The 71,395-nt window shown below is 30.6% G+C and overlaps 5 protein-coding genes across 7 annotated transcripts in view; 2 read left to right on the plus strand and 3 right to left on the minus strand.

Moving 5' to 3' along the window:
- Positions 1–16,099: 16,099 nt before the first annotated feature.
- LOC114396758 (probable N-acetyltransferase HLS1) lies at positions 16,100–17,671 on the minus strand. Of its 2 annotated transcripts, none has more exons than XM_028358914.1 (2): positions 17,436–17,671; positions 16,100–17,170 (listed from the first exon to the last, which is right to left on the minus strand). In XM_028358914.1, the coding sequence occupies exons 1-2, from the start codon at positions 17,517–17,519 to the stop codon at positions 16,184–16,186; spliced, it is 1,071 nt and encodes a 356-aa protein (XP_028214715.1). In that variant the 5' UTR covers positions 17,520–17,671; the 3' UTR covers positions 16,100–16,183. The 2 variants fall into 2 exon arrangements, with proteins under 2 accessions (XP_028214715.1, XP_028214706.1); XM_028358905.1 differs by having other exon boundaries at positions 17,355–17,671.
- An 11,886-nt stretch (positions 17,672–29,557) lies between these two features.
- LOC114396772 (BAG family molecular chaperone regulator 4-like) lies at positions 29,558–32,109 on the plus strand. The gene is made up of 4 exons (XM_028358926.1): positions 29,558–29,930; positions 30,498–30,754; positions 30,838–30,984; positions 31,742–32,109. The coding sequence occupies exons 1-4, from the start codon at positions 29,723–29,725 to the stop codon at positions 31,934–31,936; spliced, it is 807 nt and encodes a 268-aa protein (XP_028214727.1). The 5' UTR covers positions 29,558–29,722; the 3' UTR covers positions 31,937–32,109.
- A 13,077-nt stretch (positions 32,110–45,186) lies between these two features.
- LOC114396779 (ethylene-overproduction protein 1-like) lies at positions 45,187–50,242 on the plus strand. 2 transcript variants are annotated; one of them, XM_028358938.1, is made up of 4 exons: positions 45,193–47,669; positions 47,920–48,211; positions 48,298–48,607; positions 49,604–50,242. In XM_028358938.1, the coding sequence occupies exons 1-4, from the start codon at positions 45,679–45,681 to the stop codon at positions 49,822–49,824; spliced, it is 2,814 nt and encodes a 937-aa protein (XP_028214739.1). In that variant the 5' UTR covers positions 45,193–45,678; the 3' UTR covers positions 49,825–50,242. The 2 variants fall into 2 exon arrangements, with proteins under 2 accessions (XP_028214748.1, XP_028214739.1); XM_028358947.1 differs by lacking the exon at positions 49,604–50,242 and having other exon boundaries at positions 45,187–47,669; positions 48,329–48,507.
- A 218-nt stretch (positions 50,243–50,460) lies between these two features.
- LOC114396790 (inactive receptor-like serine/threonine-protein kinase At2g40270) lies at positions 50,461–57,093 on the minus strand. The gene is made up of 9 exons (XM_028358960.1): positions 56,921–57,093; positions 56,670–56,805; positions 53,587–53,658; positions 53,360–53,503; positions 53,139–53,279; positions 52,326–52,903; positions 51,953–52,143; positions 51,749–51,881; positions 50,461–51,317 (listed from the first exon to the last, which is right to left on the minus strand). The coding sequence occupies exons 1-9, from the start codon at positions 57,015–57,017 to the stop codon at positions 50,719–50,721; spliced, it is 2,091 nt and encodes a 696-aa protein (XP_028214761.1). The 5' UTR covers positions 57,018–57,093; the 3' UTR covers positions 50,461–50,718.
- A 12,751-nt stretch (positions 57,094–69,844) lies between these two features.
- Positions 69,845–71,395, minus strand: part of LOC114396799 (uncharacterized protein At5g39865-like) — a 1,618-nt gene continuing 67 nt past the window's right edge. The window contains exon 1 of the mRNA XM_028358972.1: positions 69,845–71,395. This exon is cut by the window's right edge and continues 67 nt beyond it. Coding sequence (XP_028214773.1) covers positions 70,071–70,916 — 846 coding nt within the window. The 5' untranslated portion in view covers positions 70,917–71,395 and the 3' untranslated portion in view covers positions 69,845–70,070.

The raw sequence follows: 71,395 nt of genomic DNA on the forward strand, positions 1-71,395 counted from the left end.
CAATTAAAATCATTTTTATATGTTTGTTTTATAAATAATAAGGCATTTATTAAGAGTACTATATATTAAGATTGAATTAATTTTTTAACTTATTTTTTGTTTTAAGTTTTGAAAACCAAGTTCCTACTTTCTATTTGATTTTTTCCCTATTACTACAAAGTATAAGAATAAAATAAAGAAGTACTACATAATATAAACACGTCTTGAATTAAGAAAACCAAAGTAGCAAAACAAGCCATGAACAAAACAATTAGCCCAGCGTTACAGAAACTAGTCAACCAAAAGTAAATATATGCCAAGGAAATAAAAAACTAAATAAGCCCTACCTCCATGAACAAACCGCGAGAACAGTTAAGACCCTAAACAAAAAGCAAAGAAATGACAAAAAAAGTAGTAGTGTTTTAGAATCATGTGATCTTGTGAAATGTACTTTATGATTTCCCGTTATATCCGCTGTACACTGTGACTTATAAATAAGAGTTGTATTTCTAAGCTTCACTTTTCTCTAAAACATAAAAATGTTAACAATAATCAATTATAAGAATTATGACTAATAATAATTTATAAACATTCTTTTTTCTTAATTAATTGAACGAGATATTTTTTACTAAAAGATAAAATTATATCAGTCTAAGGGACACCTAAACGGATTAGGTGGTTAGAATTGTAGAAATTTTAATTTTTTTTCTTAATCCAAATTAAATAAAACATAATTTATTCTCTCCTGTCTCTTTCCATTATATACTTCTTTGCTCCCTGCTTGTCACATCCAATTACAAAGCGGAAAAACTACGTGTAATGTTTTTATTATTTGTCCAACGTCAACCATTATTAATGCCCAAGCACGTTCAATGCAACACAAATGAGAGTCAAGAGACTAATCATTATACGCTGATATAAACCAAAACAAAAAAGGGTTTCAAGATTATCCCCAATTCAGAACCAGCAACAACCACACTTAAAAGTACAATACAATATTTTCAATCGGAACATGAAGTAAAGAAATGACAAAAAAAATGATAGAAGCGTTACCGTTCTGCCATCTATGACATGTTTGTCTTCCATAACCCTATCTAGAATGTTAGGATCCGCAAAAACGACGAAACCGAAGCCCCTTGGCTTCCCAGTGTTCTTCTCCCGCATGACGGAAGTGCTCAAAACGTCGTCGTAGTTACCGAAATGCTCCTTGAGCTTGTCCTCCGTTGTATCCCATGAAATCTCACCGATGAAAAGCTTGCCTTGATCCGAATCCATTCTTCTCCCTCTCTCTCTCACTCACTCTCTGTATGTATATATACGAATAAAATATAAATGAATGGGCTTGACAGTGGTGGTGGTCGATTTGGGGGAGAAAGTTGAAGGTGGGAATTTAGGTTTTGATTTGGGGTTGAAAGAAAGAAAAGAGGGAAGAGTGAGGGCTTCCAAGACACAAATAAATGAATGAGAGTGTGCGAGTGAGTGTGTTTGGTTTTTGTAGTGTTTTTCAAAAGGTAGTCTCATTTAACGGCTCAGATTTGTTTGATTCCATTTTTTATAACAGGTGTTGCCAGTGGGAATTCTATTTAGTTAATAATCAAAATCAAAATACACTTCCAATCCTTTCTTTGGACCAAGAAAGACAAAATTAAGTGTAAGAAAAATAATAATAAATCAGAAGGAAAAAAATAATGAAGAAATAAAATTTACTGTTTTTTTAATGTAAAAATTTGCTGTCATTTACATGAAAGATACATATATTTTTTATTTTGTTAAAAAAGAGTGAAAGAATTTTGTAATTAATTGCATTTTTGTTAAAAAAAATTATAAGTATTTCGAATCGGACAATAGAAACTGATTCATGTAAAAGAAACTGATCAAGGCCTTAATTGTCTTGCACTATCCAATAACCTTAATAAGCTTACATAAATGATCATTTATTATTTTTGTTAAAAAAATTATAATCCAAGGCTATTCCAAAATCGGACACCCCAATTGCTTGATGTTATGTAAACCCTACGTCATAATGTTACTTCTCCCGTAAACAGTGCACATCATGTGTATAGAAAAATGATTTAGTGTCAAGGATATATATGTATAATAAATATTGCTACTGTTCAGAATATAATGAATCTTTTTATTTTTACTTTTTAAAGAATACTATAATTTTATATTCTCTTTCTATATTATTAAATTTGCATGCAATCACATAAAAAATTATATAATTTAAACAGATAATTTAAACATCATTTATATGATTATTTTTCTTGATTGGATCTTACGAATTTTTTTTAACATGTTGACTAAAGAATCAATAAATTAAATATTTTCACTAAAAGTCAAGGTATAATTATACTAAATACATAAATTATTTTATCGGTCAAAGAGATCTGATTAAACAATTATTTTTTTTGTCTTTTCTTGGTTGAATAGTTATTATATATTTTTATGTTTAATTTTTATGAATAAAAAAAAATAATCAATCCGACCCTAAACTTACTTGGGTAGTAGTCACACACTACATTTGAACATTTGCGGTAGACCGATCTTTAACAAAAAAAAGTTATGCAAGATTTTAATTTCTATAAAGAAATCATATAATTTTTTTATATCATTGGTTAAAATTTATTATTATTATAATTTTTAGGATAACTAACATGAGAAAAAAAAATTGTACATAATAATTTATTATTAAATATTAGTGTAAAAAATTAAATTATTAACATACACTATTTACTCTTTTTTTTTAGTAGCATCCACTATTTACTCATAACACAATGCATTTGGTAATAACCAAAATATTAAATTTCACCTCCATTTGTATGTTGGTCATTTAAGCAGTGAAGAAAAAACTTCGCTTAGTCAAATGACAAAAAATATGACGAAGTCTGGTCAAATTTTGTTGATTAAATAATAATAAAATTAAAATTACGAAATTCATTTTAAAAATTTAGTTCAAATTTTTAAATGTTTACCTTTTGAATTTATAATTGTTTCTTAATAATTATATTTTTTAATTAAAATATAATTAATAACGTAATATATGATTTTTTTAAAATATATAAATAATTAAAAAAAAGTTTATATTGACATCAGTTTTTTGGAAAACCGATGTTAACATATCATGCGTTAACATCGGTTTTTCAAAAACCGATGTTAACATCATTAGTTAATATCAGTTTTTGAAAAACCGATGTTAACGTGTATGAATTAACATCGGTTTTTTGGAAAACCGATGTTAACATATCATACGTTAACATCGATTTTTCAAAAACCGATGTTAACTAATGATGTTAACATCGATTTTTTAAAAACTGATGTTAACGTGTATGCATTAACATCGGTTTTTTAGAAAACCGATGTTAACATATCATACGTTAACATCGGTTTTTGAAAAACCGATGTTAACATCATTAGTTAACATCGGTTTTTAAAAAACTGATGTTAACGTGTATGCATTAACATCGGTTTTTTGGAAAACCGATGTTAACATATTATACGTTAACATCGGTTTTTGAAAAAACGATGTTAACATCATTAGTTAACATCGGTTTTTGAAAAACCGATGTTAACGTGTATGCATTAACATCGATTTTTTGGAAAACCGATGTTAAGAAGGATACTTTATTTACAAATATGCCACCGCGTTTAACTTAACATCGGTTTTGTACAAAACCGATGTTAATAAGCCGATGTTAAAACTGCTTTTTGTAGTAGTGTCACTTTGCTATATATAGATAGATATCGCACGACCTCCCTTAATTATCACCCTATAGTATATACTACTTTAATACCATAGTAGCAAATAGGTAGGGATTAGCTTCTTGCCAATATGCCTCAACTTTCCAACCCAAAAATCTGGTGGCTCTGGCTCATTATCTTCATCATCATCGTTTTGTTGACTGTTGGGATCTGTTTCTTGGTGATCGTAATCAAAGATTTGAAACATCAAACGGTTGAGTCTCCCCATACCCTTACCAAATTCATTTACACTAAAAGTAAGGTCAAGTCTTATCATGGTGTCCTCACTCCTCACCCAATTCAATTACACTAACAACACCCTTTACTACAACCTCACCCTCAACATCATCATACTACGACTACATAAATGTAAGTGTGTCGTACCAAAATGTCACATTTGGTTCCCAAACTATGGAAATGTTAAACAAGAGCCCCAGTGGGCTAAACATGGATCTCAATGGCCACGATTGACATGGTTGAGAGGTTGAGAACAGATATGGGAGGGGTGGTGTTGGTTGAGGGAGCGGAGGATTCTTGGGTGTGACCACATAAACAATCTGGAAAATACAGTGTTAAGTCTTCACATAAGGCTTTGTGCGAAAGGATTGAGGATTCAAATATTAATGATACTTTAGTTGATATGTGGAAAGTGAAACTTCCTCCTAAGGTGAGTATTTTCTTATGGAGGATGATGAGAAACAAATTACCTAGTAGGGGTAACTTCATGAGAAGAACCATAATTGGAGAAGATGCTGCCTATTCTGTCAAAATTCCAATGAATCTGTAATGCATTCGTCGTTTGGGTGTTTGCGGGTAGATGAAATTTGGAAAACCTGTTATGCATGGCTGGTTATTAAAACTGCTTTCCCATACTCTGGATGAGTATTACTGGCAACATCGTATTCCTCCGGAGAACAAGTCATTACAAGCACGTTGGGGGTTCATATGGTAAAGCACTGCATGGGTGTTATGGAACAACATTGTTTTTAACGGAGGTCACTTTGATAAGCAGAAAATAGTACAGGAAATAATGTTCCAATCATGGACGCGGATTAAAGAATTTGATAAGTCTTTCTCCTACTCGTTTGTCCAGTGGAGCATGAATGAATCCGGGACTCTGCTTGTTGGGTGTTAGGGTAAGAACCCTAAAGCTGGCTTCGAGGGCAGCAACCTCCAGCAAAAAAAAAGAAGAAGACATAGAGGTAAGAAAAGGGAAATATCATTTCTCATGTCCTGCTTCATTATTTACATAGCTATATATAGAGGAATTCTTCTTAACAAAATTGTAAATTCTATCCAAAAGGAATCTAATAACGGTTTCTGTTTTCATATGATTGCCTATGAGGGAACAACCACTACAAGCAGGATTTGGGGCTGATTCTTGCAATTCCATCTTCCAATTTTGCCCCTTACACGTAGTCAGCCAGGTAAGCAGGCTTTACCACTCTTCTCTTGGTCCCTTCTCCTCTCTGCACCATTGATGCTGGTGCTTCCTGTGTTTCCGGCATTCTATCATGCTTCCCTATCACTCCCTACCCCATCAAAAACACCTTGTCCTCAAGGTGTTGGGTTTTCAGACTAAGGCCTCCAAAAACAATACCGGGGTCCCAAGGTTTATGCCGATGAAGTGTACTAGGTGTGTCAATGGGTAGTAAGTCAGGAGGAGCTTCAGGAAATCCAGCAATATGGAAGCGCGAAACACCCTTGTTGTTCCGACAGAGGTGGCGGAATTGGTGTTGGGGAAGAAGATGCGAAGTGGTGGCGTTCGCGCCCTGCAATTCCACGCAGCGTCCGTGATGGAGGAACATCACACGTAATGGGTTTTGGGCCGATTCCGGGTCGGGTGTGTGGTTTGGGTTCGGGTCGGTTGTGGGTTTTGGGTCTGGGTCAGGTGTGGGTTTTGGGTCAGGTCCTTCAGATACGGGTGTGGCTAGCTTTGGGTCAGGTTGTGCTGTATTAAGACCCAATGGGTCTGCGGGTTCTTCATCTTCTGCGATTAAGAGATGAACCCTAGAGGCACAGCGATGGCCTCTATGAGACTTCTCATCGCATGTGAAGCACAACCCGTGCTCATGGCGCGTGGCTAACTCCTCCGGGGTGAGACACCTGACGGTCGGAGCCTTTGGCGGTCGTGGCGGAGAAGGCAGCAAAGGGGGGGGGGGGGGGAAGGGCGTGATGCAAGAGGGAACCAAAGGGGCTGACGGTGGAGCTACCAGCGGTGGAGTTCGCAGCCGCGGTGGAGGCAGACGAAGGTCCGACAGCTTCTGCTCCTCGATCTTCGTAAGGTCGGCGGCCTGGTTCACAGTCATAGGCTGATGGGCCTGAACTGCGCGGCGGATCTCCGGCGTCAAACCCGAGATGAAGCAAGGCAACAGGAAGGTGACCGGCAAGCCGATAATTCTATTAGCCAAGTCTTCGAACTCCTTCAGGTATGTGAGCACTGAACCCGTCTGAGTGAGTTTGAGCAGAGCACCGGCGGGGTCCTCAAACGGTGATGGGGCGAACCGGGATTTTGCAGGAACAAAGGTGGCGTGGTGAGGAACTGGTGTGGGTTTGGGCGTGGTGGAGGAAGGCACAGGAGCATGGCAGTGAAAAAGCGTGTTCATGTTGAAGGTCATACTGCACATGGTATTGTCAAGACGAGCATGGGCCTCGTCGAGGTTGTAGGAGGCCATGAGGATCAACAATGAAAGCACCAATTGTTAGGGTAAGAACCCTAAAGCTGACTTCGAGGGCAGCAACCTCCAGCAGAAAGAAGAAGAAGACACAGAGGTAAGAAAAGGGAAATATCATTTCTCATGTCCTGCTTCATTATTTACATAGCTATATATAGAGGAATTCTTCTTAACAGAATTGTAAATTCTATCCAAAAGGAATCTAATAACGGTTTCTGTTTTCATATGATTGCCTACGAGGGAGCAACCACTACAAGCAGGATTTGGGGTTGATACTTGCAATTCCATCTTCCAATTCTGCCTCTTACACGTAGTCAGCCAGGTAAGCAGGCTTTACCACTCTTCTCTTGGTTCCTTCTCCTCTCTGCACCATTGATGCTGGTGCTTCCTGTGTTTCCGGCATTCTATCATGCTTCCCTATCATTGGGGCAATGAATCACGATAAAGGGAGAATGGGGGATCAGCAAGGAAAATGCAGGTATGCTAGGAAACAAAAATATGGTATTGCCGGATTTCAGCCACGTACAAAAGGAGTAACAGGGGATATCGGGTGGTGAAGTTAGAGAAAGGTGCAAGGGTAGTTGATTTTGTCAATATGCTGATATATAAAACAACAATGAATGTTTGATTGATTAACTTTCAAGAATGGCTGGAGAATATCATAATGGCTACAATGTGATTGATTGGCACAAAGGCACCATGTGCTGATAGTGGCTACGTGTAGGGGCTGGAGGTTTTGTTGTTTTGACTCTAACTAGTAATTGGATGATTTTTTGGGATAGTTTTATGGTTGGGCTGAAAGGGATATGCCATGCATGGTTCTTGATGCAGGATTCTGATGTTGGCGCGCGTTTGGTTAACCAATATTTGCATAGCTTATGTTAAGATTGAGTAACCAAGGGTTTTTTAAGAATTGATACAAAGATTAGTACATTATTCTGCAAATGGATTTTTCAACATCCATCTGTCCTTATATATATATATATCTTAGCTGATAGTTTAATTTTATGTTTTATGAGATATGAGATATTTATATTTATTAAGAGTTCTTATTCAGTCTTTTGGTTTTTTTTATAGGCAAGCAACTTTTTATTAAAATTATAAATGGTACCAGTGGTACCTCAACTCTTACAAACGAACCACTTAACATCTTTTTGTCATATCCTCTATACCTGAATACAAATACCTTGTCCTTTGACCAGCCCATTAATGCCCTTCATAAATACATGCATGATTCAATTGTCCATTACTTAGCCGGCTCTCATAGACCAACCCTCCTTGAATAAATGCTATCTTCCACGTTCTCAATTTAATAGCCTTATCCTCTTCCTCTTGTGACGTCGCATGCATGTTGTCATCACCTTAGTTCCCATCCGTTGTCTTCCTATGGTTTTTCCTTTTACAAACATTGTAGACATACCAGTGGATTAGTATGCCATTCAAACAGCGAAAAATTGAAGCCTTTGACCTTCGACTCTAGCCACAGCCAGGATTTAAACTTCATTGTTTCCAACACGGAGTCAAAATTCAAGCTTTGAACATCAATGATTATCTTGTTTCTATGGCACCACAAAGACCACAACGTTGCACACCATGCATACCACCTTCCAACAGTTGTTAGTCACCCTCCCCAGCCAGTCACAATCATGCATAAAGAAATGTTGTGTTGGTTCATTATGTTGAACAAGCACAACCCCTAGCCATGCGTTGCAAGCATTCTAAACTGATGAGGCAAACATGCATGTAAACATCACGTGGTTTAAAGACTATTTCCCTGGCCTTGTTGGCAACCTATCCAAAGACAACCTCCAAATAAACAATAACACATTCTTTGGAATATGAAGTTTCCAAATTAAGTATTTGGTATAATAGGCTTTCAACAGAGGTTGGATCAAAAGCCATAATTTCATAGGCCTCTATGACCGAAAAAATCCTTGTTGAATTACTTTTCCACAACACCTTATCCACCTCTTCCCCCCTCAGGCTTACCCCTCCTAACTCCCTCATGAAGATCTCTACCAAAGATTTCTCCCATTCAAACCACTCATGCCTCCACATCAACCTCCATACCCATCTCCCCTCCCCCCAACACCCACAATCCCCCACCCGAGCTTCTTTTTGCATAGAGTTTGTAAACAACCTCTGTTATTTCAAGGCCAATTAAAGCCTCATTTCCAACCCAAGTGTTGTTCCAAAAGCTCAGTTTTTTTCCGGTTCCCCACTTTCCACATGATGTTTTTATCAAATCATGACATCTCCACCTTCTCCCCCACACATGAACTATGTCCCTCCACCAAATAGAGTCTGCATTTGATACCCGTTTTATACCCACACCCTCCTCCCCACCATACTTTGATTTTAAGACAAGACTCCGTAAATCACCTTTATCTTCCAAAAGCCTTTATCTCCATTTACTGAGCACATTGAAAGACACTGAATTTTTAATACCCAACCCCCCTCTCTCTAGGCCGACACACATTTTTGTTTCCAACAACTTAACCGCTTCCTACATTTCAACAAAATAGGTTCCACACACTCTCACTCCTAGTGTTTGCTCCTATTCAGTCTTTTGGTATCTCTTAATTTAAATAAGTTACTCTATCTTGCACGATATTAAATTTACATTTTATAATTTATAAGAATAAAATTTTTATATTATTTAAATTTCTAATATATTATTAATTATTTAGTTTAAATTTTAATAAAAATATATTAATAGATATGTCAATAAATATTTAAATATATTTTTATACACATATGTTTTAAAAAATTGTTATTATTGAATGTTGTCTTATGTAAGATTTCTTTTTCACTTTATTAAGTTTTGCAGGTTTTCTTTTTGATTTTTTTTAAAAAAAAATTAATTTAGTTTTTTTCACCTTTGATTTAAGATAACAAATTGAGTAAAATTATTTAATTAGAATAAAATTTCGTGTTTTTCTAATCAAATATATTTATCATGATTTGCACACGTATTTTTATATTTTACACTTGTAACTTGTAGCTAATTGCATAATTTTAATGTTTGAAATATATCACAATTAATAAAGAAAATATTTTATTTATAATTTTGATCACATGATAATTAATTATTAATTATTGTAATCATAAAAACTATTCCAAAAAATAAATAAATTAAAATAATATATAAAATAAAAATTTATATAAGATTTGACGATTTAATTAAGAAAAAAAATGTTATACATTTAATTAATTAGAAATTAAAAAAAAAAAGATGAAACACTCTCTGATACTATCTTAAAATTTTAGAATGTGGATTTAAGTGCAAATCAACTCTAAAAACTAATTCAAGGGATGAGGATTGTCCCTCATTTATATATTTTAATTTGACTTTATTTTTAGTGGATATGAGACTTAGATTTTTTCCAACACAAGGAGGATGATGGGTGGCTTGCTGATATTTGTGTGAGAATTAGAAAACTTTGAGGTTTCAATCTTGCAAGAGGCTTGATCCCAATCTGGATATGGAGGAGTATTTGGGTTGCTGCCTGAACGGTTGTACTAGCAGATAGGTCAGTCGTGCTTGTTGAATATTTTTTTAAAAAAAAAATTAATTAATTAAAACACAATAAAAATGACATGACAAATTCAAAAATGGGTTGTATGTGTAAAGTTATTTTACTCTCATGAGCATTTTTATCTTAAATTAAACCAAATATATACTCGTGAGTCATGACAAAATTTTTGTAGATAACTTTTTGTTGAAGAGTAATTAAAACTAAAAAATAAAAAAAGAGAAAAAAATCACAAATAGAATGATAAAAAATCCTAACGAAATAAAAATAGAAAGAATGTTTACTATATTGATCATAATTATCTTAATGATTTAAATTGTTTTATTGAACAATTAATTAAAATTGTGTATGTGCATATTTTATAATGTTGTGATTTGATTTAAATTTTATTGTGTAAACTTTAGCTGTGCGAATCAATTAAAAATTGTTTTTAATCATTATTATTAATGAAATTGTTTAAAGTTTACAGGTATATATTTTATAACAAAATAGATTACTTTATGATGGTCTTAAGCATAGTTTAAATAGGTACGAATTCCTTTATCTTTATAAAAAAAATGTTTTACTTGATGATGGTTTTAAGCATAGTTTATTAACTATTTATTTTATTGTAATCAATTTTGTCTTATATGTTTAAAGAACATTATTAAATTGATTATTGTTTTTTCTTCTCCTGCATTCTGAGCCTATCTTTTAAAAGGGATTAAAAACTTGTTAGTGAGAAATTTTGTAAGACTTAATTCACCATCTCTTAAGTTATTGAGGTCAATTGTTTAACAGAAGATACATGGAACAACTATATTTTGATGGCATGACAATATGCAATTATGTTAGATTTTCAGATTTATTCTTGACTTTTACATGTAATCCACAATGGCAAAAAATACAAAGAGTTTTAAGACCACTTAATCTCTAAGCTCAAGATCAGACTGATATAGCAGCAAGACTATTTAAAAGATCAAGCTTGATCAGTTGCTAACTAACTTAAAGAAGAATAAATTTTTTTGGGAAAGTACTTGCACGTAAGTTAAACTTTATTCCCCATTTAATCTCATATTATAATTAAGCGTATACTAATTCAAAATTATCTTAATGCACTAATCATGCTTATTATTTACAAATTTTATCCTAATATATTTACACTATCTAATTCCAAAAAGGAGGTTTACCTCAAGTTCACATTATTTTGTTCTTACATCCTTCTAATAAGTATCCAACTCCTGAAGATATAAACAAAATTATCTCAATCGAGCTACCAGATCAAAAGGCAAATCCAATTTTACATGAGTGCGTCAAGAATCAAATGATACATGGTCCATGCGAATCAGCTAACAGACATTTACCATGCATGAAAGATGATAAATATTCTAAATTTTCCCCTAAAAAGTTTCAACTAACAACTATTGTTGACCAAGACGGTTATCCTATATATAAAAGAAGGAATAATGGGAATGTCATTGAAGAAAGTGGTGTCATGCTCGACAATCATTATGTTGTCCCTAATAATCCAAAGTTGTTGCTAAAGTACAAAGCACATATCAATGTTGAATGGTGTAATCAAAGTACTTCAATAAAGTACTTATTTAAGTACATCAACAAGGATATGATAGGATAATTGTTGCTATTGTATCATTACTAGATGATACAAAAACACAACGCATTGATGAGGTAAAACAATATCTTAACTACAGATACATCTCACCCTATGAGGTTTGCTAGAAAATCTTTTCTTTTCCAATTCATGGAAGGACACTAGTTGTTGAGAAATTATATTTTCATCTACAAGGTGAACATTCTATTATTTTTAATGATGATGAAGGTATGAATTCTTTACTTTCTAAGCCAAGTGTAAAAGAATCTATGTTTACTTCTTGGTTGAAAGCAAATAAAATCTACAATGAAGGGAAAAATCTCACATATGCACAATTTGTTACAAAGTTTGTCTACATTGCAAAAAAATGATGTTGGCAACCAAGGAAAAAGGTCTATAATATCGGTAGACTATATTGGGTTCCACCAAACATTGGCGAATTATTTTACTTAAGAATGATGTTAGCTGCAATTAAAGGACCATGTAGCTACAAAGAAATTAAAACTATTGTTGGCGTAGAATATCCTACTTTTAGAGAAGCTTGCTTTGCTATGGGATTCCTTCATGATGGTAGAAAATATATTGAGGCAATTAAAGAGGTCAACAACCAGGGATCATGTCTTACAAAACTCAACTTGCAATGTTGTTCAAAGTAGTGAATTAGCCAAGCTTTTGAAGGTCACCAAGCTTATAATATGGGATGAAGCTCCCATGGCCCATAAGTTTTGTTTTGAAACGTTAGAAAAAAGCCTTAGAGATATTATGAGTTCATCTAATTATAGAGACTCACCTTTTGGTGAAAAGGTAATTGTATTTGGAGGTGACTTTAGACAAATACTACCATTCATCCCAAGGGGTAGCCGATCTGAAATTATGAATGCTACTATAAATTCTTCATACCTTTAACAATTTGTCAAGTATTAAAATTGACAAAAAAAAAAACATGAAATTACAAAGTGATAACAACAACTCAAATCTTCAAGAGCTTCAACAATTTGCAGAATGGTGGTTGTGTGTAGGAGATGGCAAATTGGCTGAACCAAATGATGAATATGCATAAATAGAAATTCCTAATGAATTTCTCATCACAAGTTATGCTAAACCAATTCAGGCAATTGTAAATACAACATATCTAGATTTGGTTGAACATTACAATGATGAGAAGTTCTTTGATTCTAAAGCCATCCTGGCCTTAAATATTAACACTATTGATCAAATTAACGATTACATTCTTTATTTGGTTCGTGGTGATCATAAAGAATATCTTAGCTATGACATAGTTGACATGTTTGATGTAGTTGATGCCACTCCACTAGAGACAATTACTTCTGAATTTCTAAATACATTGAAGACATCTGGTATTCCTAATCATAGCATCAAATGAAAATTAGGTACTCCAATTATGTTGCTTAGGAATATGGACCAATCTGAAGGTTTATGCAATGGAACAAGATTAATAGTAACAAGACTTGCAAATCATGTCAATGAAGCAAGAATCATTTCTGGAAAGAACATAGGAAATCTAATTTACATTCCAAGAATGTCTTTGTCTCCATCTCAATCACCTTGGCCTTTCAAACTTATCAGAAGACAATTTCCTTTAATTGTCTCATATGCTATGACTATTAACAAGTCTCAAGGGCAATCACTTCAAAACATCAAATTATACTTGCCTAAACCTGTATTTAGTCATGACCAACTCTATGTGACCTTTTCAAGAGTCCAAAGTAATGCAAGATTAAAAATACTAATACATGACAAAGAAGAAAATTCATTAAAGACAACCATGAATGTGATTTTCAAGGAAGTTTTCCAAAATCTATGGTAAATATCTCAAAATTGATTCAGTGTATTTATAATATTTATCTCTCTATGAAATACTAATCATATTCTTGATAATTGTGCATATTTGCACACTACAACAATAATTAAGTGCATTTTGAATCGACACTAAATATATTTTGGTAAGTACTTTTAAAAATTGATGTTCTCATATTTGGTACTTTTGCTTCCAATTCACAAATTCAATAATTATTGACAACACGCTTTCTATATAAAAATCTAAACGATAATGTCAACTATTATAATAGAAATTCTACTGATAAATATTTTGAAAACTATACATTTGTGTTGACACTAATAAATCAATATTCTAATTTTTCATTACATAAATCACTAATTTGCTAAGTTTATGTTACTAGGTACCAGTTTACCACAATAGATTTAATCACGATTGTAGATGCAACAAAGTATACATTGACCAACTTTTGTCAATATGAGTTATAAGTTTCTTTTGAAAAGGATTTGTAACAATTGTATTAGAATATTCAAATACAATTATGTTGTTTTACTAATTTATTGTAATAAACATAATTATTTTTAAGATAGGAGATTTGATTAAACTCATTTCTTAATATTGTAACTCTATCTTTTTGGTTATATAATTTTTAATTAATTGTTCATTTCACATATATATTATTTGTCAATTGATATAAAAAACACATAGGCAGTGGTATTATCCGTCCATACGCATGGCTATCGAACTAGTTTAATTAAAAAAAAATGTTTGTTCTTTCACATCTCATGCGTTAGCAGAAAACTATTGTAATGACTTACGAGCTGTGACACAAGCCACCGATGCCAGCAACTTCCCGAAAAGGTGCCTGATGTGGGAACCTTCAATGCTATTATGAAAACAAAACAATAGTAGTTTATTTTGTAGCATGAAAAATTGTTAATTGCTGGAATCACTTATCAAGAAAATTCAAATTAAAGATGCTAATTGGTGAATCTCAATTTCTAACCTCATTGGAAATTTGGATAAAGAAATTAGCTTGACAGCTTGAAAGGGATTTTGCGCGAAAAGTAGGAAAATGGTAAATGAATTGCTACCACTGTCAAACGAAAAGTATGTCAATAGGGCGTTCACGTATGAGAATAAACTCAAACATTTGAAAATGAAGGAACCAAAGACATGTTTGAAGCTTGGAAAGCTTGGAAACCTCGTCAACAACATCGGAATCATACTAATCGAAAGTGACATCTAGTTTTTTTGTTGAATTCAATTTCTTTTAATTTTTAAAAATAATTCAATTTGATTTAATGGTTATCTTTAAAATTAAGTTAATGGTATTACAAAATTATACTTTATATGATATTTTAAAATTGTCATTAAATAATTTTAAACCATCACAAAATTTTATTTCTTAACACTGATTTTTAACTTGTCAAAAGATTCAAAATGAATTAGTTTTAAAAATTATAAAAAAAAATTAGAAAATCAAATCAAACCTAAATAATAAATTAGAGAATAAAAAAAATTAATTTAATCTTGCTTTTTTCAAGTTTTAATATGAATCGCTGGATGTATCTAAGTTTTGCTGGAGAGGAGTTGGAGGCTTGTGTTGGAGACCATCCGGATCCATGATTTTGGCTTTTCGGAACTTTGATACTCATGATTCATTAGCCAAAAGTAATCAAGTTATATTAAATATTTTAATGTTAAGTAAAGATTTTATTATATGTTTTATTTTTTATTTAGTCACTGTATAATTAAAATATTTTTTTAAACAAGCAATGAATAAACTGCAATGTGTCAAATATTGTGATCAAAAGGTTCTATATCTCCAAACCTAAAATGTCAAATTGCTTGCAAACTACCTGTTGTCTTTTTATGGCATCTAAGAAAGAGTTATGAGACTACAAGAGCAATACTAGTAGTTTATGGGTCTCGTGTCTCACATTTTTAGAGTAAAACTAGTTGATAACTCCTGCATAGGTCGCGTTCGTTAGCTATTTATATTTAGGTTAAATTAGTGTTTTATTCCTTTAATTTATTTTTTAAATTCAATTTTATCATTTAGTTTTTTTCAATGTGGTCTTTTAATTTTTAACTTATACACATTTTCCAAAAAAAAATGAATAATTTTTAAAAATTAGAGAACTAAATTGAATAAAAAATCAAAGAACCAAATTAAATCAGTTTTAAAAATTAAAAAACCAAATTAAAAAAAATAAAGTATTAAATTAAACCTAAATAATAAATTATATGATCAAAATACTAATTTAACCTTATATTTATTCATCTTAAAAATAAATAAGATAGCATATGAAACAACATGAATAATTTAAACCATAACTAACCAAATTTACCATCCCAAACATATCATGTTCACACTTCAAACTAGCCAAATCCTCATGTTTCCTTTTTTTGGCTCAATAGTTTCTGTGACCATTTTCTTCGTTTTTCTACCTTGGAACTTTTCATCAACCAATGCATAGTTCTTTGTCATGGCCTTTTAAGTCAGCTTCAAGTTTTTAATTAGCAAAATTGTGACAATTTGTTAACTTCTACGACTTTTTCTATAGCGATATGGTTGATATTTATCAATACTTTAAGGCAGTTAGCATGATCATTGAAGTCATAACACAATTTTAATTAAGACATCAAGGTTTTATAATCATGAATGACTTTTATAAACACTAGTTAGTAGTATATATTCACAGGGATATTATTATTATTATTATTATTATTATCATTATTATTATTATTATTATTATTATTATTATTACATGGGGACTTGAATGACTTAACAAATTGGTTTATTCATGATCACATGTTTAAAGGAAAAAATTATTTATATTTACCCTTTGAAGTCTAGAGTTTAGACTTCTCGCGGGTCTACAAAGAGACCTCTTGGTGGGGTGTTGGTTAATTCATGAAACCTGTTTGTTCTTCCATTTTTCTTCAAAGCCTTTATACACCACAAGTCTGGACATGAGAACAATTTCCAATGTGGAACATGATGAATAAGCTCATGATCTCTTTCTCCAACTTCTGTCACAATGATCTTGCAATGCTCAGTCTTAGAAGCCATGTTGTGCACAAACTTGCACAAGGCCCTCACCAGCTTCCCAGAGAAAGGCCCTTCTTGGTACACCCCATAGATGAAGTAGAATCCAAAAGGACTAAAGAAATTAGGCAAGGTGGGCAATTTCAAGCAAGGGAAGATTCTATTCATCAAGCTCAAACTCTTTGTGAATAGCATGCAAGACAAAGGTGTTTTCCCTAGCCTTAGCTTGAAGATTTCCCCACAATTCCATACACTAAGCATAGCCCAACTATTGGGGACTTTTCCTTCTAAATTACCAAAACCACTATCCCCTTTGAAATAAGCCACCCATGTTCCCAAGCTTAGGTTGTTGGTTAGTATATTCTCTATGTCACTAGGGAAGAACTCAGTGGATGCTCCCATGAACCCTCTATAGAGGGATTCAGCTTTTTCAACCTTGATCCTGGCTATCTCTATGTTGGATGAGATTCCAAAAGGGTGATGATTCACTGGGTTTATGAGTATAGATGGAGTCCTAAACTTGATGTAGCCAAACTTGTTCATGAAGAGATTGATTGATGCATGGTTTTCTTTCTCTGTGGCCATGTATGCATAGTCCACATCATTGGAAGTGAACCATTCTTCTAGCTTTTGCACTAGGCTTGAGCCAATGCCTTTTTTTCTATTATGTGGAGAAACTCTTAGGCCTAAGACGTACCCTACCTTTGCCATATCCTTATTAGGATGATGATTATGAAGTGTGACCGTTTTTATTGAGCCTTGAATGACACCAACCAATTCGTTGTCCATCTCTGCCACCTAACACCAAATTGACCAATAAGTGATATGTACAAGTGAGAATCAAAGAATTAAAGGGAAGATTATAAATTGTGATCCATATATATAGAAATAAAGGGAGAAGGGTAAGGGGTGTGGATCATGAAGATTAATTAAGTAATAAGTAGTTATTAGTTAATGGTATATATGGTTTTGTATATTATACCAGCATTATGTACATGGGACAGTTTCGAATCCTACACATGGGGTCACCCATAGTGTCTAACACGCTTTCTGATGGCCCTACCTTGCATCTTCTCTCAAGATCTTCTACCTGAGCTCTATCGAATTGACACTCATAGCTTCGGATTTTGAACTCCTTCAATACCATATTCAATGAAACGTGATATTGTGTTGAAGATGTTTGAGTTATGCGTGGAGCAATAAGGAAAAAAATGGAGAAGCTCAAAGCCAAAGAAAATGTTCCAAATACATGTGGCAGATTAATCCAGCCAAAGGGAAGTAATAATACAAGTACTATAAGAGGAATAATGGTTGGGGGAAGACTTCGTGCTGGTAATCATTTATATGCACGAAAAAGAGAGATGTTACTAATAATAATGTATTTTTGTAAGTGTTCTTTTATCTTTACTTTTTCTTATCAATTTTTTAATCGCATATTCGTACGTATCACATGTTTCTCTTTATTGTAATATATATATATATATATATATATATATATATATATATATATATATATATATATATATATATATATATAGTGAGATTATTAGTTATTTTGAGAAATAAGAAAAAAAATATATAAAGAGATCATCAGAAAGCGAGAGACGTGGGAATGCCTCTTTTTTTTATCAAACCATTAATAAATTAGGCCTCTATATAAAGTTTAATTTATTAACTATATTTTTTAATGAGTGATTTTAATTTTTTATTTGAATTTTATCCTTTCTTTTTAATCATTCAAGTCAAGTACTTTAATTTGTTAGTATTTTTAACCTTAAAGTTCTCAAATTCTTTTTTTTATATAAACTTAACCGATTAAACTATTTTAAGCTCTCTTTTATTGAAACTCACCAATTAAAATGTCAAATTTATAGGTTTTGGACCTTTCCAATTATTTCGTATTCCAAAACTCTCAATTATTAGTAGAAATAAGAATTGAGGTTTTTACCTAAGTAAAACTGATAAAAAGAATTAATGGTAACGTACAGTTTGAAAAATATATAAACCAAATTCGAATAAAAATATTGAAGGAATAAAATCTTACCTTAATCATAATAGAGAGATAAAAAAAACAATGTAATAAAGGCTGATAGTAAATCGAATATAGATTAATAGTGGAATGTGTCTTTGTACGATAGTTCAACTGAACATATTGCACTCATTAAGTAAATCCGCACTTTTCATATCATATCAGACTAAGTTTTATATATATCTACGCTCGGTCTCACGAACGTACCTATAAATGCCTGTGTTAATTTCTGTCCTACCCTGTTCGTTACTCGTTGGCCAATCGATTATGAGAATATGCACAAAATCAGGTGCATGAATTTGGAAAGTATATATATATATATATATATATATATATATATAGTATGAACTTGGTACTAAATAAACTTTGATTCATCTAACTAAAAGTACAAATTAGTACAAATAACCCATTGCGATTTGCAAACCCACACTTCATCCGTACTAAATAGAGATCGGCAAGTTATTAAATATTTTCCAGCAACAATAATCCAATCAATGGATTAACGACGATTAGTAAGACTCTGTTCATTCTTAAAAAAAAGACTCTGTTCATGGATTAATTAATTAATTAATCAATTGTGTTAACCAAATCATACATGTCATGTCTCTGTTATAATTTATAAACATGTTAGCAAAAGTGCGAAAGAAATTAAACATTTTTTTTACAAGAAATAAAACATATTTAATTAAGTGAAATAACTAACTTTATGATATTAACTTAGAATTTAATTTTGATTTATTTCCTCTGTAAATATATATATATATATATATATATATATATATATATATATATATATATAAAAAGAGAGAGAGAGAGAAGAGTTTGTCTTTAATACAAATAATTTAAAAATGTTCTTCCAATAATATGATAATATATATTTGTGTAAAAAAGTAATTAAATTACATTTCTCTTAAAAGATGCTTAAATTTTACTATTTTCTTTTCTTATATACACTCTCACACACACGATTAACGAGTAATTTTACATATTTACTATCAATTTTAGGATATTAGAAGATGAAATAAAAAATCTAGAAGACATTTTAAAGCAAATAAATAAGGTATATTCAAAACTTTATTCAACTTCTAAAATACTAGAATCAATAATAGGTTTAGTTGTTTTTTTACAGAAAAATTAGTTGTTAATAATATTAAAACTTGTAGAAAAGGCTAAATATCATTGAGAAACATATGTTTAATTATTAAACAGTATTAAAAATTTATATTAAAAAAACTTAAATATATTTATCATCCCTAAAAAATAGGTTAATTTTAATTTATTATCTAAAAATTTACATACTTGATATTTATTTATGTTTTAATTATATGTTATTAATCTCATTTTGTTAAATAACAACATCACAGATAGATAAAGTGTGCAACCTCATCAAGCATCATTTTTATTATTTAATTATTTAAAAAATCAAATTCTCCTTCTTCTCCTTCTTCCACATCAAGCCTAAATCCTCATTCCTCAGCAGCTTCTTCAGTTCTCCTTTCCCTTTTGCGATTTACACAATCCTCATCCTTACCACCGGCACCCAGCATCGTCACCCTCGTATGTCGTCTGTTGTCTGTACTTGTCCTTCTTCGTGTTTCTACACCTCACCTCAGAAGTCACTCTCCCTCACACGACCAAACAGATTCCCACGGAGAAACCGCTCTTAGCCTCGGCCGATGGATTGGAGGTTTCCAACGAAGCAACGGCAGCGGTGATGTATTTGACTGTTCTTTGATTTTTTTTCTTTCCTCGCCTTTTCATGAAAGTTTATGCATTCCACCTATATGTTTAAATTCCCGTGTTAATCATTTTCCTAACTAAGTTCATTTAGGCTTGCAGTTGGGTTGTTGTTTGAATCATACCATTTTTCAATTGTTATGGTTCCCATTTCTGTGAACACATTCTTTGAAATCTTCTATTCCCAATAGGATCAACTTCTTGAAATTTGGTTTTGCATCTACCAAATTCAAGAGGCTTGATATTGAGAAGGACCAGATTTCGTAACTAACTCGTGCCTTCTTCGGGTTCTATTGGGTTAAGAGAGCGCTTCAATGGTACGTGAGGGGAAAGAGAAGAAGGGGAAGGAAAAGGAGAATTAATTTTTTTTAAAATAATTAAAAATGATATAAAACTCATGTGTTAATGATTAGGCTTAGATGATGCCACATTTCATGGTTATCATCTAATACAATGAAACCAATGGTATGTATTACATTAAAATATAAAAAAATTTAGATACTTAGATAATAAAAAGTTAATTTCAGGTAATAAATTAAAAATAATTTATTTTTTAAGTATGAAAAATATATTTAAGTTTATTAAAAATAACAAAATACTTTTATAAAAATATATAATATTTGATGTTATTAATATGTCTTGAAAATAATTTTTAATAAAGGTATTTTTATTTGTTATTACTTAAACCAATATCTCACCCGTTAGAAGCCATTCTAATTATAAAGATTCTATGCATTTTGAGTGTGTGATCGCGGCGGGTGGCCCCTTCTTAAAAGTTAAAACACGAGATTCTTAACTCTTAAGTGAAAGTTTTTTGTTTTTTTTAAAGAGAACTCTTAAGTGAAAGTAAATTAAAACCCGCACCCACCACTCACTTTCTGCAAAATTATAGTTTTATAATTAATGATGAGATTGCCATAACTACCAAACAACGGCACGACTGCTGCCACTAACAAAGAGTCACACTACATGACAATTCTAAAAGCAACTTTTGAGGGAAAATAAAAAATAAAAAACCCTCTTAGTTGGAATCATGGCCAAATTGCTTGTTATTAATGGGGTTTATGAAATGTGAAAAACATCATTTGAATTTTAAAAGGTCAAGGGTATCCATAATTGATTAGAAAAATAGTCTCACATTTATTTATTTTTAATTAATAGCAGTAAAAACAAGACAAATATGAATTGCCTTGTTTCATCAAATTTGGAGACAAACACAGAAGAAAAAAAAGTGGCACCAGATAAACATTTTTCTTACTAAGCCGAAATTAATAGAAGCAAAGCATGTATCTGGTTAGTTTGTGGAGATCATAGAACCTAAGCTAACTAAATAAATATAAATAAATATCAATATAAGATTAGATATAAGTTTAATAGGTATGTACCATTATTATAGAAGTTCTGGCAATGTTAGCCGATGATAAATCATCTTTAATATGATTTTGAAGATTTTTTTTTTATTATAAAAATCAACAAATTATCATATATATAAAATAAATTTACATTATATAAAAATGGTTACAAGAAGAAAAAAAACGTATTATTTTTCTATTAAACATTTCATTATTATTAATGAGAAAGTTTAATTTCATTTTATTATTATATATAATGGTAGTTTCTCTTTTATTTCTTACCTTATGATTTTACTTTGTATCATTTTAAAAAAAATCAAAATTTAAAAGTTAATGAAATAATGTGATACTTTACAATTAGAAACACACACGCACACAGTTAAATAGAAACAAAAAACAATCCACAACGCATTATTTTTCTTTTAAAATTTTTTACAGGTACACACAACAAATAAAAGAAGAAAAAAAATAGAGTGTCGTCCCTGAAAGTTAATGACCATCAACTCCTGAACGAATACACTCACTGGATACTGAGGATAGTGTGGCTTTTCTTTCTTACTAGGAATCTAGGGTAAGAATCATGCATATGCTTCAGGTTTGGTTGAGCTAATAGTTAGACTCGGTCTTAATCATAAATTGACTCAAAATAAAACTGATGTTGACCATGTCTAAAATTTAGACAATGTATAAATATATAGGCAATAAATGTATGTGACAAAATAAGATTTTGAAAGAACCAATAAAATATTAATTTAAACTAGATAGCTGTATACATATACTTTTTGTAAAAATATATGATAAATCTAAGATATTTAAAACATTAAATTGAGTTAATCCAAAATATTTACAAGTCAATTCTGATATAAAAAAAATACATCAAACCTAATTTTCAAATTCAATTTGGATCCAATTAACTTCATGCCATACTGAGCTATCACACAATTTAAGTATTTAATCACTCCTATTTTGCACCTTTTATCACTAACAAAAAGAGAATAGAAAAGGGAGAGGAAGAGGGCAGGAAGGGGATAGCGTGGGTTTGTTGGTGGAGGATGTATAAGCCAAAAGAAGCGAGGGTGAAAATAAAAGATACATAACTTAATAGTTTAGCACTTATAGGAAAATATGCAAGATGTAATGAAAACCGGTAGAGGAAGGAGATTCTTTGAGAAAGAGATCCAGTTCTGGTAGCAAAGTATAGATAATGATATTTCTTTTATTAGAAAATATTAATTATTTGTTTGTTAATTTAGATTAGCAGAAAGGATGAGATATTAAGATAATAGTATCTTGATAGAGAGGGGATAAGGGAGGATTATCTTTAAAAAATGGGTGGGTCTTTTGATGGAAGGGACTTTGAAAAATTATATATATGAAGGTTCAGTGTATCGTGGAAAGATATTTGGATACGTACGTGACCAAGGGTAAGAAAAGGAGAGAAAATGGAATGGACTTTATTTCGACACAATATTTGTGAAAAGAAGCTATGCCAATCATATGATAAGTTTAATATTATTTTCCTTCTTTATGAAAATATAAGGAAGAGGATAGGAGTATGTGACTTAAAAAGTGACCTTGAATTCAAATTATGAGTATGAAAATGTGTTAAATATATTTTTTTGACAAAAAAAATATGTTAAATATTTAAAGAAAGAATTTTATCAATCAATTAATTAATAGTGATCTTATTTAATTCTATTAAAATTATTACTTTTTGAAGAATACACATGTGTTTTGTACTTAAAAAATAAAAAGGGAAACAGAATACGGCTCTTAAAAAAATAAGGAAGAGGAGGATGAGGGGATAGGGATCGGAGAATTTAGGGAGGGGAAAAGATAGAACCATGGAAAAACAAAAATCTATCAATATACCTAATTAAAATTTAATACAAGTTTCTTTAGATGAAGGTAATTATAAATGAGTCAACCAAACTTAAAACTCAATTGGAGTAATGATTAAATTTATAAAACTTAATTATCATTTTATAGAAAAATCATTTCTTTTATCAGCTATAGAAAAGTTATTAAAGAGTGTAAATTTGTAAAACATACCACTAATATCAATGGATCTTAATTTTTTTTTCAATGGGGTGGGTTAAGTTGAGTTGATTTATGAGTCACAATCCATTTGATGATTCTATAGAATATTTTAAATCTATGTAATTATTTATTTTAAACTACCCGCACATAATTAATTAAATGCAAATCTTTTTTATTAAGTGTTATGTAAACTTTGTTTGATTGCTTACATCACCATTAATCCTTTTCTTTTTCCTCTTCTATTTATTCGCTTTATAAACCATTTAACCTGCTAAGATTCTTCCTTCCACCTACCTTTTATTCACTAATTTATCATAGCCCTCACTATTAATGGAAAACACACCATCACCAACATGAGTTTCATCATTCCACCAATGGGAAAATGCACACGTGTAGTCAAACGGGGTTGGGTCCAAATTCAAGGCTAAAAGAAAAGGTTTCTAAAGGGGTTCCCTTTGAGTTCATGATTTTATCCTACACAACAAATTGCTATTGATCCAACAAGTGTGCCATCTGTCTTTTTGTGTCTTTCTTTGCATGCATTATGTTGTCCTCCTCTCTGCATACCCTATTGGATGGATACTTTAACTTTACGAGTTTTTTCTTTGTTTTAAATTATTTGTCATTAATATACATATTTAAAAAATATTAATAACATAAATTATTATGTTAATTAATATAATATTTTGATACAGAAAAACAAGTTTGTTTGATTCCAATGAGAATGTTATAAATAACAAAATTCTTCTTACAAGTATTAAATTCCAAGTACATATCCAATACGGTATATATATTTATTAAATTTTGATAGTTTGTTTGATCACATGAACAAGGTTTTTTCTACGAGTATTAAATTGAATTACATACACAATACTCAGTATATGCAATTTCATTTAGTGCATTATCAACGCATCTAAGAGAATATTAGTTAATATCAAAATGAAATTGCATACATGTTTATCATAGGAGAGCTACATCGCATAAAGAGATCATCAGCATTTTTCTACTTCCATTTCCATACCAGCCCTTATTTTGCATGTAAAAAATAATTGATGTTACAAAGGTTTCATATACTTATCTAAATACTTTCTTTTGACATCCTTCTACATAATTGATCCAAAAGGAGGCCAGGATCAGTACAAGAAAAGTTGAATTCGATCATAAAAGAACGCTTGAGATGCAAACCAATAAAAACAAAAATTGATTGTGCTGGTATAAACAAACTATAATCTTATAACGAAGACTAAAATTTGAAAAAAAATAATAATGGTAATATATCATTGAGTTCCTTAAAGAACTTTGTTTCTTTGTTTTCACTTTGACATAAATAAGTTCTGCCAAAAAAAAACCTTGCTTCTTTGCTTTCTCTTTTGCTTTGATTTCATGAATAGGTAATTATCAGTTCGACTTGAAGTCATTTTCATATAAAGCAACCGATTCCTCTCTACCACACCATATTAAATTTTTTATGTTCTTTTAGTCAACATTTTGTTCTTTTAGTTGATGATGGCTAGTCGTTCGAATTAATCGTATCACATGGAATATTCAAAAACCATTTACAATTGAATTGCAGATAGGAAGAGAAAAAAAGACAATTAACAGAGGATTGATTGGTATGCTAACATGAAAACTACATGTTTTTGGTTAGATTCATATACTATTGTTTAGGCACTAATATTGTATTAGCTGGTGACTAGTAATTAATTCAATCGGACAAATTACTTGTAAGATTAGTGTTGCCAACACATTTTTTTTAATATTACATATTTTATTAATGATTAAAATTTATTAAAAAAATTAAAATTATGAGTGAAATTCATTAAATAAGAAGTGAGATTTTAAAAAAATATGATTTTTAATAAATTTTAATAAATAGTAAATATTATGTTGAAAATAATATTAAATTAAGGGATTTAGCTTAGTTAATTGAATCATGTACATCTCACATCTGAATTCGATTTCTCTATTAAAAATAGCAATTTTCTTACTTGTCGATGACAATTACCTAATTAACTTTGTGATATTGAAAATGGGAGAGCCTGCCGTAATTTGATAGCGAAGTGTTAAGGAAACTAAGACATTCATCACTAGCATTTTGGAATCTTTGCTGACATAGAAGAAGCAGAATTGTAAATGATTTTGTAATCCTTTTGTTTGTTGTCCATCATTGTTAGCAGACTTTAACTTCATTTTTATTTTGAGGTAAAGATTTCGTCAACTTTTTTTATTGAGGTAAAAGATGTATTTGATTTTAAATATGTCGCAGGTGCTGTATTTTAATTTTTTTTTAATATTTTTGTTAGATAATAAGTGATGAAATGGGAGACATTCTCAATTAAGGATGAAAATGAGTCGAGTAACTTGTTAAGGGTTTTTGACTCGACCTATTTAAAGTTTGTTTATTATAAAGGTTAAGTTCAAACTTTTTAAAAAAGTCTTTTTAAATAAAAAGGTCAAACCCAAATTATAAAAAAGCTTGTTAAGCCGACCTATTTAATAATAATAACTATTATTATTATTAAATAAAAAACTATTAAAACGATGATTATCTATACGATGATTATCTATACTTTAATTTATTGGTTTAAAGGTGTATATCTTGAACTATATTTTGTTTGCTAGCTTTATAGCAACTGACAAATTAACGATGATTATCTATACCATTTTTATGGCATTATGAATGATAGGATGAAGTGACATAAGATGCTTAGAGAGTTTGCTTGCATGTGAAAAATTTTAAAAAAGAAAAAGACTCAAGCTAAAAGGATAATGTAACCACATTAATACTTCCAAGGAAAAGAAGGTTTTGTAAAGATATTTTTAGACAATTTAAATATTTTTGTTTGGCTATATTAGTATAAATAATCTCTAATCCATACATTTTTTAATATTATACTCACTTTTTTTATTTTCTTTTGATATACTTTGTGTTTTAACGGCTTAAATTCAATATGATTTTCTTTATCAATTATTTTTGAATTTGTACATTACTTATATGAAATTTTATAAGTTTCTTTTTTTTAGTTAATATTTCACCAAGTTTTAAAATAATTAATTGATCAAAGACGTCTTTAAACAAGTTTTTAAATAGGTTCGTAAGCCAAAATCATACTTTTAAGTAAGCGAGTCAAGCCTTAAAAAAAAATCTATGACAGATAATGAGTCAAACTCAAGCCGAGTAAAACTAGACTTGGCTCGGATTATTTCCACCCCTACTCCCAATACAATAAAAACTCTCTCAACCACATGCTAGTGTTATCAGCTGAGATCTACTTAGAAAATAATTAATTGATATTGTACAAGCCTCAACGACATACTAATCAAGTGATGGTTGTTATATACAAATTAAAAATAGCTATAGAAAAAAAAATCCAGTTTCAATTGTATCCCTTATTGCTGTACTTCTCAACTCAAACTTGACTATATATATATATATATATATATATATATTGGTGCAAGCTTGACTAGTATATATGATTACCAAATTCATGTTCGTCAATCCTATTGTTGAATAATAATATTTATGATTTTGATTTAGCATTTAATTAATTAATTTAAAATACACGGGAAACAAGAGTTAAACAAATTACTTTAATTAATTTTCCATGCAACGATTGACCAAATATTTTACCTTAGTAATAAGTAATAACCATTTATAAATATAGATAAAATTAATAAAAAAAATTATCCACAAATTATAATGACTAAATGCATGTGTATAATCCCAATCCAAAGATCTACAATTCTTTTTTCTATCAAAATTGACATACGATTCATATGTATACATAATTATGTGTGTATCAAACTCGAACCCAGTCACCTAATTATTATCAAAAGAAAAAAATTATATATATGCATTATAACTATAACAGATATAAGGTGGGTCTGTGGATGAAAAAGAAACAAATACGTGAGACAAATAGGTAGGGAAAATATTTTTGAAAATAAGAAGAAAAAATCAAAGCATGTTGAAAAAAAACTATATAAATTAGTGAAAAAATAATAGATGCAAATGTGCAGGAAAAGCAACCATGCCATTGAAAGGAAAAATGGATGGAAAAGCCATGTATATAAGAGGGGAAATGATGAAAATGTGCAAAAGAAATAGTGGAAAAATTCTTTATATATGAGGAAAAAATCATGGAAATGTTTCGAAAAAAATAGGAGGAAAAACATATTTAAATAAATAAGAGAAAACTATGACTGTCAAAAAAAGAGAAAACTGTGAAAATGAAAAGTAAAGGAACTGAAAAAAAAATGAATATATCGAGAAATGGGCTAACAAAATAAGTAAAATGACGGGGGAACCAAGCAAATAGACAAAAAAAAAAGTTTAAGAAATCAATGAGAATAGATGGGGAAATGGCAAGAAAAATAAGTTACGTAATGAAACTTTAATTATAAGAAATAGAATATAAACAATAATAAAATAACTACAATAAATCATTTTATACAAATAAAAAAAATATTTGTTTTTGTTCTGTTTAATTCATTTTATTTTAAATGACTCATAAAATTAATTAAAAACCATATCAAATGATTATAATCCATCTGGAGAGAGCTACTTTGATAGTATAGTCAATTTGTTCCAAATAGGTCTGTTTCTACTTTTAAAAAATACTCAAATATTTGTCACAAATTGATTGTAAATTAAAACTTATTAGATGGCGAATCAAAATAACTATACACATTAACATTCATATTATGGTCTACTTGTGGAGAAACATTTACTTTGAACTTTGTATCATCATCTTAAACATTGTTGGATAAACATTATTGAATAACTAAGGCTCAAACTCGAGACAGCTTTTTAAGCTGAAATAACCGTATCAATTTTAAGTTGATATAAAATTAGTTTGGTAATAAAGAAAGAAGAAAGGTGGAAGAGATATCGATGGTAGACTCAAATTCTTCTAGTAACAAAAAAAAAATTAACCACTAAAAAAATATATGCTCTCCTAAAACTTTATTGACACATTTATATTAAATAATTTTTATGCATCTTTATCGCATCTTCTGTTTATCTTATTTTTTAAACCTTTTCTGTTTATCATCCTCTCTTTTATTATTATTATTATTATTATTATTATTATTATTATTATTATTATTATTATAATAGTAAAAGTTATCATAAGAACCGAGTGAGAATGTGTCATAAGAATGACATTATTAAATTCAAAAAGCTGGGTGACGTTAATAATTCCTTTACGAGTACATGTCTGCATGTGTATGATTTTTCTCCAAAATCTACTTCCATCCACGAAGGCAAATTGGCGTGTAGCAATTATGTTGTCATAGACTCAGAGCAGTCGAATTTTACAGAATGTTCGTCTTAAATAGGCTTAGCAAAAGAAAAAAAAATTGGCGCGGTATTGTACTAATACTAATACTTTGTAGTTAAGTGTTGATTTGAATTAGAAGCAGATCGATCCTGTGTTTTTCCATGTCTCTGTGAGGTCCTATGGGAACACCACCAAAGCTATGATATTCATCTAGAAATAAGGATAATGACTCTAATTAGTACCACATATGTTGAAATGATTCTTGCATGTGTACTAAAACTAGTAGCTTTCACCACCAACCAAACGCGTGAATCAAACTAGTGTGAGATTGATTTAGTTTAACTAGATTAAAAGTCATGAATATGTAGTTGCGTTAAATGTTTGGAGAATGAGTTTTTTCATCCATAGTATTTTTATTCGGCTCAAATAGGATTGCCTCAAGTGAAAGATGTCTATGGTTTAGGAAAAAAAAAAAAAACTTGTAGCTTTCAAAGTGTTGATCGAGTTGAATTAGAAGCAGATCCTGTGTTTTTCCATGTCTCTGTCAGGTCCTATGTGAACACCACCAAAGCTATTATTCAACAAGAAATAAATAAGGATAATGACTCTTATTAGTACCACATATGTTGAAATGATTCATGCATGTGTTACTAGGCTGTGTACGGTATAAACTTTTGTACCAAAACACTACTTTTTCTTTCTTGTGTTATAATTGTAACATTGCAAGCGGTGTTTTTGCAAATGACAGTTGGGGGGTCCCTATCCTGAACCACTTTTGTTTGCTTACTCCAGTGTCGTCTTTTGTTATTCTGATACTTTCTCTCTTGCTTCTCTCAGTTAGCTCCACCTTCCTCTTTCTTTATCCTATTGCTATATTTTACCAATTTTAGTTTTACCGTTGTTGTTGGCAATGAAAAAATCATCATCAGCTTCAAAAGGTGCAGCAGCCAATGATGGAGTTATTAAGGGAGGAAGCATAGATTGGGAGCTAAGACCTGGTGGCATGCTTGTTCAGAAGAGACAACCCCTTGATTCCTCTTCTAGTTCCATGATCAAAATCAAGGTCTCTCATGGTTCTTACCACCATGAGGTCACTGTTCCTGCACAATCCACTTTTGGTAAGCTTATTATTATACATTATGTAGGAACATTTAAATTTTGGGGGGGGTCAATTGTTTCCTCATTTACCTTCTTGGGTTTTTATATGAAAAGGTAACTTTTATTACAATTTATATAGCCTCTTTTGAATTCATCAAAAGTTTACTTTAGAGAGGTTTTATTTTTATCTCGCGTGAAGTATCAAGTGGGAAATTTCTTTTATTAGGTGATGTTGGAATTAGTGCTTCAGGTGTAATAATTCTTGTGGAGAAATTCACATTCACAATTGCTACTAGTCTTGACTCTTGAGAATATTTCATCAATTCCCTTCTTCCCTTTTATGTTTGATCTTTATTTGACATTGACCTTGCTGAAAGCATACGTTTTGGCCAGCAAAATTCATCATTCCCTTTTTGTACTATTATTATTATTATTATTAGTGCACCTTTAATGTTAGGTTGATAAAAGTTGTTACAATTTAGCTTTCATTAATTGGGGTATTTTAGAATAGGCATGTTGTTCAAATAAAAGCACTTTGCTAGATTCTTAAATTGAAGCCTAAGTTCTCTGTTTTGGCTTAATGGAAGGGCATCTAAAAATGGTGCTTACATCCGAGACTGGTCTTGAGCCTAAAGAGCAAAGGTTACTATTTAGAGGGAAAGAGAAAGAGGATGAGGAATGCTTGCATATGGTGGGAGTGAAAGACATGTCTAAGGTTATATTGCTAGAGGATCCAGCCAGCAAAGAGAGAAAGCTTGAGGAGATGCATAAGAGTGAAGATATCTCAAAGGCATGTGAAGCCATCTCCAAAGTCAGAACAGAAGTTGACAAGCTATATCAAAAGGTGCTATTACTTGTCATGGAAATTGAAACACTTGCATTGAAATTTTGAAAATAAGACTAGCAATATTTGATGATGCTTGTTAGGTGGTTGCTTTGGAGACAACTGTTTGTGGTGGTGCTAAGGTTGAAGACAAAGAATTTGCTATCTTGACAGAATTGCTAATGGTTCAATTGCTTAAACTGGATTCCATTGCTGCTGAGGGAGAAGCCAAAGGGCAGAGAAGAGTTGAGGTTAGTGATAACTAAGCAACTTTAGCAATTCTTGTATTAAGCACAATGTATATACAAAAATAATAATAATCAGAAGCTCAACATGTATTTCAATAATAAGAAAAGAGGAAATAGTATATGTAGTGTAAAAATAATTACAAATTATCATGTATTTATTTAATTTTTTAATAATTTTCTTATAGGTCATATCAAATTACCAATCCTAATTTCTGATTGATGAATTGATTGTGTAAAAGTTTTTTTTTTACTTTGATTGTATAAATTTTAACTTCATAATAAAATAAAAGGTTAAATTATTCATTTGGTCCCTATGATTCTTACAGTTCCTATAATTTGAAAGTGATCATTTTAGTTCCTATGATTTACATTTTAATTCTCTTTTAGTTAGTCTCTGTGTAGTTTAAAAATGTTCTTTTTAGTCTTTATAGTTTGTATTTTAATTCTTTTTTAGTTCCTATAATTTAAAAATTATAGAAATTAAAAAAATCACTTTCAAACCATAAAAACTAAAAAGATAAGAATCATGAAACTATAGGAATCAAATGAGTAATTTAACCAAAATAAAATAACAAAGTCATTGTTATTATTTTAATAGTATCTTTCAATTAGTTGTGTCTACACACAACATTTTCATACAAGAATAACTCTTTTATTAGTAGGTGATCCAAAAATAGTTCCCACCACTTTCTTATTCAATGCAGATTCCAAATTGATAGTGAAAGGTGCTCACATTTAAGTCCTTGTAAACATAACACAGGTTCGTCGTGTACAGAGTTATGTGGACACAATTGACAACCTGAAGGCAAGAAATTTTGCTGCATTTAGCAATGCTGGTAACAATGCAGTCCCTGTGATTTGGGAGGCCTTGGAATCAGGAGTTGGAAGCTTGAAGTCACCAACTTCATTTCCAACATCTACAGTGATTACTCAAAACTGGGAGCACTTTGAATAAATACAAGTTAATCCTTCCACTTTATTTATAGAAGAGGCTTCTATGATGACACTTGGTTTTTTGTAATGACAAGCTGTTTTTGGTAGGGAAGGGTTATGCTTGTACAAAATTAATACATGTACATGTTACTTCTCTATGTCCAAATAAACACTGATTTTGCCTTGTGTGTTCAATCAATCAATCAATAATAATAATAATAATAATAATAATAATAATAATAATAATAATAATAATAATAATAATAATAATAATAATAATAATAATAATAACTCAAAGTGTTCGTCAATTGGATTTGATCAATTTTTTTAAAAAAACTATTTGATCCAATAATTTAGGTTTTTTTAATTTATCTTTCAATCAATTTTATTCAAAATATTAATTTGATGTTATCTTATTCAATTTAAAGTAGTTTAGATTTGATAGATTTTTAGTTTTAATCTTATTTTTATTTTTTTAAAAATATTAAATAAAGTATATGATATATAATAAAAAATTAAAATATCAAACATTTCATTTATATATCATAATAATAATATAATTTTCTTATTATACCAAAAATAAATTTACACAACTTCATAATTTTATTAATGTATCTTAACTCAAAAAAAGTATCCTTAATTCAATATATTTTATATTATATATAGTATAAGTTATGTGATAATTTCACAAATATATAATAAATAAACATGGGTGATAACGTGACATTATAAAATTATGGATAAATATATGTACATATGTCTAAGTTCGGTTTTGAATTGGTTGCATCAATTTTGAAAATCAAACCCAAAATCTTATTTGATCCAATAAAAAAATCTGATTTTTCAAATTTTTAATCCATTCAATTTTTGATTGTTTGGACCGTTTTTTATTAAATTGGATCGGTTTATAAACAACTCCAATAGTATCTTCATATTAATAAAAAAAATAGTATTTTTTAGAGGAGAAAAATAGTATTTTAACTTCTACAATCCACATGATAAATATTTATTTATATAACTAAAATTTATAATAAATATTTTTAAATATATAAATTATATAATAATTAAAATTTATAATAAAAATATTTTTGATATATAAATTATATTTTAAATTTATGATAAAATATTTATATTGTAATATAAGATTATTTTTAACTATTGATAATTTCTTTAAAAATTATTAAAATTCAATTTAGAAATAAATATAAAAGGAATAAATTATAAGAGACGAGAGGTTAAAAAAAATTCCTAAAAACCCTCCTGTTAAAAAATCTTACAAAAACACTAGCTAAAAAAATTCCTACAAGTATTTTTCTTATTAAAAATAATTATTTTAATTTATATATGGAGAAAAGATGATATGGCACTTTCTCTTTGAGATTACAGAAGCATACAAATTTAAAACATAAAATTGATGCTGGATTTCAGAAGAGTAGTAATTTAGAAAGAACTAGAAATCCAAACCTCTTGCTGAAGTCTAATTCAATCTTTTCGCTTGAGATATATGCCACTTTTTATGGATAAAAAAATTTGATATAAAAAATAATAACTTTTTCATTTTTATTAATGGATACCAGATTTAGTCCCGGATTCAAACTAATTCGTGAAACGAAACTCCACTGTGAATTCACGTGAGTGCTATAATGGTATGCAGAGAGAACTATGATGACTTTTTTACCCATAAATAAAATTCAAAATTCAAAATTATATAAATAATAGTAAGTTAAAGATTATTTACATAATTGATACAAATTTATGTTGATGTTGAGAAATCAGTTTCTCTCAACTGATTTTTCACTTTTTTTTTTTAATTGAGAAATCGGTTTTTGGGGATTTTTTTTCAATTGCATATTTATTTATTTTGTTTTTTAATTTTTTTTATTTTTTTAAGAATGCTTGCATTTCCTTTTTAATTCCAATTTTATGCTTTATATATTTAAAAATGTTAATTATAGGAACTGGTTGATTCTTTTTAAAGAAAATTGGAAGTTGTTTTTTTTTATTATTTTGTTTATATTTATGATGTTTTATCAATCGAATAACAATGTAGTTCCATAAATATAAATTATGGGTTAAATATAAATTTTATTAACAATAAAATAATTTTATTTTTTATAGAAATATTAAAATATTTTTAAAAAAAATGAAAATCCAGTCTAGATACAATAGTTTTGTTTTTTTTCATTTTATTTTCATTTGAAAACAATTGTGGATGTATTGCTAATTTTGCATGATTGAAGAAGAAGAAAAAATGATAAATTTCATAATCCGCATGAACTAACATGATTAAAGTAAAAAATATAAAAAAAATAACAACAAAATTCCAACGTTAAATTAGAAGTTTAGAGAAAACATAAATATATATGATTAATAAAATGAAAATACAAAGAATTTTTACTCTTGAAAAATGAATAAACAAAAAAATGCATAAAATTAACAACAACATATGTCAAATAATATTTAAAAAATGATAAATATATACAATTTAAAAAAAATGATATAAAATGTATAAAAAAATTAAAAACGCAATTAAGAAACTAATTTTTAGGCAACCGATCTCAAACTCATGTGAAAATAATAATAAAAATGACACCTTTAGAGATCAATTCCGTGGGAACCGATTTCGAAAAACACGAAAAAAAGCTGTACAAGTGAAAAAACCGTTCTTATAATGAATCAATTTCTCACTTAACACAATAAAATTTCTCATTTGGGTAAATAAAAATGGGAATGTATTATTTAGGTAATTTTTTAATTTCTTTTTTGTATTTTAGGAGTAAAAAAGTCGAACTATGATATTTTCAATAGTTAAAAAAAAATCCATAAACATTTACCTTACGAGTGGACAAAAATAAAAGGAGATAAAATCTTAAAATTTGAATGAAAGGGGAAGAAAAAAAATTATTTTAAAAAAAAATTGTCTTTCCTTTTTTATTTTCTTAAAAAACCAATAAAAATATATTATGTTCCATATTTTTTTTCTTCTCACTATTTTCTTTTAGGTTGGTTTGAAAAAACTTTGTCATGGGAAAACGTTGTAATGAAATGAAACTATGAAAGGGAACATTAAAAAAAAAAAAAACAAGAAAGAACTATGAAAGTGGAAAGGGACTTTGCACGCCAAAAAAAACAAAAACTATTTTGAACAAACAGTGGGACGTGTTTTTCTTGCCTTTTCTATTCTGTTTTGTTTTCTACGACTTGTGTTCCTTGGAACTTTGTAATTACTGATCAGTTTATGTACGGATCATTTTAAGATTGGGTTTCTTTCAGGGTTTGCATTTTTTTTATATGGGTTTGTATAAATTTATTAATGACCTTGGTATGTATTGTTAGATTTTTTAAATAATTTTCTTAATAAAATAAATTAAAAAACAAAAGATATATTTTATGAGGAAAAAATTATATAATAATAATATAAAAAGTTTTACATAATCATTTATTAAATAATCGTATAAAATAATCTTACATTATTATTATATAGACATTAAATTCATACTTTATTATTAAGTAACTAATAAATGATAATTAATATTTTATTTTATTAATCAAGAACAAATCAAAGAAATAGAACTCTTAAAAAATATTATAAAAATAAATCATTTAACTCAAGACACCTAATTTATTTATTTATTGGCATTCAAGGGGCCAAAGGCCCAAAAAGAAGAGAAACTACATCAAATTAAGTATGGGAGGTTGCTCTAAAATCACAAAGTCACCCTACATCATAAGCTGAAGATGTAAGAGCATCGCACAAACATTGTCCTCACAAAAAAATTGAACAAATTTAATACGACAGAAGAATTGCATGAGTCTTATAATCTCTTGGATCATACTCCATCCATTTGAGCAACAGCTAAAGAATGTATTTGCACAATTCAGCTATATAAGAAGTAGTTTTACCAATTTTCTTAGCAAAATCTTAAATCCAATCACCTCTTAGAGGTCCACCACAACTAGTCTCTCCCCGAACCATCAGTATTAACAGCCAACCCTTCCATGCTTTGGAGGCTAAGACACATAATTTCAATAATCTTAAAATTTAAACTATTATAATATAATATAGTATATCAAAATTTAAAAATTTAAATCAAATAAAAAATAAAATCAATTAAATTAAAGTAATAGTGTTTGAAAGTGGGTATTTTAGTCTTTGAGCATTTTGTATCTAGAAAAAAAGTTGAGATAATTTTGTGTCGTCCATTTCACTTGTATCGTCCCATTATTATTTTTTAAAAATCAAACATGAAATAATTCCATTTGTCCTATTCATTACCATGAAATAGCAAATCAAATAGACACTAAATTATAAAAATAGAACACACAAAAAATAAGTTAAATTGTGTTTTATAACTTTTTAGTCTATTTTCTAACAAATCAAAACTTTTGTAGAAAACCTTCCATATTAAAGATGAAAGTTAAAAAAGTTTTCACTATATTATCTCATGGAGTAAGATGATGCAAAAACAATTTTGTTAAAAAAATTATTTTCTTTTTTTTAAAAAAAAAACTTTTTTATAACCGTAGTATAAGAATTCCAAGGAGGTTTTAAGGATGCACAAATAGATTAAAACAGATATTGGAGGTTCAAATCAAACTAAAAAAACAATTCCAAACAAACACTCAAATACTAAGGGGTTAACTTAGTCAAATAACCAATGCCGATGAATAGTTATAAATACTTTAGTATTTAACTTTAATTTTTACAGATAAAAAATACTCAAATGTTCAACCAAGTAAAGGTATGATCAAAGTTAACCTTGATCATACATTCACGTTTTCTATTTTAATTCAACTCAATATAATAAAATAAGTATAAATAAATCATTGATTCTAATGATACTGAATTTAATTTTCTTAAATAAAGTCTTGATAACAAAAAAGTACATATGATAAAATAAGTGTGATTTTTTTTGTTAGTAAAATACACTTTATTAGTTAAAATTCCCAATTAAAACTTAGGTAAATTTTGGTTATATTTATTTTAATTACGCTAACCTTCCATTAAGTTTAAAAAATTAAATATTCTCTTCAATTTTTTAATTGCATGTAAGGTTGTCATATAATTGGATAACTATTAATAATCAATTCTTGAAGATTAGCATCAAATGTCAACTTGGTTGCCAGTACTCATCAAATTTGGTGTGTATATATATATGGACAACTACTACACATGTAAATTCTTGAGATGTAAAATCTTCTAAAAATTAATTAAGAAAAAAAGTTAACTTCTGATTATTGGAAAACCAAAGGGATTCAAGTCACTTGGACTATTTTAAATAGTTCACATTTGAAGAAGTAGCAACACTAATTAAGAGAACTACATACAATACCTGTACGTATTTATAATCTATTCATCTTAATTAATAGTTTCAACCTCCAGATCCGGTATAAAAATCATTGTTAGATTTTCTACGGTCTTGAAATATAGTATCTGACCAACCTCATCAGTCATCATTGCATAATTCATCAATGAATTGAGATTGAGAAGAACAAAGCAGAAGCATATAGGTTGAGTGAAGTTCAAAGGAAAATGCATGATAACTTCACTTCGTTGCAGCTCATGTCTAATTCCAACCTTAACCCTTCAGCCTTGGCAGGGTTGGATCGATGAAACTGAGATTATGTAATGTCTTTTGTTAATTTGTTTAAGAAATTTTAGAACCTAAAAGTTAAAACAGTTAAGGTCTTAGAAATTGATCTTATAGAGTAATGAGGATGGATTGTTGACATCTTTTGTTGTTATGATTATTATTATTATTATTATTATGTTTTGGGAGACATGATGGTAATGCAATGGTTTTCTCTTTGGTTGAGATCGAAATGCTCAAACTCAAATTGAAACCAAGTTCATCAAAAGTTAGCCCATCTTAGTTTCTTCGGTCGATTTTGAAATGCTTAAATCCGGCCCTTGTTATTTCCACCCAACGTTCTTGCTTTTTAATCTCAAATTTTGCTTGTAATTTCATACTCCTGACAATAATGTGTTTCTATTTTGCAAAATACACAGTAAAAACATGTTTTCTTTGTCTTAGGGAGGTGTCCTCCATATATAATGAAAACGAAAAAAATGCTCAGAGTACCTTTTCTAATATCTCCTTTTTAGTATTTTATATGGTTGATTGAAATTTATTAAAAATTATCAATTTGTAGAAATTTATTTTTTTATTTAATATTTTTCTCTCTCTATTTAAACTTGGAACTCACAAAAATGATTTTTACTCAATCACAAAGATAGTACTAGAAAAAAGGTATTAAAGAGAATGACATTAGCATTCATAAAAATATATTTCTGTTGTACAAAGTTCATGAAAAAATATGTTATTGTTGTATACGGAGGATGCACCCCTAACATAGCATAAATGCAATTATGTAAAATTTACAAGTAAAAAGAAAAGTTTACAGGCGATAATGACAATGTGGCAGAAGGGGGAGTCCCTCAAATTAAAACCAAATTCATCTAAAAGTTAGCCCAATAATAGCCCATCTTAATTTTTGTTTTGGGCCATCTTGGTTTATATTAAAGCTTCATTTTTTCCTTGAGCACTGATCAGGTGTATGAATTTTCCAAATAAATGTCATTATGTTTACACAGCTTTTAATAGTAAAAAGTCACCTCAAATCAATTTCTGCCTTAATAAATCTTCCACGTTACTCTTACAATTAGACATTTGGAAACCAACCCTTATTATAAGAAAATTTATCTATAGTAATATATGGTATTTCTCTTAAATAATTTTTTTCTTCTAGATATTGTATCATCAATGTTGGAGCACATAGACTACCGGATCCAACAGTCTCAATTCACGCAAAGACATAAATTTTATTGTTTTGTATTTCTGGGAGAACCTTAATTTATTCTGTTTCTTAGTGCCAGTGGTTAAGGACTAAGTAGTTAACATTTTCGTTGATTGATCAAGTCCTTTTCATAACGGATGAATTCCAAATATTTTATTTATTATAAATAAATAAAAACATTTTTATTAATGGATTGAATTAATTGCTATTATAATTTCAATGTATAAATAAAATATCCAAATTCGACGACGAAAACTATATTTTTATTTTCTTTGCATAATCCGCCATTTTCTCTCTATTTTTCTTTTTCTTAATATTATTCTTTTTAGTTACAAAGTTTGAAGTCTCTTCATATTTAACTTTGATTAGATCATTCATTTTTTCCTTATGTTATAAAAGCAAATTCTTTGTTTTCTTTCACTTTTTTTTCTCTTTCTTTTACTGCTCCTTTTCCTCTTATTATTGTTTTCTTTAATTACAAAGACTGAAGTCTTTCCTTATTCAACTTCATTTGGGTCGTTCCTCTTTTTCCTGATTTATAAAATCAAATACTTTATTTTTTTCACTATACTCTCTCAACCACAATTTATCTTAAGAAAACTTTTTCTAAAAATTCTTTTCTCTTTTTTTTTTTTATCTTTGCTCTTCTTTCTCTTATTATTTTTTTCCTTAGTCACAAAATTTGAAGTCTCCCCATATTCATCATATATTATTAGTAACATTTTAAAAAATGTCACCAAAAGATATCACGCTATGCTATAGTGTAACAATTTTTTATGAAAGATTTTAAAAATTAAATCAAATGATGCCAACATAATTATGGAAATTATGATAAAGGATATGTTTAATAAAATTAGTTAGAAGATGAGAAAATTAATTGGTAATTGAAAGTTGAAAAACTAACTTATTAAATTATAAATATGTGATAAAATAAACTATTAAAATAGCTGAAAAATATAAAATGACAAAAAAATAATAAAATCACAATTTATTTAAAAATGTAAGAAGAAAAATAAATAAATATATAGAAAATAAAAGTGAAATAAAATATAAAAAATTAGAAACTATTATTTTAAAAAATATCATTTTAAGTAGTGTTTTGAAAAATATTAAAAGTTACTTAAAAAAACTTGTTTAAGAATCAATTCAACTAGTAAAAAATAATAAAATTACTGAAATGTGTTGAAAAATATAATAAAAATACTTTTTCCTTTTATTTTAAATTTTTTTGATTCGCTGCATTTATACACTAGTAGTTACTTTACATTCAATACCTTCTATAGATAATACTAATGGAAAATAGTTACAATAGAGATTTAAAGATTTTTTTAATTAAATATCACCGACAATTTTGTACACCATACCACTGGGAATAATACGTTTTTTATATTATGTTATACTAAGTGGCTTACACACTATTAAAAAATTAAAAAATAAAACATGAATCTTGAGGGCTCAAATTTAATAAATATATTAGAAACATAGAACCCTTCATTGTTTGAAGTGTTACCACAATAGTGGTGGATTTTGTTCGGCCACCACGTTGCTTGACCAAGTAAGCAACATTAAGTTTCCTAGTGCGGTTGTGTTAGATTTTATACGGCCATGATCTGGTCTAAAAAAAGTTTAAAATTTTCCCGTATTCAACTTCACCTGAATTGTTCATCTTTCCCAGTCTTATAAAGATAAACGTTTTATTTCCTTTTTATTTCATCTCTCAACCACAATTTTTCTTGAAGAAACTTTTCAATAAGGATGTGGATTGGATGAGAAAATTTAAAATTCAGAAAAATTTTAAATTTTAAGAATTTTAAATACTTCAATTGAAATTTTTTTATTTTCAAAATTTTGTGTTTGGATAAAAAAAATTAAAATTGTGAGGGTGAAAAAAAAATGAATGCAAAGAGAAGAAAATATATGATTGGTGTGCTTCCAAAGAAAAGAATATTGATGTGACATGAAAAGTCGCAGGGGGTCGGAACACAACGATGTACACCATCATACCTGACCATAACATTTAGTTAACGGCGCAAGGTATGGCCCAGACCCTTCGCGTCGACGAGCACCTCCACCACGTGATAGGCAGCGACAACTACTCCCCTGATTGACAGGTGCAATTCTACGTGTCTCCCTACGCCCGCACCCGATCGATGTTTCCCGAGCTCAGACGATTTTTGAATAAGAAGATCATTGGCGTGAGGGAAGAGTCTTGAGTTCTAGAATAAGATTTTGAAAACTTTCAAGTGGAAGAGAGGATGAATGTTATAAAGAAAATACACAAACATTTTGAAAGGTTCTTCTATTAAGAAGAAAATTTCAATTTCTCGCCTTTTAGAAGGGAATTAAAATTCCATATTTTTAGTTGTTTAAAATTCTGTTTTAAAATTTTAAAAATTTAAATTCTTCATAAAAAAACATCCAAACAATAAATTTTAGATTAAATAAATTAAATTCTCTGATCAATTACTTTCCTCAATTAACATCTGTCCAGACACACTCTAAATTATTTTCACTCTCTTTTCTTTGACTTTCCTCATGATCTCATCTCTCGTCCTAAATAAACTTTTCAAAATATTTAATTCCATCATTTCATTATCTATCAAACCCTTTGTTGTAAACCACTATTTTAGTATACAAAACTATCTAATGTTGTAACATCAGTTTCTCAGACTAATTAAGAAAATTTTAATTAAGTTCTTGAATGCATAATTCGTCAATCATTTTAACATTGAAATTGTTGTGAGTTTGGGATCACAGTCCTTTGGATTTAGCTCTTCTAGTAAGACATTTTTTATTATATAAAACTCAAGACTTAAAAGAGAAATTAAACATATATATTTTACTTTTTAATATCTATATAGGATTTAATAATACTTTTTTCCTCCAAAAATTTGTTATAAATTGCTTTGTTTAGCGTTCTGATGGTTTGCGGTAGGATCAAATTGGCAAGGCATTATACACACAATAGTTTCTCGTATATATGTGTTATTATTTGATATCATTTTTAAGCCTAAACTCTCTTTGAATTCCTTTATTTGAAATGTATTAATATATATATATATATATATATATATATATATATATAAAGAGAGAGAGAGAGAGAGAGAGAGAGAGAGAGAGAGAGAAATATTATGTTCTCCTGCTTCATTTACATTTTAGTCTCATGTTTCACTGGAAAATAAGATTTTGGGGAGATTTATGGTGTTATGTATTGACTTTTGAGGATCTACTTATAAAATTTTGAAATTATGATAAATTTATTAATTTTTTAAATAACTACTTAAAGGATCATATTAATAATTGATTATGTAAAAAAATTTAATTGCCAGTATATAAGAGTTAAATTCATATATTTATAACTCCTTATTTTATACACTTACCCATAGCAATGCTTTAGATTAGATACATCATCAACGTTAAAAATTCCCCTCATATCATCACATCTTGCAAATATAAATTGTGCAAAAAATTAATGTACTATCATTTTGAGAACTTACCCGAAATATACCGCACACAAGACTTATGTTTAGTGCCGCACGTTTTTTTGTCTATTAATATGAAATCAGAACCAAGTATAATAACCAATATGAAGCATTGGCACTTGCATAGACTTGAGGAATCGCTTTCCAAAAGCCAGTTTGAGTCATTTCGCACAAGTTGGATAAGTATGCGTTGTGGGACAGCACAATAGAGTGAGAACATGCTTCAATGGTGTCACATGGTGATTGTAGGGACACGATCCTTATTCTTGTCCTTTTGCTATTCACGATGAGCCTTGTTCCTTTGACATCAACTCCAATTTGTGTTGATGTGCAGAAATTATTCTTTTGCATGTACATCTAATTATTGACGCAATTATGTTTGTAGAAGTGCCACTTTACGTGGTTCACCATGATTCAAAATGACACTTTTGAAATTTAACCCAGAATTCATCTGTGTTTGCTCTAATATTTTTTAAAAATCAATATTTTCTTAGATCGGTTTTAAACAATAAAATATGATGAATTAACCCGTTTCGTTTAAAATTGTTTTTTTAAAAAAACTTTTAAAACAATGTTGTTTTGATTTTAAAAAATATTATAATTTATGATATTTTTATCATTAATTTATATATATTATATAATTTTTTAATATTATTAGGATGTTATATTTAAAAAAACATTTTATTAAAATTCATTCGATCCCAATTAAATCATTAACCCTTAAATTAGTCACTTCACTATATGAACATTGTTCAAAAGTATAAACAAAATTATAAAAATGAATTGGTAGATCTAATTGCGTTCTGGGTCCCCAATAATTAGCTCCATGACCATTGTTCATTGGCTAGAACGTCGAGATTTTATTTGTTTTTAGCACTTTATTTAGAGATGGTCAAGCATATCCAGGCAAGTTCACGTGTTGTGGAGACGTCGTGGATTCTTTAAATCGGTGTTGCACGTATTGTTATATTTTAGTATTAAGCTTAAATGGATCGTTTACTTTACATGAAAATATAAAAAGAATTGTTAGTGAGTTTATCTTTAAATTATTTAATAAATTCAACATGCATTTCTATTAAATAATAAATTTTATTTAAAATAATAATAATGATAAAGTAAGTTGCTAACATCAATATTAGTATATTAGTATAAAGGGATAAAATCAAATGATATTTAGTGGAAAAATTGGTGCAACGATACTTTTAATACTTTTCTTTTACAAAAGTCAAATCTTATCAATTTAATTTTTATATTAAAAGCTCTTATGAAACAGATCAAATTTATAAAAAAATAATGTCATTTAAAAGTCAAATGACATATTGTTGCATTACTTTATTTTAACATATACTATTATATTTAAAATACAAGTATAGTTTACTATGAGAGTGCATATTTTAGAAAATTCTAAATTATGTAAAGAGTAAATGATGTATTATTTTTATATTATTAATCAATCACAAATCATATTATATATAATAAGTTTATTAATTTTTACAAAAATTATTTTAAAAATCATATTAATAATTATTTCTGTTTGGTTGGAGTATAAAATATTTTACAGCAATAATAAATAGAAATTGTACTCTTATTTAAAATTATAATTTAATGGTTGCATTCATAAAAGAATGCCTTTAAAATTATATTTTTTGTGTGCCAAATTATTATTTATTAAATTTAATATATAAGATCATTGTATCTTGTAACTAGTATAATAATAACATATTGAATTGAATTTATCAAAGGAAATGCTGTTGCTTCATTACCAATCATACACTATTGACTATTCCCGTCTCTGCCAAAAGCCAAAAATGAAAAAGGGGGCCATTTATGATAATATGATTTAGACACTCAACCAATATTCACAAATTCATTTATTACAGTGGTGATCTTTATCACAGTGGTGATCGCCACTGGAAGAAAAGTTGAGTTGACAATTGCTTTCTTTTATTGGAGGATTTCTTTTATATGTATAAATCGAAGATAAGTGATGCAAGATTTTTAATAATTCATGTCTTATTCAATCAAGTTAGATTACAGATAAGAAAATAATAATAAAAAATAATGATTTTTAATTAATTTATAATTAAATTAATAATTTTATTAATTAGAATTATGTGTCAATAATCTATTAGGGGATCTAAATCATTAATTGTATTACGATTAAAAATAAAGAGATTAAAGTTATGAATTTAAAAATATAGAAGAATCAAAATTGTAATTTAATTTTGATAAAAAAAAGTGGGAATTTAAAAGCCCTTTTATATTCGGGGAGTGGAGAAAAATAGTGTAGAAGATACTAAGAAAATGTAATGACCTGTTTGGTAGTGATAAGACCGCTTAACCTGATAATAATGGGAATGGTTACACAACTCACTCCACCTTAGCCACCTTTGCTTGCCATGCAATAAGCAATACCATCCAAACCCAAAAATTGCGGTTTATTGAATCCAAAAGAATTAAAGCAAACATGGTTAGGTTACTAAGAAAAGGAAAACCTGATAATGGAAGCAGTTGACCAAACTAATTTGATTGGAGAGGTTCTCTCCTTGTGTGAATGAGTGAGTGTGTGGTGGCCCACCCTCCTCTATTTCCGGAATCATCAGTGTTGTTAATTTATTAACTTTATTAGTAGAAAAAAATTTAAAATTAAGACATCTCTTTCTTTCTCTTTTTCACATCATTAAACTAATCTTATATTATTAGTATTATTACTTATTGTCCATTTAGCAGCTCGTGTAGACGTGTAGGCTGTAGCCTGTAGCAATCGAATAAGCTAAAAGACAAACTAAACTGCTTTCCTCCATACACACACAAACCTCTCGTTGTGCGGTCAGTCCAAAAATCTTCAATCCCACGATTACTATGAAAGTTAAATTACATTTTTAGTCCACATGTATTATGTTTTAATTGAGATAATTGCTCTTCTTAAGTTTATTCTCTTTTGTGAGTATTTCTTTTATATTATATTCTCTCTTTTACATTAGACTCAGAGGATACAGTATAGTATTGTTAACATTCTTTCACATAATATAAATATGTATTCATAGAGATTAATTGGGACATAAAGGCTTATTAATATCCAATCATACAATATTTTCTCTGGTATCACCCGTGATATAAAGCCTGAATTTAACACCTTTTTATGATGCCGAGTTCTGTTTAGGCCACTTTCTCTTCCCATCAATGCACACAACTATGTAAAAGTAAAACACCAGTACCAAAGCGAGAAAAAAAAAAGCATTTTTTTTTCAGATATAAGCTTCATTGTGTTGGGTGCTGCAAACACCTCCTTCCCCCTTCTCTCTCTTTCTCTCTGATGGGTTTTGGAAGCATGTACGAGGAACATCTTATACTCAAAGGTTCACACTCACACCCCTAGCACCCATAGCTTATGGGCATGCCAAAGTTAAGCTCTTTCTCCCAACAAGTGCTTCAACACTACAACGTGTGTGTCCACTGAAAAAAAAAAAGAAACAGAAGAAAAATGCGAGACCTGAAGCTAGTTGAACGCTTCAAGAGCACCCAAGTTCATGCCCTCAACTCAGAAGCAACTAGCAGAAGAAACAAGGCCACAGTGGGAGCCAGAGCCAGAGCCATCACAATCAGATCATTGGTGTCAAAGTCCAAATCCAACACCACAACAACGTCAACAACAACAACAACCTCAGCAGTTGCAAACCTCGTTGTTCCCCTTCAGCTCCCTTCTGCTGACACTCTCGAACCTTCCATAGAGCCTCACCTTAAACCCATCAACCTCGTGGAGGCCTTGTCTGAACTTTACCAAAGGCTAGAGTGTTGTTGCCTTCAGTCTGAGAAAAAAACATCACTTTGTGTGGAGCAGTTCACGCTTCTGCGCAGCCTCGGAGATCAGAAGCTTCTGAGAAGGTGTCTAAGGACAGCACGGCAAAACGCTGAGGATGTGCTTTCCAAGGTTGTGCTTTCGGCATGGTTGAGGTTTGAGAGGAGGGAGGATGAGCTTGAGGGTGTGCCTTCAATGGATTGTGGTGGTGGTGGTGGTAGTTGTGTTCTTGAATGTCCAAAGGTGAATTTGGTGAAAGGGTTTAGTAGTCCTTGTTCAATCAATGATAGGTGCCAGTGTCCACAAGGGACTAAAGAGGAAGCAACTAGCAATGAAGAAAGTGTGTTTTTGTGTTTGCCAGATGAGGAGAAAAAGGATGTTTCTTTTTGCATTGGGATTGAGGAAATTGATTGTGTTAGGTGGAGAATTGCAGCCCTATCTGACCCTTTTAAGGCCATGCTTTATGGTGGCTTTGCTGAGTCCAAGATGAGGAAGATTGATTTCAGCAAAAATGGGATATGCTCAAAGGGTATGAGGGCTGTGGAGTTTTACAGCAGGGCTAAGAGGTTGGACTTTTTCTGTGTCATGACTGTTTTGGAGCTTCTTTCCTTTGCCAATAGGTTCTGTTGTGAGGAGATGAAGGCTGCTTGTGATGCTCATTTGGCTTCAACTGTTGGAAGTGCTGATGATGCATTGACACTTATTGACTATGGATTGGAAGAGAGGGCACCCCTTCTTGTGGCTTCGTGCTTACAAGTGTTGCTTAGGGAGCTACCAAATTCTTTGCATAATTCAAAGGTGATGAATGTATTTTGTAGTTCTGAGGGAAGGAAAAGGTTGGCCATGGTGGGGTATGATTCTTTCTTGCTGTACTATTTCCTGAGTCAGGTGGCTATGGAGGAAATCATGGTGTCAAAAACTACAGTTATGTTACTGGAAAGGTTGGGAGAGTGTGCTGCTGAAAGGTGGCAGAAGGCCCTTGCATTCCATCAATTGGGGTGTGTGCTGGTTGAAAGGAAAGAATATAAAGAGGCTCAGCATAGTTTTGAGGTAGCAGCTGAAGCAGGTCATGTGTATTCTGTGGCTGGTGTGGCTAGAACTAAGTACAAGCAGGGTCAGCCATATTCAGCCTATAAGTTAATTAGTTCTCTCATATTTGAGCACAAACCTGCTGGGTGGATGTATCAGGAGCGCGCTCTTTACAACATGGGGAGGGAAAAAAGTTTTGATTTGGATGTTGCAACTGAATTGGACCCCTCCCTTTCATTTCCATATAAATATAGAGCCCTGGCAAAGGTGGAGGAGAAGCAAATAAAGGATGGAATTTTAGAGCTTGATAAGATTATTGGATTCAAGCTCTCTCCTGATTGCTTAGAATTGCGGGCTAGGATGTTTATAGCTCTTAAGGATTATGACAGTGCCATAAGAGATATCAGGGCATTGTTAACTTTGGAACCAAATTATGTAACTTCAAATGAAAAGATCTCAGGGAAATACTTGGTTCATCTCCTTAGCCATGTGGTACAGCAGAAGAGTCAGGCTGAATGCTGGATGCAATTATACGAACAATGGTCTTCTGTAGATGATGTTGGTTCTTTGGCTATTATACATCAGATGCTGGAGAATGAGCCTGGAAAGAGCCTACTAGAGTTTCGTCAGTCTCTACTCCTTTTGAGGTAAGCACATGTGTTAATCAAAACCACAGGCAGTAGCTCTCTTCTTATAGTTTGAATTGTTATGGTATTTATTGCACGTTGTTCTGGAACTGATAAGCTTATCACGTTGTTTATTATACATAATGCTCTTGCTGGTATCTAGAGATTTGATTTATTTTGATTTTTGAGTATGTCAATGCTTCCTGGTCTGTCAACCCCAGTTAATAAAATACAATATCAAGAGAATTCATCACATTTATGAAATTCATAGGTTAAACTGTCAAAAGGCTGCAATGCGCAGTTTGAGGATGGCCAGAAACCATTCTAGCTCAATGCAAGAAAGATTAATTTATGAAGGATGGATTCTATATGATACTGGCTATCGGGATGAAGCGCTGGCTAGGGCTGATAGGTCTATTACAATTCAGAGATCATTTGAAGCCTATTTTCTAAAAGCATATGTGTTAGCAGATACAAGTATGGATCCCGAATCTGCTTCTTATGTTATCGAACTTCTGGAAGAAGCACTTAAATGTCCTTCAGATGGTCTTCGCAAAGGACAAGTTAGTGACCTCATCCACTATCCCTATTATTGATTAAGTCTTCTTGGTTGTCCAGTCATTTGATTGTCTTCTGCAATATTTTGTAGGCACTAAATAACTTAGGGAGTATTTATGTAGATTGTGGTAAGCTTGATCTTGCAAAAGCATGCTATGAGAATGCCCTTGCAATTAGGCACACAAGAGCTCATCAAGGTCTAGCACGGGTTTATCATCAGAAAAATCAACGAAAAGCTGCATATGATGAGATGACCAAGCTAATTGAGAAGGCAGAGAGCAATGCCTCAGCATATGAGAAACGATCAGAATACTGTGACCGTGAGATGGCAAAGGTTGATCTTAATGTAGCAACCCAACTGGATCCTTTAAGGACATATCCATATAGATACAGGGCAGCAGGTACTTCACCTGTCTTTCATTCTTAACCATCTGCCATGTGCTTTTTAATTGGAAACTGGGATTTAGTTAATAACTGAGTTTTAACATACTAATATACAGGTACTCATCAAACTTGCTTTCATTTATTACAGAAAACTTTACTTGTTAAACGTGATGAAGTATTTTTAGTTTGAAATGATGTTCTGATTCAGTGTTTTGTAAACCTATTTCCTATGTCACTGACAACAAAACACTTGTTGCGTATTGTATTTCTGGGCATGGCCAAGCCTCTAGAAATATGTAATGTGACTATGTTTTGTCTGTAGTTTGTTTTGTACTTTAATACTGGGTTAGCCATCTATATTTATAAGTTGATTAAATCTGTATTCTGGAATGACAGTTATTTAAGCATTTGTTTGGGTGGTCCTCACTCAATCTTTGAAGTTGTCACGATCACACACTACTGCTATTGTGGTTAAATAAGATTGAGACCCTTTGCAAGTTTTAATGAGGGATAGAGTATCATTTTCAACAGAAAAATATAAATTCCATGCATATTTTTATGATGCTTCTTGATTAAACCTTGTTTTTATTTTTGATAAGTGAATGGCTTGATTTTGTCTTAATTAAAGTATGCTTTTGTAAGATTTTACACACACGTTAATGAGTGTGTGTGGCACCCTGTTTAAATCGTTGATCTATGCACACTATTCCTCTCTTTGAAGCTTGCATCTTGATGGATCCTAGTTACTCTTCATGAAATATATCAATAGCTACACTGACACTAGGAAAGTAGAAACTGAAAAACTTGCTGTTAAATTTGTTTTCAAAAGACCTTTTAATATAGCATCAAGAATTCTGGTCACTGTCTTAATGGTGAAGAGGATAATTGATGTATGGCTTTAAATTTATCAACATTTGACCTACACATCAAAAGGTAAATTTAATGGCTAGATTAGTGACACAAACCACTTGTTAAACTGAAATTTTCTCACATAAAATGTCACATATAACCAGTGATGATGGATGAGCAAAAGGAATCTGAAGCTGTTGATGAGCTCACCAAGGCCATAAATTTCAAACCTGACTTGCAGATGCTTCATCTCCGAGCAGCATTTTATGAGGCAATAGGGGACCTATCATCAGCACTTCAAGATTGTCAGGCAGCTCTATGCTTGGACCCTAACCATACAGACACACTTGATCTGTATCAAAGGGCACGGAAACTAAGCTTTTAATCATAAACGATATGCACATCAAATGGCTAAAATGTGGAGATCTTGGTTAGGAAATTTCTGAGGCATCCCAACTTTGTTAAGACACAAGGAGAGGACATGGATAGTCCAACTGTTGAAACAATGCCAAGACCCCTCAAGAAGCAATACTTGGATGATTAGAGGAAAAGATGGAGTCATGTGTTTCACGTGATCAGATAGGAAGATGATTCAGGTGTACATCAGAAGATGTTCAGAATGAGAATAGTAACTCCATTGTTAAAATATAGATTCTTGTGAGCCTTGTGCACATAATTTACCTCACATATTCACACATTTGTACAGTGACAGGGTTATGATTTATAGAGAGATTCACACTTTGTTTCCTACAACTACAATGTATAATTTATTGTTCTTTATGAAAGGTTTTATTTTTTCTGCGTCTTGCCAAAGAAAATGATAAGTAATGTGTTTCCAACTCATCAAATAATAATAATTGATGATGATGAGCTAATAGACGTCACGAGCATTTCCATGTCTAGCATTTTAGAAACAAGGACACTCTAGTTTGTCAACTATGTATTCACAGTACAAAATGAATTCGTTTTATGCTCATAGTAGGCAAACATATAACAGCCCTTTACCCTGCCCCAACAGCTGTTTCCCAAAAGAAGATATTCGAAAGGGTATTATTAAGGAAACAGTGTCCCTCCAAATATTAACAAAAGTCAATTCCTCTACAATGAGACAAATGTTATTTGTTCTCTACATGCTTTTTTCTTTTTTCTGTTGGCTTCAAAATAATAGTTTAGAAAACATTAGTATAAACATACATATTTCAAAAGTGCATGAATTCCAAATTTAGAGTAACTGTACAAATTATCATCCAACTCTTATTTGTGTTATAATATTAATGTCTCAACTTGAATCAGTGGATGTAATTGCCATTTCTGCCCACCAAAGTGGTGATGCTTTTGGATTTGCTCCATCAGGCCCCATAGCTGTGATTTCCTTGAGTCTAGATGTAACTTCTTTCATAGTTGGCCTTTTCTCCGGATCTGGTTGTACACAGTTTCTTATCACTTCAGACCATTCCTCAATCTCTTCTTCCTGCAAAGACTTCAGCCTTGGATCCACAACATCTCTTAAGGATTTCCCCCACCTTACATATTCTGCTGCCCAATCTGCCAGAAGTTCATTGTTCCCAGCAAGGGGAATTCTCCCTGTAATCAACTCAAACAATACTATTCCAAAGCTGTAAACATTGTCCTTGGTATCGGCTGACGATGTTTCCAAGAATTGTGTGGTTGCAGACCCATTCTTTGTATCACACATGTCATTCCATAAACTAAGATCTGATATTTTAGCAGCATAATCTTCAGTAAGGTATATAAAGGAAGATTGCAGGTTTCTATGGGCAATGGGTGGTTTCAGCTCATGCATATACTCTAGGCAGTAGGCTATCCCCATAGCTATCCTCATTCTCATTGTCCAATTTAGTTCTTCGCCTTCTCTAACTGCAGCATATGCAAGAATGAAGTCAAAATTGAAAAAACTTTAAATGCCGGTGCATATTGCAAACAATTTTCAAGATGCCTATGAACTAGTCATGTTTGAATAAGTTATCGATAAACACTTAAGGGAAAAGAAAATTAGATAAAATAATTGAATTCCTATAAATTAAAATCAACTTATGTATTTAACTTTTATAGTTCCCATCTTACTTCTTCAAAAGTTGAGGTATGTAAGTTGATTTTAACTTATGAGAGAAGTTCAATTAATTTTATTTTTATTTTTCTCTTATAAATGATTATGGAGAAGATTATTTAAACAGGGCTAATTTATATTTTTACTTCTGGTTGAAGAAGTTAGGTTGCTATGAGCCTGTAATAATCAAAGGAGGATATGGTTGTGGATGTTAGTAAATTTTGATCAAAATGTCACTCACTGTGTAGATGCTCAAATAGTGTTCCATTTGGAGCATACTCAAGCACCATCATTCTTGAGAATGGCTTATTCTCTTCACAATACCCAATGAGATTCACAAAATTCTTGTGGTTCACCCTAGATAATGTCGCAATCTGCAACCATGCAAAGATTAGAAGTAGGATCACAATTTATGGTGCATTTGCTACATTTGTTGCTAGCTTACCTTCTTTCTGAATTGAGCTTCCATACTTTTTGACCAGTTTTTAGCTGTGGTCACTGCAGATGATGCTACAGCTATCTCAACTCCACTGGAGAGAGTCCCCTTATAGACAGTTCCATCAGGAAGAGAACCAATGATGTTACTGAAATATTCAGAAGCTGCTTCAATTTCTCCTCGTTTGAGACTTGGCACACCTAAATCACACGTAATAAATGAGTTAACTAAATCCCACAGAAAGAAATAGTTGTGAAGGGTGGAAGGCCTAGAAAATCAACTTCATTCTTTGTATTGACAATGCATTTCAGAGTTTGAATCTATTTCTAATCTTCTGAATGAAGTAAATAAGATTCAGAATGCCCATGCAAGCATAAATTACCTTTTACGAAAGCTTTCTGCAGCTGGCCACTCAACCCTGTGGACCATGGTTTAACAGCCACAACCTTCCTACTTTGGAAACAAGCAAAAATAATGGCTGACACCAAAATCAATAAGGAGAAGCCCCCAACTGCAAACCAGATTATCACCGAATGATGTATTTGATTGGAACTGTCTGTGTTTCCTTGGTTAGAAAATGGTGAAGGGCTAGGCGCCCAATTAAACTCGGGTGGTAGTGTGTTTGCTGGGGATGATATGCCTGGAGTTGGTAACACTACAGGTGAAGGAGAGGGTACTACAGGTGAAGGAGAGGGTGAAGGAGTGAAAAAAATACTGGAGGGAGATGGCAATGGCGAAGGCGAATATGATAATGGAGCTGCTCCTGGTGAATATGAAGGACTTTCCGATGGTGATGATGAGAAGGGCTCAAAATCTGGGGGTAATGAAAAAGCGAAATGTGATGCTGATTGTTTAAGTGTCCCTCGGTTAACATTCCCTTGGATTCTAGGTGTATTAGCATCATTTGCTACCTTGAGAAGTTGCCTCCTGTATGATCTATCCCCATGTTGGCCAATGTGCCTGAAACAAAATTGTTACAAGCAAATAACTTCAAACTTGAACTGAAAATGAACTTTACAATGAATAAGCACGTTTTAAGCAATATTGGACTGAAGATTATTTTCATGTTAGAGCTATGTTACGGTAAAAAATTTATGTCATTCAACCATTTACTAAGGAACCGTTCATGAAATCCCAATTTTTGTATTGATGAACTCAGAAATCTGTTTTGTGCAATCCATCATCATATGCTTACCGTAAATGACATCTGCAAACAAATAATTCTCTAGTGGTGGCACCAGTTAGTTGTTCTTCATTGGCATGAAATTCAGAATTCATCTTGAGCTTATACAGCTCTGGAGTTAAGTTGGTAAGATAGTAATTGTTGTCCAATAAACTGCAGTGTAAACTTGATGACATTAGTCAACTAATGAACAATACAGGAAGAAAATATTTGGCATGAAAGGATCAACTTACAGAGTGGTCAGGGATGGCATACTGCCATGGTCAAATGGAAGTGATCCACTAAAGTTGTTATATCCCAAGTCAAGGACTTCCAATTTTTCTAAGTGTAGTATCTCCTTGGGAATTTCTCCAAAGAAGGAATTGTTGCGCAAAATGCTGCGGAGAATACAAAGTGTACAAAGTTTGTTAAGGAATATTTATTTCTAAAAACATATGGATTGGCATGTGAACCATCTTACATTGATTTTATGTGAGTCAGCTTTCCAATTTCTGGTGCTAGTGTTCCTTCAAGACAAAGGTCTTTTAAATTCCTGCAAGTTGAATATTCACATTGTATACTTTATACACTGATGGACAGAAAAATATCAAAAGACCACCCCCACTGGGGATGTATCTGGATGCAAGAGTTTGGAAGGAAAGAAAGGTAGGAGAAAATTTCATTTTAAGAATTTTTTTATTTTTTTAATGAAAAGAATAAAATTAAAAATAAGATAAAATAAAAATGTTTTATATCCCCCAATTTTCAGTTAAAACTAATCTATACTTTTAAAACAATGATTTTGTTTTTTTTATAATCGACAAATTTTGTCTCTTTTTCTGATATTACAAAGAAAGACAAAATATGTTTGGGTAAACTTAGACTTCTAATAAAAGAAAATATGAAGAAAAAATAAATAAACTACTCCATAGGTTAAAACTAATTTATGCATAAGTTACTGTGTTTAAATTCTATTATATAATCTTTTTAGAAGATGAGAAAACTTATACATAAATTATTTTAAACTTATGAAGAAGTTCATTTTTTCTTGTTTTTTTCTCCTAAAAATAAGTTTACTTAATCAGACCCAAAATCTTATATATATATATATATATATATAAAAGAATTAAAATAATCAGTTTTAGATGGGAAACATCGCTCAGTCAGCCGGAAAAAACGGTAAGCGGAAAAAAAATATAAAGATTCTAACAAAATAGGGTGCATTTAAAGAATAATGAAGTGTTAATAAATATTGATATTGACAAGCATATAAATTAATAAATACGAAATTATTAAAACTCACTCATTTGATTTTATCAGCAAGTATTTATATAGTTGCATTTGTTAACACTCACTTATTACTTTATTTTGAAGTAAACGTTGCCTTTTAAAATAACAAATCCGACAAAAACAGGTATACTTTAACAAACAGAAGAAAATTCCTCAAGATAAAAAAAAAAAAAACACAGAAGAAATATGCAAGATGATTAAGATATTACTGAACTCAAATATGAGAAAAATACCTAATTCACACTATTAAGAATCATTTAGCTTTTTGTTTCATAAAAAAATATATTTTCTAAACAATTAGTAATCATATTTATATTTATTAAAGAAGGTATTCAAATTTGAATTTAAGATTATTTTTGAAATAATAATATTAAATAGGATTAAATTAGGTAAAATTTGTCAATATTTCACTCCACACAACTTAAGTTTATCTCTATTTATATTTGAGTTAGAGAGTAGATATTTCCTTATTATTTGGTATAATACACAATTCAGTGTAATGTTGGAGACTTCAAAAGTTGTTTATTACTTTATACAATTGATGAGCATAACTTATTACTGCCTTTGGTGTTTTATAAGAAACAAATTTTAATGTAAAATATATTAAAACTTGTTATTTATAACAAAAAATAAAGGTAATAATTTTTTTTTATTCAGCAATTTTTTTTACACTAAACTAAATTATTTTTCACCCCACCACAAGAAGAGAATTTTTTTCTTACACTTAGCAATTAGTGGGGATTATCTATCGATAAGATTAGCAATCTATATTTCATACGAATTGGTCAAATTCATAAGTCTTTTCAATTTATATATGAGATTTACAGATTGACAATTCATAAGTTCATACAGATTGAATTAATCAGTAAGTCCCATACGAATTGAGGATGAAATTAAATTTTTTAAAATATATTAAGTGTAGAAGAAATTTATTAAGTATAGGAAGAATAATATGGATGAAGAGGTGTCTGCCGTCCAATTTAAGAGGGAAATCAAACCTGAATGGACCACGCTTCCCAGGGCCCAGCCAGTATTAAAGCCCAGCTGTGTAACGAGACCAATCAAAATTCGTTCGAACATGGCTTAAAACAGTGGCAACAACCTCAAGAATCTATTCAATGACGTGCTTAAATTCAAACGCAAGTGTCAGGTCACAGATGAGATTAGTGACATCTCCTCTAATTGGCCTCATCAATTTTATTTATTATCTTTTGACCACATTTCTCTTCTCGTCATTGATATCAAGATAAAATCAAATTATTATAGTACTTTCCATTTTTCCTCTCACTAATCTTGCCAAAGAAAAACAAACATTTGTTGCAGAAATTATTTAACTAGTTACCTCAGTCATTGGTTTGCATCTTAAGGAATAGACACTTCATGTTCAATTCAACTTGACATAGCATGCATGTGACTCACGTTAAAAATATGTCAAACTACATCAAATTTGTAGAAAACGTAGATGTTATAAGTTATAGTTTCCAGTACAGAACCAAACAGGCCCTATAGTTCATGTCTAGCAAAATGCAAAAAATCCAATTAACTCTTACGCGATATCGTTGACAACACTTGGAAATGTTGACAAATTCAATTTTGTGTCACATAGAGAGAGGGAAAAATAAATTATAGTTGTATCTCACTATGTTATAATTTTTTATTTTAATTTTATATACCAAGTATACTCTATTAATCAATTAAAAATATTTTAAATATAACTTTTAAAATAACTACTACAAATATTAATATATTTTCATTTTAATTATCTAAAAATCCATAATAATAACGTAAAAGTCTGTTACATTTTTAATATATTTTAATTAAGTTCTATTTTTTTAAAACTCAAATTCTATTTATTTAGTTTGTTTGTTGTTGTACAAATGAGATAGCAAGAAAAATGTGAGTAAATGCTAATTATATGCATGAAAAAAACAAATGAGATAGTAGTTAATTGTGTTGTCATAAGTAGTAATTATTTGCGTGACTTAATAAAGTGATTTAAGATTTAAATCTGAATTAATTTGTGAGCATAAAATAAATGGTGTGTCATAACAAACAAAAAAATATGCATAAAAAAAAGAATTTTATTTTTATACCATGTTTGATCTCAAAATTGGAATATGTGGTGAAATGATTGATTTTATCAATAACTATTACTTTAAAAAGTTATAAATATGGTCTACCTAGTTTACACGAGAATAAGAAGGAGAAGAGTTTGGATGATGAAAAGAAGAGAAAAAAGAGAAACTAAAGAGAGAAAAGAGGTTAATTGCTTACAAGGTCACAACATAACCATGAAAACACTCCACACCGAACCACGAGCAAGGATCAATGTCTCCATCGCCACTCCAACTTGATAAAGCCCCCTGCGGGTCACTCACCACTCGCTCCCTCAACGCCAGCAGCGCCAAACCTGCGCCATCCAAAACGACACTCCGTTCCGTAAATAATCTCGCTTAGTTAAAAGATAAAACTAAACGAACCTCTCAGCACCGTCGTTTACATAACCATTGTTAATTTTTGTTTACCTTCTTCGCTCTTGAGCGTGGAACAGAGACTCTGTTTCTGGCTCAACGTGAAAACCAGAGTTAACAGAAGCAACTTCGACGGAGTGAATGGTGCCATGGTGAGATAATGATGAAGGAAATTAATTCCCTGTTGTTCTGGCTAAGGGGAAGAGAAGCCCATAGAGAGAGAAAATCAGAGTGTTATCTATATATATAATATATAACACCATAGGCACAATAATAATGATAATAATTCAGTTACTACTAATCACGGTATATATCTCATTATCTATTTAAACCTACCTAACATTGCTCTATTTAACTTAAAACTGTTGTTCTTTCTTATCAAACATGTTTTATGAACATTATTCAATAGTTATGTTCAAGCAAAACGTCCAAGTCGTGTCATTAGCTATTTTAGTGATTGATATTATTAAAAAAATTATCTCTTATTATATTATAAGTATAAAATATTTCACCTTAAAAAATATAAAATATTTACCGACTTTAATTTTTTATATTTGATACTCCAAAATTCAGTGTGTATTGTTAACTGAAAATACACCTATTAAGTATTTACCAACTTTAATAATTATTAATCTTTATTGAAAAGTATAATTAGTCCTTTTTAATGAATTTTTTTCTCCTAATTATATTTTTTATCAACAAAAAAAAACTAGCGTACCTCATTGTCCAGAGACTCTTCGCTATGCGAAGGTATGAGGGAGGAATATTGTACGCAGCTAGAGGCTGTTTCCAGATTCGAACTCATGACCAACAAGTCACCAAGGCACAACTTTATTAAAACCCACGTAATACTAGTATTTACTTATTAAATTTGATAATGATCAATTAATTTATTTATAGAATTTATTCTTGTTAATTCGGTTCTAATGGTGTCAAATCAATCAATTTAATATGTAAATTTGATTATTATTTTGAATATTAAGAATCAAATTGATTAAGATACACTAAATCTATAATTAAATTGAGTGATAAATATCTAATTTATGGATGCAGTTGTACGTCTTTTATAATATTAAGAATTAAATTGATTAATAATTACTAAAAAAATTAAATTGATTTTTCATAATTCAAAGTAAAATAAACGGATGATGCTAGTTTAAGGAATTAAATTAAGAATTTATTTTATATTTTCAACGATTTTAACCTTTATTTTTTATTAGAAAAATATGCGGTCTTGATTAAGTGACGTTATTTTTTTAAAGTGAAATTTGTATTATTAGGTTAATAAGTTATTTTATACACCATATCTTAATTATATTTGTATTATATAATTTTTAAAATTATTTTATTTACATGTCAGCATCTTATTATATTTGCGTGTTTTTGTGTGTACTGTGTTTGGTTGTTCCAAACTAATGCTTAAAATGAAATTACATAGGTTGATTGCTACAAAGTCTACCCAGGTTGAACTGATTAATGGGTTTAGTCACCGGTTTGTTAGTTCGACCAACTGCCCAATAAATAAAACTATTATTATGCCAAAAGTAAGACAAAAAAACAATTTGAGAAAATATGTAAAGCAGCTAGCTTAACATAGAAAATGATTTCTTAATTTTGTTAAGAGTATAAACTAACGAAAATCTTTACCTTTTTTAATTTAAAGATAAGGTAATAAGTGCTAGAAAAGAAGCAATCAAACAACGAAGTAGCAGCACAACGAGCTTTTTTCAACAGCCCCATATGTACACACGAAACACAGATTTTTTTTTAAAATAAAAAAATAAACAACGTAACAAAAGACTGTAAAAATCATTCTCTTAAAATGGACATAAAATGATTATAAGAAAAAATTGCATTCACTCCAAATTTGAATAGCTCGGCAATTTTTTTTAACCTGGTTAACTGATTAATTAGTAGACATTATTTATAAAACCGGGATGATTAATTGTAACAAATAACATTTATAAATGGAAACGAATATAAAGCAAACTAAATATTGAACAATTTTTTAAACTGGATTATATTTGGATAACCATGGTTCCAAAATAAAATCGGTTAACAAAACAATCAATATTAAGTGCTTTACATTTAAGATTTGATTCACAATTTAAGTTAAAAAGAAATATCATTATCTTTATTCTTCTTATTTTTTATATAGTGATAATGTCGAGGTTAGAACTTACGAATTTATGTAAACTATTCAAATTTTCACCACTAAGATGACTCTAGTAGGTTAAACATGCCATTATCATGCGTACAAATAACATGTGTTCTAATTATAAAAAAAAATCTTAAATGTAAATTTGATTCTGACAATTTGTCTAATTTTTTTTTAATCCTTTGTAAAAAATTTGTTGGAAATTATTTCTATAGTTGAAAATCATTTGTCTAATGTACATTAATTTGATCATTTCTATACACAATATGTTTATATGTGATCAAATTCATTACTTAGCTAACATTTAGGGCTACAACTTTCATGAAGGTCATTTTTTTAAATTTGATCATCTAAATCACCTATAGGGTTACTCAACTCGCTCAACAAGTTCAAGCTCACGTGACGAGTTAAGTTTTCTGTCATTCACTAATACACAACTCATTTAGTGAGTCTGCCGCAACTTAGGATTTTAGAGTTCTTGCGAACCCAAACATATTTCTATTATTCCCAACCTCTCCAATCACTGACAAATGATTCAAAACTCATTCCAATACTCAATACAAGTCCAAAACAACATAAATGAACTATCGAATTCTTACACAACAACATAAAAGAAGTGTTTGTTTCTCTTTCTTACCTACACTACAACTTGTTAACATCCTAATATATAAAATGTTATTTTGACTCACTGCATAATAGATATACTCTCTCTCCTTCCTAACATCATAAGACATATCATGTATTTTGCTAACATGTATTTTGCTAAGAACTTCACAGCTCTTCAACATATTGTTCTCCCTAAAGCTTGTACTCTCATTTCTCTGTCTCTCTTTCATTTTCTCTCCTCTTCACTTAGTTTTTTTTCTTCTTTGGTTTTCTTTGCTGAGAACTTCATCTCAGGGAGCCATGTTTTCCCTGTAATTCCTAACTTGTTCAACTTCCCCAAAAACACAAGTACTTTCTCCTTTGTCTCTCTCTCCTTTCTTTTCTTTGATGATTTTCTTCTTCCCTATTATCCAACATTTCACTTTCTATGTATTTGCAACTATCATGTACTTCCAAACCTCCATTATCCATGTCTCGCACCTCCAAAAATCGATACTTTCCTAGTTTTTTACTTTTATTGTCTGTTTGGGTGTCATGCACTATTTTATTGTTGTTATTTCCAATTCTTTTCTAGTTTATTGTTATTACTTTCCTGATTTTCCTACTTCATATGATGTGTGTCAAGTGTTGAAGAGAAACGGTGAAAGTTCTCAATTTATGTACATCCACAACGAAAAGAAGTTAGGATTTTTTTAATGCCTCGAATCAACAAACTTGGAGTGATGGAAGTACTTCCCAAGAGGTTTAGTTGACCCTTTTGGTGTATAGGGAAAGGGATGTTGATGTTGTTGGTACATGATGAGTGCACATAAATGTACTGTTGTTGTCGTTGGTATACAATGTGTCCACAGTTGGTAGACAAAAATTTATTGTTGTTTCCACTAGTAAGCAGTGGGTGGACATAAATGTATTGTTGTTGTTGGTATATGGTGTATGCACAGTTGGTGCATAGGGTGTACAATTGGTGGGGGTATGAGTAAGCACGTAAATTGAGGGTGTCAGGTGGGCTCAACCTAATGTTGGAGGTTTTTAAGGCAGCTAACAAGAATAAGTCTATAGAATAGATGAGTGAGCAAAATCCCTTGAAATATACAGTTTGCAAACCTCGAAGGTAAGTCACTACCCATACTTGTTTATATTTGATAAAATTACTCTTCCTTCGTAGGGTCAGCCCAAGAGACTCTTGAAATTATCAGATCATAAAATACGACTATATTAGGGATAAGGCTCATAAGAACCACTCATATTTTGTTAAAACTCCATGGAGTAAAGTCAATGTTAATGAGTGCTAGTTGTGGCCTAGTTTGTTGTTGGTGTATGTCAATTGTAGCTTAGTTCGTTGTTAGTGTGTGAACGTTGTGTTATGATTATGTATGATGAGAAATTGTAATAGTTGATGTCAGATGTGGTTATCATGGTTATGATTCATGGGGATGAGTATTTGATATATGTGTTGTTGATACTTCAGGAGTTGTATTATGATTATGTTGATGGATGTTTATATGTTGTATATTTCACTTGAGATAGTTGAGAAAAGATTGTTTTAAGTGTTCATTGATGATTGAAAGGAAAAAACATTATATAAGTTGTATCATGTGAAATTTTGACCTTTTTATGAAAAGCAATTTCAATGGTTATAAAAGTAGTATTCTCCCTTTCTCCATAAATTGTTCTAGTTTGTTTGTATATGTATTTTTGTTTTAGTAAGTTTATCCTTGCATGTTGTATGTGTGGTTCGTGTCTGTGATGATCATGTATCTAATGTATGTGGAAAACAAATGACTTCTAGGGTGGATGTTCATCTTGGAGACGTGGTAGATGGAGTGAGTATGAGTATGTGAGTGTTGTAAATCTCTTGATATCTTATTGAATTCCTACAGCTAAAAAAAATCATTTTTTTAATTAATGAATAAAAACTTATTATTATAAATCAATATTTAGCAATTGTATTTCATGATGTATCATATTTTTCATAGGGTTTTTTAAGCATATTAGATAAAGGTAAGTTATCACTTAATTATGGGTAGGTTGATATTATTGTCGTTTCTTCTATGTGCATCATTGATTTTATCTTAACACTTATATTTAATTTTGTTTTTTGTCCTAGGTTGGAGATCGGGTATTTCCATTCCCCCAATCCACTGTATTGAAGACTAATTCTACTCAAGATGCATGATTATCACTGGTTTAAGAAAAGTGTACACATGGTAAGAATTGAATACGAAATTCTTCTACTAATCAGATTATTTTTTTTCATGTAAAAGCAACAAGGTCTTACACAAATAGGTGAATCATTCATGATATATTAATTTTCGTTTAAAATATTGCTTTCAAGGGTTTCACGTGTATTAAAAAGTAAAATCTTCCCTTTAGTATTCTACCTAAAAATGTTTTAGTAAATGACATTGTATTTAGGTTCGGACCAACTGCTTTGGTTCAAAAAACACTAATTTTAAACTTAGTACAATACATATGAATTCAAGACCTGGATCCTCTGCACAAGCTCTCTCCTGGCTCTCTATTTGTCTTTACTTTCTCCTCATCTCCCCATCATTTGTTTTCCTTTTTATTTTACTGTTTCGCGTGTGCTTTTGCTTTTATTATAATTTATTTATTTATTTTTGCTGAAGAAGCTTGAGAGGCAGGAGGGGATATAATTTGATGAATTCATGGTAGTGATTTCTAATTTTTTGATAATTTGACTAAATAATATATATATATATATATATATAAAAGATGAAGCAAAAATAAGGTTATGTCATTCGTGTATGTTCTGTCTAAAATTAGTTCAATTAAACAAAATGCTAAAAAGAAGTATAAAAAATCATATTGTTTGGCTTTGCAATATTTCTCTAGTGAATATTGTCTTCATGTTTGCCAAGTCCACTTGAAAATAATTTCTACGTGCGTTTTTAGATATACAACCGCTGACTACTTATCATACGTATAGGCCAATTCCTAATCCGAAGCTTAAATAGTATACATATAAATGATATAATCGACCAAACATTATAAGCTTAAATTTGTAACGTCGCTATCCAATTTCATATCTCATTCCTTAAACTAGAGGGAAACACTTGAACTTTGAACTGCTCCACACAACTCCACATTTGTATCATTTGATTGGACTATATACTAAGAGCCTTCTTACATATGCATGTCTTTTTATTACATAATTAAGGCCTGCACAAGACATAAACATAACCCTTCAAGCTTGCAAGTATTCTGGCCTTCTATTTACATAACAATCATTACAAATAAGATTATAATTAAACTCTTCGAGAGTAGGACTTGCTATATACTATGAATGCCGTGTGGACCAAAGTTATCTTAATTTAAGTTTTTAAAAAATGAGGTTCGGATTTCCTAATTTTGGGTTGAAATTAATGATATGTTCTCAATCATTCTCATACAATGACGGAGATTAGCCTGGGAAAAGAGGGAAATGAGAATGTCATTACTTGAAAAACAAGTACAGAAGTTGGGTTGGAGATGTGATGTGTAATATCCCATTTGGCAATTAGATGAGGGATAATGATATTCGACCTTCTTTCAAAGTGACACGAGTAATGTAAAGATCATTTGCCCATTCTTTTCACATTCTTTTTTTTCCCACAAATTTAGGATAAAACAAAATTGTAGACCAACTTATAGGGTAGACAAATCTTTGGGGCATAATTTGTAGTAAGTTCTTTATATAAAAAAAAGTGTAGGAAGTTATGAACCTATGATATATATTGACTGCGACTCAATTTCAATTCTAACTGTGTACGGAAAAACGATGTTAAGACCAATGCAGAGGTGAGTGTTTATATTTTTTACTCCTAAAGTGAGTGTGCAAGGATAAATGTAGATGTGGCCGCTAATTAAAAATAAACAAATCAATGTTTCTCTAGAGGTTTAACTTATTGTTTGGTTGCACACTCCTGTAAACCCGTGAGAATGTACTTTTAATTTTCATCAATGAAATCTCTTATTCGTTGTTAAAAAAAAATTAATAAATCTATTTTTCATTATTTTTTTACAATGAGCAAGAGATTTCTTATTCCAGAAGCATAAAAAGATTTTAATTCATTATCTTAGTTGTTTTTTTAACCTTTCAGTTCAAAAAAATAATAATAATATAACTAATGATTAATTCAGAATTCGATCAGCAGTTCAATAAATTTAAATTTAAAATTTAGCTCACCTAAATATTTAAAAATATAAAATTTGAATTTCATTTATTTAGCTAAGCTATAATTTAATTATTTTCCAGTATTAAATATTTTCTTAAATTATTTTCGTTATGTGCATTTTATTAAAATTTATAATTATACGCTCAAAATAAGTCAAACAAATAATGATGGATCTAACTCAATTAATTAACTAAGATATATGTCATAATGTAAATTCTCTAATATCTCTCTTCAACAAAAATTCAGACAAACAAATTAGATTTTGTTAAAAGAAAAAAAAGTTTTGATTCATTTAGAATGTAATTGTTGATTGAAAAACCAATACCGAATATTGTAATAACATACATATAGTAAGTTAAAATCTTAATCGATGATATTTTATCATCGCACTCCACATTTTTAAAATGCACTCGAGCGATTTATTCTTTAAAGTGGATTGAATATTTAATAACTCAAACTTAGTGGGGGTTGAGAATAACTTATTTCTTAAAAATATTTTTTTTAAAATGATTATTCCTTTAAACTAACTTAAACTTCACCGGTTCATTACCAAAAAAAACTTCACCAGTTCAAAATTTATTAACTCATTGATATCTTGGTTAGTCTCCTTTATTATTATTAACAAATAGACAAGGCAACCTCCCTGTTCTAGCAGAAAACGGCTTACAACCTTTGCCAACTCATAATGAGTACGACACAGAGTCACAAATAATTCATCTCTATGCCACACCATAGCCAATTGCTTCTAAATCTATAGTAAGCTTTAGGAAAAGCTACTTCTTACGTGACAACTTGCTTTCTATTATTCCACTGTTCCATCATATAAGAGCTTGTGATTATAGCACTAGAGATTTTCAAACCAAAATTGTTAAACGGTTAGAAATTTGTAAGGTTGAAAATGAAAATTGTATATATTAAATACCACCCATTTCATCTGTCAAATCTTAACCTTTTTTTTCCTTCCTTTTTTAACAAATTGTTTGACTAAATCTCACACAAACACTAATTAACATGGAATGGTAAAAAATTCGTAACAATGTTCTTCGAATCATATAGCACAACTATTTTCAAACCTGTCTCCCGAGTAATTGTTACATATGGGGTTAGTGTTGACCAATTTGAACCATCCAAACTAAATGGCATAATTGGTTAGTTAAATTAACTAACCATCTAAATTATTAAACCCTAGATTGAAATTACACGTTTCTATTGAAAATTTTTTGCTCAAGCGACACCAATTACCAAGCTGTGTGTTTGGATTTCCATTACAAACCACATTGAACATCAATAATATGCCGATTTTCTTCCATCACATTACGGTACATTAAACTTCATGTAAACATCAACCCAAACATGTTACATATATAGTCTATTTAGAAATCAACTCTTATAGATATATATTTATTTTCTTTTCCATCTTATTTTCACTTATTTCTTCCTTTTCATCACATTTATTAATTTCGCTTTTTTGTCTTGTCTTTTCTTTTTCCCACTCAAAATAGGTTGACGAATACATTTTATTTTACAAATTTCATGATTTTCTATAAGGCATTTTGTCTCCAATTTAGCCTACTCACTCTTTATACTTTATGGATATATATTTTGTGGGAGTGGAAGTATATATCGATTAATTAATATATTTATTCACATTTTAATTTGTATATATTTTTAAAACTTATCCTTATTTAAAACTTTAAAATAAAGTTTTTATTATTTAATTTTTCTCTCAAAATAACTATATTCCTAAAATATTTTTAATATAGAACACACGTAGTATTTATGAAAGGCAATATTACTTGAATTAAGTTGGATCACTACATGAGTGGCAAAAACAACCACATATTAGTTGATTTAGGGATTCCATGGTGCTTAAAACACTTCTTTTATCGCAGACAAACTTAGCTCAATTTTTTGTTTTCACTAACTGAATTACTTTTTTACTGGTTATATTCATTGTAATTAAAAATTTTAGAAAATATAATATAAAAAATTGGAAATGTATCATGTTTTATTACAAATTATAATTTAATTTATAATATATTAACATGTGTTTCCAAATTATATTTTATTACCTTTTTGAAAAGCTAAAAATCAACATAATATCATTTTTAGGGGGAGAGAGATGAACAGTTCTATTTGAGTGAAAATTAGTGGAGACATTTTTTAAAAAAAGTAACTCAGAAAGTAGTAAAAATATAATTATTTTATCAAAATACATTAAAAACTATGCATGCATGAGACGTTTTCATTGCTATTTGATTGCTTTTTTTTTTCTTTATGCCCAACGACTCAATCCAACCAAAGCTGCTTTGATATTTTTTTTAATCCATAAAGTCATTGGGCTTGAGACCTAAACTGGCTATCTTCAAAATTAAACTAAGTCCAAACTCAATTTTATAGTATTTAAAAGATATCAAGGCATTAAAGTGGCCATAGATTAAATTAAGTCAGTTTTACGCAAAAATAAAAAATAAAAAATCGAACCAATTAATTAAAGTTCGATTAGATTAAACTGGGTTAAAATATTATCAATAAAAACCAACTAAACTCAACATTGACTCATTTAGCTGGTTTAGTTTGAGTCAAATATTTGACTTGATATCTGAAAAAATGATAAAAAAGAATCATTTTAAATTAAATGTCAAAAGATAAAAAAAAAATATTTTATATAAAGTTACTTTATTGGATTGATTCAAGTTGGAAAAAAAATACAGTACTGGAATTGCTTGAGTTAGATTGCGTAAAAATTAACTCTTCTACTAAATCCATCCCATGTCTTATAAATCGTTTAACCTTGAGTTAATCTGATCATTAATTTATATTATACGAGTGAAAGTGGGACTTCTATTGTGTAGCATTACAATGCATCATATCGTTGTGCCAGAGATTTTTTTACAAGATTTGAGATCCTCTCTTATTATAATTAAATAATATAAATAATTACATTGAAAAGAAAAAAATACGCATTTTTTTTTTACCAATACTGTCATCAAACAGTAAGTTCTTTTCAGTGAGTTGTTCCTATTTTTTTTAATTAATATTCATTTTTTAAGAAATTACAACTAGTAGAAAACAGCTCATATGGCCCACTAACCACAAGGGTTACATTCCTATTATTGTTTAGGTTGTTCTTCATGTACCAAGTTTCTTCCTGCATCCTTTTTGAAATATTTTGTTTACCTTTAGGATGGGTCATTCTGAAAGTAAAAAAAGGAGTGTATTCCAAACTGTAATTTTACATTTTGGATTGATCATTTTGGAATCCAAAAAGAGGATACAGGAAGTAACTTGTAGGTGCAAGAAGCAACAACCTACTGTTTATTTTCTTTCCGGGCTTTGCCACTTATACCAACAAATCGTGTACATGTTACATAAGATACTTCATTCTCATTTGGAAGTTTTCTTCACTCCTAATCAAATAGAAGAGGACAAAGTTTCAATATTTGAAAGTGAAAGGAAGGAACATGTTTTCTCTAGAAATTGGATGCTTCCTCTCCATTATTACATCCATGCGAAAAATCATACCCTATCAAGTCATGTGTTCACGATCCTTTCAATGTAGACAATTACTTAAGAGAAGGTTAAGCTAAATCAGAAAGTTTTTGCTGGAAATAAGAAAGAAAAACAAAACTAACCAACCAACCAAATTTGTCAGCCACTAATAATTTCATAATGAGCAAGGATTACTTTATAATAAAAAGGTATAGCAATCGAGTCCCAACTATAAGAAATGCGTGCATGTCAACCAAGCTTTCTAAATATTTCATTCGTTTTCTTTTCATCTGTTTCTTTAGGAGGATAACACACAAATGAAAGAATATAATTATTATTTTTATTTATATTATAGTTTTTTTTATAAATATATGGAAATTATTTTTTAACTTGCTAATGCGACTTCCATTAACGTTTTCTCTCATTTATGACAAGTGTGTAAAGTACTTAAAAATTAAGATCGAAGTGTAACCGGAAAGATAACAATCAATAGTAATAGTTATAAACCTTTTGAAGGACAGAAATAAAATTGTAGCGATTTATTTTTTTCAAAAGGAGACAAATAAAAAGAAATGAAGGGTCTAATTTTTTTTTACTTGTTCGATCAAAATTAAAGGATTTTTATTTTATCAACAGTATCAAGGGTTTCTAGCTAAAATTAAGGAACAAGACAACAAATTTTTCATCTACTAGTATTGAACGCACAACCAAGTAGCATGTCAGCTTCGTCATCCAACTTAAAGAAAGTGACATTTATGATGATATCATTATAAGTTTGGTGCAAAGTCTTACCCGTTTCCAAGCTGGTTATCATTATATTGCAATTAATGGATCATATTAGAGTTTTAATGTTTAACCATTGATGGTACATTAATAAGAATAAAAGCATGTAGTAATTGCAGTTTTTGAATATCCCTAGTGAAGTGACAACTACATTGCCAAAAGAAAACGACTGAATTAGTTTTCGCTATCCATGTGGATACTCTTCACTTGTTAACATATCTTGTCATCACCTATAATTGAAGTCCATGTAATGAGAACAAACCCATGAGTTAATACAAACCGTACAAGCTTGAATTAGAAATCATAACCAGTTATGAATTATCGTTGTGTTGGATACACTCGATTCAGTGTATGGCCTGCTTGCTACCTAGTTTGATCAAATCTTTGCAGCATCAAGGCCAATATTATGGTTAGAGAATAGCGATGGTGTTCTACAGACTACAATGGTATTCTCCCAAAATAAATAATTAAAATATATGAATTATTACCTTCCAGGAATAATTTCCAAAATAACAATACATATTAACTTGTGAACATATTCTATGAAGTGTAAATTTGGATATTAGAAACTCAGGCTTTATCAATATTTGTTGTGACAATCATAATAGTGGTGTGAAATATGCATGGTTTTACACCTTTACCAATGAAAAATCGTCGCCAAAATCTGACTCACTTTTAGTGAGAGAAGAAAAAAAAAGCTCACGCATTCATATAAATTTGGCCTGTCTATATTTGTAACAATACCCATCAACTCATCACCGATTCAAAACCAAAATATCGATAACAATTATCAGCAACGGCACAAATCATTTTGTCAGCACTACGCATGATTCAAGTTCATTTATTTTATGAGTTCAATTTTCAACTCAAAATTCAATTCATTTAGTTCATGATCTAAGTTTAACAAGCTAATAAATGAACCAAGTTTCGAATCTCAATAATATCATACAAGCTGGGTGGATCAACTCAACTTGGTGACTTGCCTCATCTATAATAGAATGGGGTCAATGCTTGAATGAATGGCATCTACTAACAGGAGAAGAAAATATTACAGGCTTAAAAGAATCAAATATCATCCCCACAAAAGGTGTATTCAGCAAGTTTGTTAGATAAATGTAGAATCCTCAATCTCCCACATGCTATAGAAGATCATTTTGTGAATATTACAGTGGAGGGTTTCAATCCAACAACCCCAAACTTAAACCAAAACTGGAACATAATAAAGACAAACTATTTCTAGCAAATCTCCAGAATGCATCCAAATCTAGCTCAAGATGACGACGACCAAGATAAATACTGGATCAAGTTACAGAAATTGACAATCTACTTACCTAAACAAGGAAAAAAAACATACATATGATGGTAATTCTGTCTAATGTTGTTACATATGGTTCTGCATCATTGTTTCTCAGCACAGGCACAAACTCTTTGGAGTTTGGGCTTTTGTTCTTTGTTTCTCATATAATTGATCATAGCCACATCACTCTTCCCTTTATACACACTTTTCGTGTAATTAAACATAGTTACCATAACACTCCTCAAATAAATACTAATTCCTACATTGTTTTGCATCAAAATGATTCTCACCAATTCCTCCACAAAGATACCAATCATGATAATACAAAAAATGCAGTATACAAAATTGACAACATAAGAATTCACTTCAACATTTTCTATACACCCGAAATTAATCCTCACTCAATTAATAATAATATAAATCAAAACTAACATACACAAATTAAAGGGCAAATATATCAAATATAATAAATCAAAATTCAAATATCCACAACTTTTTGTTATAAAAAAAAGTACAATGTGATTTAGTAAAAGAAAAAGAAAGTCAGTCTTCAAAATATTACCCTTCCAGAGGGCCTATACATATTCATTCTCACACGTCCAAAAAAAAAAACTACAAAACTCAATTATCCAAAAACAAAACCTAAACAATTAATTTAAGAGAGAGAAAAAAAAAAGAGAGAAAATGGTTTCAATTTTGGATTTCATTGTTAAATTTGGGTAGAGAAGTAGAAGAAGGAAAACAAGAAGGGCACTTAACGAGACCGTTTTCGTTGCACGCGTTACACGTTTTGAAGCCGGTCTTCTCGGCGTAGACCTTCCTACTACCGTTACACTCGTCGCACAGAACGAACCTGTGACCCGCGCACACGTGGCACTCGGTGGTGGGATCCACTGCGGGCAGGTCCATGAGGATCTTCTTGAGCTCGCCAACCTCATTGAGCTGTCGAACCTCCTCGGCCCCACCGACGTACCTGCCAGCGATGAACACGCGCGGCAATGATGGGCCAGGGCCGGGCACGGGCCGGCCCATGATTCGGTTGAGTTCGGCGGTGAAGCCCGAGTCCATGGACACGTCACGCTCGTCGATTTGGACGAGGAAGCCGCGTAGAATGGAGAGCACGCTCTTGCACGCCTCGAACGTGGGCCTCACCACGCGCAGGCTCGTGTAGTACACCACCACGCGCTGTTCCGCGCCCGGGAAATAATAAATCGCAGGTTGTTGTGGTTCGGGTTTCGAGACGACAACATCAGGTTCGGATTCGGGGGGTTCGGGGAGTTTGGGAGGTTGGGGTTGGGGGTGGAGGTGAGTTGACCAGGTTCGGAGGAGCGAGTTGGCGAGTCGGACTCGGTGGAAAACGGAGGGTTTTCTTGTGGGGGAAGGAGAGGGTAATTGTTGATGATGCTGGTTTTGTTGTGGGGGTTCGTCGAGGCAAAGGGTTTGAATGTCTTTGAAGGAAGAACAAGAGAATGTGGAAGAGGGTGATGAAGACGCGCTGTGAATTCGAACAGTTGATTTGCCCCACGGTCGCCACATTGAAGGTGGGAAGCTACAAATTTGTTTTCTTTTTTGTGTGTTTGATTCTCTTTGGTTGGATTTGGGGGAATTGGGGATTTGGGTTTGGAGAAAGAAGAGATTTTGGGAGGTGGGTATGGGGAAAGATTGGATTTTTGGGGGGAAATGGGGTTGAAAATGGAGAAAGAATGGATTTTTTTTTTGTTTTATTTTGGGGGAGAGAGAGGGAAATGGGATTTGTTACTATTTTTGTTGATGGGGAAGATGGATGGGAGGATAGAGAGAAGAGGGGGATTTTGGTTGCTTAAAGTTTAGGCTTTGGTGGTGGTGGTGAATTTGCATGTTTGCAAAGTTTGGGGAGGTCCTCAGCTTTTTGTTTCTCTTTTTACCGGGGAAAAGGAGGGACAGGGAAAGAGGGGGAGAAAGGGAGAATTAAAAATAAAAAAATTGGAAATTAGGGTTGAGAGGCAGAGTGACTGAAGGGTGGTTAGGTAGTTGAG

Source organism: Glycine soja, chromosome 2 (genome assembly GCF_004193775.1).
Source record: "Glycine soja cultivar W05 chromosome 2, ASM419377v2, whole genome shotgun sequence".
Taxonomy (NCBI): Eukaryota; Viridiplantae; Streptophyta; class Magnoliopsida; order Fabales; family Fabaceae; genus Glycine; species Glycine soja.

Coding starts and splice junctions, on each gene's coding strand:
- LOC114396758 (XM_028358905.1), bottom strand. CDS start 17,519: ATGGTATTGAAGGAGTTCAAAATCCGAAGCTATGAGTGTCAATTCGAT. Junction 17,171..17,354: donor GTCCCATGTACATAATGCTG/GTATAATATACA, acceptor ATTTGGTGTTAG/GTGGCAGAGATGGACAACGA.
- LOC114396772 (XM_028358926.1), top strand. CDS start 29,723: ATGAAAAAATCATCATCAGCTTCAAAAGGTGCAGCAGCCAATGATGGA. Junction 29,931..30,497: donor TCCTGCACAATCCACTTTTG/GTAAGCTTATTA, acceptor GCTTAATGGAAG/GGCATCTAAAAATGGTGCTT. Junction 30,755..30,837: donor TTGACAAGCTATATCAAAAG/GTGCTATTACTT, acceptor GATGCTTGTTAG/GTGGTTGCTTTGGAGACAAC.
- LOC114396779 (XM_028358938.1), top strand. CDS start 45,679: ATGCGAGACCTGAAGCTAGTTGAACGCTTCAAGAGCACCCAAGTTCAT. Junction 48,212..48,297: donor ATGGTCTTCGCAAAGGACAA/GTTAGTGACCTC, acceptor AATATTTTGTAG/GCACTAAATAACTTAGGGAG. Junction 48,608..49,603: donor ATATAGATACAGGGCAGCAG/GTACTTCACCTG, acceptor ACATATAACCAG/TGATGATGGATGAGCAAAAG.
- LOC114396790 (XM_028358960.1), bottom strand. CDS start 57,017: ATGGCACCATTCACTCCGTCGAAGTTGCTTCTGTTAACTCTGGTTTTC. Junction 53,659..56,669: donor CATGGTTATGTTGTGACCTT/GTAAGCAATTAA, acceptor TTCAACTTGCAG/GAATTTAAAAGACCTTTGTC. Junction 53,280..53,359: donor ATGCCATCCCTGACCACTCT/GTAAGTTGATCC, acceptor TTTACACTGCAG/TTTATTGGACAACAATTACT.